The sequence below is a fragment of the Cygnus atratus genome, chromosome 5 (assembly GCF_013377495.2).
Source record: "Cygnus atratus isolate AKBS03 ecotype Queensland, Australia chromosome 5, CAtr_DNAZoo_HiC_assembly, whole genome shotgun sequence".
Classification (NCBI taxonomy): Eukaryota; Metazoa; Chordata; class Aves; order Anseriformes; family Anatidae; genus Cygnus; species Cygnus atratus.
The window spans coordinates 56,504,797-56,575,173 of record NC_066366.1 but is presented as its reverse complement, the minus strand read 5'-3'; the positions used below and the strand labels follow the sequence as shown (position 1 = coordinate 56,575,173).

At 44.1% G+C, this 70,377-nt stretch overlaps 2 protein-coding genes across 18 annotated transcripts; both read right to left on the bottom strand.

Moving 5' to 3' along the window:
- Window positions 1–2,163: 2,163 nt before the first annotated feature.
- LOC118250263 (inverted formin-2-like) lies at window positions 2,164–18,591 on the bottom strand. Of its 3 annotated transcripts, none has more exons than XM_035551227.2 (14): window positions 18,450–18,591; window positions 17,648–18,155; window positions 15,931–16,070; window positions 15,370–15,431; window positions 14,026–14,128; window positions 13,788–13,873; window positions 12,622–12,722; window positions 11,332–11,402; window positions 11,137–11,244; window positions 10,467–10,537; window positions 8,794–8,914; window positions 7,920–8,084; window positions 7,723–7,806; window positions 2,164–3,400 (listed from the first exon to the last, which is right to left on the bottom strand). In XM_035551227.2, the coding sequence occupies exons 1-14, from the start codon at window positions 18,480–18,482 to the stop codon at window positions 3,278–3,280; spliced, it is 1,776 nt and encodes a 591-aa protein (XP_035407120.1). In that variant the 5' UTR covers window positions 18,483–18,591; the 3' UTR covers window positions 2,164–3,277. The 3 variants fall into 3 exon arrangements, with proteins under 3 accessions (XP_035407120.1, XP_035407122.1, XP_035407121.1); XM_035551229.2 differs by having other exon boundaries at window positions 8,785–8,914; window positions 17,924–18,155; XM_035551228.2 differs by lacking the exon at window positions 15,931–16,070 and having other exon boundaries at window positions 8,785–8,914; window positions 17,655–18,155.
- Window positions 18,592–22,792: 4,201 nt separating this feature from the next.
- On the bottom strand, window positions 22,793–64,524 carry LOC118250265 (inverted formin-2-like). 15 transcript variants are annotated; one of them, XM_050710989.1, is made up of 25 exons: window positions 64,448–64,523; window positions 61,786–62,011; window positions 61,339–61,515; window positions 53,704–53,875; window positions 46,976–47,384; window positions 45,488–45,603; window positions 44,796–44,955; window positions 44,168–44,201; window positions 43,004–43,145; window positions 42,747–42,888; window positions 41,248–42,246; window positions 40,219–40,364; window positions 40,073–40,134; window positions 39,324–39,426; window positions 39,153–39,238; window positions 38,474–38,574; window positions 37,344–37,414; window positions 37,116–37,223; window positions 36,040–36,110; window positions 35,294–35,414; window positions 34,570–34,734; window positions 33,896–33,998; window positions 32,759–32,917; window positions 31,335–32,069; window positions 24,175–26,849 (listed from the first exon to the last, which is right to left on the bottom strand). In XM_050710989.1, exons 5-25 carry the CDS (start codon window positions 47,370–47,372, stop codon window positions 26,824–26,826), a joined length of 4,047 nt encoding a protein of 1,348 aa, XP_050566946.1. In that variant the 5' UTR covers window positions 47,373–47,384; window positions 53,704–53,875; window positions 61,339–61,515; window positions 61,786–62,011; window positions 64,448–64,523; the 3' UTR covers window positions 24,175–26,823. The 15 variants fall into 15 exon arrangements, with proteins under 15 accessions (XP_050566942.1, XP_050566946.1, XP_050566940.1 ...); XM_050710983.1 differs by lacking the exon at window positions 53,704–53,875 and adding an exon at window positions 30,052–30,111; XM_050710979.1 differs by lacking the exon at window positions 53,704–53,875 and adding an exon at window positions 30,052–30,111 and having other exon boundaries at window positions 61,339–62,011.
- Window positions 64,525–70,377: the final 5,853 nt, after the last annotated feature.

Sequence of the window (70,377 nt, the reverse complement as noted above, 5' to 3'; positions counted from 1 at the left end):
TGTGGGGTCAAGCATTTTGGTTTTAATCTTTGCAGTTTTGTAGAATTCAATTTGAATTCATGTGGAATATTGTCAGATGCAATTGAGAAACTTTTACTTATTTATTCACCTACAGAATCTGTACAGAAGATATGTAGGAGATTAAGAGCCAGATAGTCTGTCCTTGCAGCTGTACCTGAAAATAAATCTCCTTAAAAATAAAAACAGAAAAACAACACATAAACGTATTCAGAATTGACACAGGAGAAGCAGTTACTCAGGATCTTATTTGCCAGTATGTGATTTAAAAACACAACTAATAAGCCTCAAAAATTCAGGCACATTTGTTTATCTCTGTTTTACCCAAATGAACATATCCACAAATGAAATTCATACTGAAGTGCAACTACATACCAGAGTACAATGCATTTCTGAGTAAATTCTGCGCTGAAAGTGGTACTTGTCCTTAAAACACAATTTTGAAGCCATTAAGGCATGCTTTAAAACAGCAAATCCAAGCAATACAACAGGAACCTTTCAGCAACAGAACATTTTTCTTATTTCCCCCGTTCTTAAAGACTTACTGCTTTACTGCTTAAAGACTTACTGCTTTTATTATTGCAAGACCAATTAATGCTGATGATATTTGATTATATATCAGTTTGTTACTTACAGACAAATGATTAAGTCCCGCATACGTACAGACAATAAGAGGTTTTCCAGAGTATGGCTCTTGTATTAGACCCTGAATATATCAACTTAAGAAATTGGGAAGGGGGCCTGCTTTTGCAGTTGATTTCTATGTGTAAAGATGATGGTTATGCTGTAAAACTCCAGTATTGTTCATCAAAATTTACTTGTTCTTCATCTTTTAATAGCACTTCCCTTTCTGCTGCAGTGACAGTATTACAGCTATGTACAGAAATTCTCACCAGATATTTAGCACAGCTTTCTCTGCATGGTTTTACATTTTGCTCCTAGGGAAGTTTGTTGTGGTCATTAACTGCATCCCCAACTTTGCATTAGAAGCAGCTCATTTTTTCCCTTTTGTTAATAAAAACCCCAAATAATTTATGATCTGTTGAAATAATATAAAGTATTGGTCTTTGCATGTAACAAATACAGTTCTCCTGAAGAATGGAAATGCCCAGTGACAGAGGCTGCTACAACAGAACCTGAAGAAAGTAAAGCAGTAGAGTAGCTTAATCCAGTATGGGGGAAAAAAAAAATCTATGGAAAAAAAATTCAGCGTAAATACCTATGTAAACACATTCAGAGGACTTCAAAAACGCTGAGATGTCCAAATCCCTAGAATCAGCAGGATTGCGTCAACAATTTTATTATTTTTTGAAATGCTACCTTAAATTTCATTTACAGGAAAGCTGTTTTTAATACATGCAATCACGTAGTTCTGAGATCTGTTCTCTCAATTGTGAATTTTGGTAACAATTTCTGACTCAGATTGGTTTGTGGCAGTTTTCAGCAGCTGCAAACCTTTGCTTGTAATCTATTAATAATACATCAGCGATGTGTGCTTCTGCTTTCACATCTTCTATTTGGACTGGGGGGAGTGAGATTAATGCCTGTGCTGAGACCTTGCTGCTGTGTGCTGTCTGGGGCAGGGCTGTCAACTGCAGAGAAATGATCCTCAGACAACTGGATAAACCAGATACTGACACTAACAGAGTGTGTGACTGGCATTAAGGTCAGAGATTTGGAGACTGTAGGATTGAGACCTTAAAGGTTTATGCACAGGATTGCCCCTCTTTGCTGTATATCACTGACTTCCAGGGAGATACCTGTGAAGTGAAAGGTGTACGTGATTCTTTGTGGACCCAGGCCTTTTGTTCCACCAAATTTACTGTCTCTTCATTCCCTCTTTCAGAAAGTGGTTACTTCATGTGCTAAGTATATGATCAAAAATGAATAAATAAATAAAATCAAACTTTATATATAGGATGAAGAATCTGAAAATGAGCTCCAAACCCCTGCCATGTTATACCCTATCCTCTATGGTTTGTGTCACCATATTGAGAGGGAAATAAAACCAGCTTATAAAAGTGTCTGATTTGCAGTGTCACCGGTACTAGGCACAGCTTTCTAAAATAAATACTAAAAAATAAATCAGAGTCTAACATCTTTTTTTCATGTTTAAGTTTATATCCCAAGAAATAAATCTACCATCCTCACAAGAGACCCAAAATTACATCAGTTTCATCTAGACTGTGTGGCAAAAGTATGTATTCTGGTCTGATGCTCTTGCTCTTTGTAGGGCTGAAGCACGCCTTTAATCCTTACAGCTGCTGAATGTTGCTTTATAATTCTATTTTACCATATACTAAATTACTTTTCTGTATTTACAACAAAAAGGTTTATTGTTTGAATTTGCAGCTTTACATCAAGTATGCAAAGTAGGTAAAACATATTTGCAGTACAGCTTGTCAAGACAATATGGAAAATATTGCTTTGGTGAGTTTTCAATATATTTATATGTATTTTAAAATACATTTCTAAAGATGAGTAATTTTGAAAAAAGGAGCTAAAAGAAGGCCATTTATTTAGACAAGAGATACAATGAAAAACAGAGTTTTCCAAGGGGTGAGCATCCAAGGTAATATTTACATGATCCCAACTCAGATTTACTAATGCCATTTTTGCAGTAGTACTCCGAAGAATCAAGAATCACAACCAAATGTTATCTGCAGAGATCTTCAAGAAAACTGAATATCAGGTATTTGCCAAAATATAGTTTTAAAATATACATACGCTAATATTAATATCAGAAATGCTTCACACCCAGCTCAGCTCTGCACAGCAAATATTTTTCTGCAGTTAAGTCAATCTGCTATTTTTCAGCAATTCATAGACACTCATTAAAGAGCACATGTAACCATTTTAAGGAATCAGAACTCTAATCAGAAAAATGCAGAGGCCGTGGTAACAATAATATCTGACAGAGCTTGCCTACCACAGTGACACTGTACAGCTTGAAGTTCAAGAATGTGCAACCTCTCTATATTCCATAAAAGCCTTCAAACAAATCTTCAGAGCAATACCTGGCTATTACTCACCTCTAAGTAAAATGGTAGTAACTTCCTCATTGGGAGTGATAATTTTTCTGACATCCCTATTGTGATTTTTTCTGACCATTCACATGTACTTGAAAATTGATGTTTTACTATACTATCTGCTTGACAAGGACACCAACCGTGGCTAAACCCCACTTATTCTATTAGATCATCCGTAGCTAAACAGATCATTTGCTTCTAGTTAACTTGAGTGGCTGATAAAACCAGAACTATTTTTTGTTAAATATACTGCTCTTTCCATCCTCTCTTTTTAGCCTCTTCACGTCTTCTCCTTTAAGATGTTTCTTTCTTTTCTCAGACTTTGCAGCTTGCTCCTTCCTTTGTTGATTTTCCTGTATTCAAACAAAATGACAAACAGAAAATTAAATAAGAAGACTTACTAGAGGAAAACAAACAAACAAACTTAATATAACAGTTAATATACTCTGTTTGCAATGAAAAGCAATGCTAAATATGCCCTATAAACACTTAAAATGACATTGCTCAGCTGCTGGGGTTTGAGAGTAAATAGCACAAAGCTGCCTGGTCAATCCCTTCCCTATCTGATGATGTTACCAGCAAATGAGTTCATTGCTTTAACTGATTTTTTCATTGATTCAACTGTGGACTGAAATGGGGTTCTTAATGAATCCCTTTGTCCACAAAACACAACATTTGTGTAACTTAATTAGCATTCTAGGTATTTATCCTGTAGCAACCTTGATTTTATATTGTTGCATTCAGGGATTTCTACCAGAAATTTCAGGAACCTTTCAACTCTGTTAAACAATAATTCACAGTTTCTCTTCAGGCTCCCATTAAATTTGCCAGATGTATTTCTACACTAGTGTTCAGCAGCAGACACGTCCAGGCTGCATAAATCCCAGTCCTGTTAGGATTTATGCAGACAGATAGGACTCTGGTTTCCTTATAGGTTTTGGTACAGGGATGATAGGGTTTGTGGAGGAAAAGAAAGAATCTGAATGATTACTTCTAGTACAGGAAGACCTTTACTCAGTGGAGGAGTGTTTCTGGGTTTTGGTAGGAAACACAGTCGTAGGAGAGAGTAGCTCTGAACTGCTATGCTAACCGCAGCAAGACATCAAGATGACAAAAAGCCATTTTCTTAAAAGCTTATGGAGTCCTTGTTCCAGAGCTGCAGTCATCATCAGAACATTGCCATCACCACCTGGAAGATCGCCTGCTTTTGATTGCAACCAGTCCACAGCTAATCTATGTGTTGTAGGTAGATCAGTGGTTGTTGGGCTTGCTGTCGTAGGGATCTGTGATGCTAAGAGGAGTGTGCTGCTGTGTCATATTACAAAATTTAATAATGTCCAGGAAGATGTTGATGACTAGTGCAGATAGGGTTCCTGTTGAGACGTCCGGTCTCCTTTGCAGGGAGTTTGGCAGCACAAAATAGTACTGATGGTACTAAGTCTCATAGTACTGATAGATGTGGTTGATTGCTATGGATCACCTGCCGCTATTTCCATGAGAAGTCCCAAGAAACACGCACAAGTTTCTTAAATCTTTTATAGAAGATAAAAGCCTAGGATCCTTTGTTCCACAAAAACTTCCAAACAAATGAAACAAACTTGTGAAGATCAATAGAGTTAGTCTCTCAGAAATACAGGAGCATTGTAGGCTCAAGGTTATGGGGACCTTCCCTGGATGCCTAGAAAACAAGAATTAAAATGGTGCATTCTTGACAAAGAAAGAAAAAGATACATTTTCCCTAAATGGAGAGTGCTTCTGAAAAAAAAGAGGTACAGTTGGTGAAGTTTTATGGGGAGGCTAAAAGCCTTTCATCATTGTATGCCTCCCACATGCTTGCCTGATAAATTCCTGCTGAGTTTTAGCATAATGTCTTGGAGATATTATGGCTGCTGAGAGGCTTGCAGATCTGCGAGCCCTGGGAGAATGTTTCTATATAACATGCCACAAGAAATTAAAGAGGTGAATTCAGGGATATGTTGTCCTGCTACCTAAGCAGCATGTACCGTACTGAAAGCAAACCAAAACACGTTAGGAAAAAAATGTATGGGTTGAGCCAGCCTAAACTGAATTGGTCAGAGAAATTAAAAAAAAGGAAAGAAAAAAAAAGGGCAATTTGACACCAACATGCTGTTAACAGAATTTCTTCAATGCAAGAAAATCCACCAAGGCAGAGGAATGAATGTTCACAATACTTTCTCCATCTCCTGGAGTACTGAAGGCAGCTGTATGGATGAGATTAAATAAAAGGGGTGTCATTTTGGATTTACACTTTGTGGGATGTTAGATACTTACTTGATCTTTGAATTAGAAGACGCTCCATGACAACTGTTATCCCCACACTATCTAAAGCACATCCTGTTCCAGCACCATATGCACCCTACTGAGGAGCAGCTGCTCCAGCTCGCTTATCCTAGGGGAGCACTCAGGGAATCTATCCCTGCACAGCGCTGTCTGTATAACCTCTATGATCATCTGAGTGCTTCCTAGAGCAGATTTTGTTTAACATTTTTTCTCCTTTTCCTGAAATTAGACAGCCTCTTTGTGGGGAGCTCCCCTCTTTGAACAGCTGCAAGTGCTAAGGGAAATAAAATGTTTCTCCCAATCCTCGATAATCACAGTGTTTCTTTTTTTCCCCCGCAATTTTACAACTCCGTTCTCAGTGTATCTGCAATTCTGGTTTTTATCTTGAGCTGGGAAGCTATTTTCTCTCCATCTCCTTCCTCCTGCCATCTGGTCCCTTGACTTTTTGAGAAGTCGGGGAATGTTCAGCCCTGGGTGAAAACCAGCTCCTTTCTGTGTCAGGGGTGGTGTCTGAAAAATTTTTTTCCTCTTTAAGTAGATGGAGGGGAAGAAAGCGGATTCATATTATCAAATTTCATTTGTGTGGATATGTTTTTGTTACTTGAGGGATAAGAAACCAGAACAAGCCCTCAGGAATGGAGAAGAACTTTGTTAAAAAAAAAAAAGTAACAAAACCAAATTGTCCCTGTGAAAGCTCACTATTTATCAGAATGATTTCTTATTTGATGTGAACATTGAAAGAAAACATTAACTATTTTTGTAGTGCTAAGAGACCTGCTTAAACAGAACATTCACATCAAAATATAAGTGACAATTTATCCTTAAAGACTCCTAAGTCAAATGGCAATAAAAAGAAATGCTGCATTTGGCTGATTCCAGTGTAAAAATCAATATCACAGAACAATAAAATGCTTTAAAAGTGAAAACCTTAAACTTTTCAGGATGTTGCAATTTCAAGCACAGTGTCTTTACTACAATGACAGGCAGAAAGCAAGGCAAGAAGGCAGAGAAGATTACATTACAGCTGTGTAACGGTGGTAACGTGCATAAATTGTGGCTAACAGTCGTGGTACCTCTGAGGTGAGGAGCTGCTGAGAAATGGAACAAAAAGTAGGGTGAAAGGGAGTTTGCATGGCGTGCAGATAAAAGGAAGCATACTGTGAAGTTAGTCTAACCTGACTGAAAAAGCAGCACCCAAAGATGTAGTTTCAATCTTCTGCAGCCGTACTAGGTCACTACGTAACTCTTATTTGGGACTGCTTCTGAAAAGCCCTGCACTTTCTGGAGTTACCCTTCCTGGCAGCTTTCCAGTGTAGCTCTCCACGGATCCTGAGCAATGATGTTCTTGACTCTTAATTCTTTACTTCCTGCCTAGATATTTTAAGAACTTGAAGGGCTAAGTATATTGCTGAAGGATGTGTGGTCTGTAGGATTTTTTTTTTCCAGACTCTGTGGCACTATCACATTGCTTCTGAGCCTGGGTAGTGGTATGGCTTGCAAAATTGAAGCCTGGTGTCTCACAGGAGGAGAAGGTAGTAGGAACATAGTGAATACCTTTTTCATCCTTTGTCTTCAGACACTTGCTCAGAAGCTCCTTTGTATTTATCTGAAACTATGATCTCCCCTAAAGCACCCCTCACTCTCTCTTGCCCTGACATTGCTCAGCACAGATGTCTCTATTCTGGCAATAATTGTAAACGTCAAATCCACACTTGGGCTCTATTGGAGTCAGTAATATGTATATACAGATACTGGAAGCCACTATCACTTGGCTTGAAGAAAACCCTAGGGAATCACAGAATCGTTCAGGCTGGAAAAGACCTCTAAGACTATCTAGTTCAACCTTTAACCTAGAACTAAAGTCCACCACTCAACCAAGTTCTAAATCTACACATTTCTTGAAGACCTCCAGTAAAGGTCTTAAGTACATTATTTCGGGCATGATGTATGCAGTAGGGAATGTGAACTGGAAGTTTACTAATTGGATAATGGTCTGCACAACTTTTATGCTGAAGTTGCCGTTTTCTTACTCCTTATTGCAAGGACTAAGGTCTTGTGAAAAAAAAAAAATCAGTTGCCAATAAGGAGATTTGCACTTTTGTAGTGGGCACAAAACATGCAGTTTTGAACTAATGCAGAAAAATACCTACATGTAGAAGTATTTTCCAATTAGAGTTTGCATATTAGAAAATTTACCTTTTGTCTACTGGCAAAGGCTGTAAAACATATCAGAGGTTGTTCATTCTTTCACATGCCACTAAGCTCCTATTACACTGAGGCCCAATTAATAATTTTACAATGGGACTAACATCTTTGAGAAGTCTTAGTTCTCTGTAACAAAAGAATAGAAATAAAAAAATAAAGTTGTATTTACCCGCATGATCATTTCTTGCTGTAGACTGCGAGCAGATAAGCAGTTACTTTCATTTACTCCTGAGCCAGGGTTTTGGTAGCCCAGCTTGGAGTAGAAAAAACAATAATTCTTGTCATTAAAAAAAAAATAAAGAAAGAAGAGGAAGAAGAAGAAGAAAGTTCTCAATCTATTTCTAAAGAGTCACAAATGAAAACCACCTGTAAAGCCTTGAGGAAGAGCTCCCTGAAGGTTTTCATTGTGTTAAATACATCTTCCAAGGACAACTTTTTTCGGTCTTCACAAAGGTAATCAGCAAGTTCTTCCTTCTTCTTTTCAATGCTGGCAAACTCCTCCTGCAGGTCTTTTGAAGCACTGATGCTGCTCTGAGACACAGTTTGCAACACAGTTTATGCATGTTAAGAAATAACTCCCAAGACCCAACACCCAAGCCAGTTAACACTGAGCAATTGGGTTTTGAAAAGCTGACCATTAAGATTGGGTCACACTGTGCAATATTGTCTTAACTGAATGTCTGCATCACCTTCAGTTTCATTTGGACCAAGGCAATGCACTGTATGCTTCCACTTTCATCATACAACCAGGTGGGTATTTGGCACAACCTGGGATGACCAATCTTGGTGATACACAGCACCAACACTTGTTCCTTCTAGCTTTAGTTACGTAGCCCGTTCTGAGAATATTTAAAGCTAGGTTGTTTGGAAATATGTGCAGAAAAAGCATTCTGTAAATCTGTTCATTTCTTTTTTTCCCCCCCCAAAGAACAGTGAGACAAAACATGTTACTGTCCTATACGTATTTATAGTTGTATCCTACATTTCATTTTTAGCATCTTCCTTTCTTTTGCCCACATGCAGAGCTGCCTGGTCCTCAGCTGTTTCCTTATCACAATATCACATTGCAGAATTGGAGAAGAAAATGTGCCCCTCTTCTACCACAGCACTCATCGTTAGGACCCCCTTCCCACAGACCTCTGCACCAATTTGCCACCCAAATTTTGGTGTTTTCTCTTGAGAAGAGATTGAAAGTGTTTGGAAAGAAGGATGGGAAAAGCATCATACCCACTTTACATACTTGAACAGATTTTGCGTGCTGTATTTTTAAATCCTCCGTCGACAGAAATAAACGCTTCTCTATTTCCAACAGTTTCTTCAAATTGGCACTTGCCTCAGCCCGCATAGCATCGAAGTGAAACCTGAAAGGCCCACAAAAGGAATAGTAATTAAAGGGGTGAATCTTTTGCTTTCAGTAAGTTAAAAGGTTATTGTAAACACATCTCTCCAAATGAATATAGGATTAATTGCCCAGTTCAGACCTTGCTTTTGTAGGTAATTCTCCTCCATATAAACCCTTTTCTCTCAGCATTTTCTGAGTGTTTTCTCAACCCCCCATCTGAGAAAGTAGCCATGCTCCTGCCTGTGCTACCTACCGAGAAAGCCTGAGGAAGAATCTCACTGTTCTAGCGTCCAAAAACCTGCACAGTTTCCAGCCAATTCTTATTCATAGACAACACACTCATCTCTTGTGCCAATACCGTCATTACTTAAGTGGTTCTTTTCCCTCTTTGCTGTTTTTCTCCCTCGTCTATTTGTAATCCAAAATTATGCCTCTCCTCAGTTAGTTTAACTCACGTGGAGGACCAAACATTATGCTGCAGAGCCAACAAATATTTTATGCTTCAAACAGACACTTTTGCCAGAAAAAAATAACTGAATAGGCAAAACCTGATGTTGTGTTACAAGGTGCATCCAGATGTGAACAGCGTTAGAAGAATGCCTTGCAGGATTTACACTATAAACAGCTGTGTGTTAATTAGCAGATCAATTTTATGTTTGAGGGTTTGACTAGACTCGAGAGCAATTATTTTTATTTCGTCAGCAGGATTTAGTTTCAGATAAGAAAAGTATCTCTATTATTACCAAAACCAAAAAGAAATTGATGCTTCACAACAACATCCAACTTCAATTCTGCACAGATAATGAGCAAAAACCTTAACACAAAAAGCCCTAATCCTATATTAATGCTTTCTGCGTTACTGAATCAAAATACCTTTTAATTATTTAGGAGCTACTTAATGTCAATCCACCTCCGGATTTACAGGTTACCTCTGCTTCGAGTTGCAAGGGGAATTAAAACACTGCAAGGTTCCCATGAATTTATAACAGGAGTAAAAATGTTAATCCTGGTGCAATAAATCTGGATTTTGAATTTGGCATATCCCCCACATGGTTCTTTTGAGCTAAACAGAATGAGCTGGTGTGAGACTCACCAAAACCAGACTTTTTTTCCCCCTCTACCCACATGTATTGGAAACTTTTGCTGATATATAACTCAGGGACTCCTGAGGTTCTTGATTGCTAGTAAATTGCCCTAGCCATTCCTGCCTTGACCCATGTAGCTTCTGATGGCCTTGCACATGAATATGACTGAAAATTTTCAGGAAATATATACATTTTTTCCATACTTCTTAATATGATCCTCAAAAATGAAGTTCACTATTTACTCAGTTTTACCTCTAAGGTAGTACTGGAACATCCAAAAGAAAAATCACACTGAGCACCACAGCAAAAGTTGTAAGCAGATTGATTTACAAATCTCAAAACTGTTTGGAGTCAGAAGGGAAACTCTCGCTCACACAGCAGAGAAGTCCTGTGACCTTATTACACCACCATAAATGACTCAGATCCTTGTTGGCTATAAAGAGGCTGGCAATCCGTACATGACAAAAACAAACAATAATGTCCTACCCTGCTGCCTTGGAAACAAAGTCAAGATCTCTGGGAAGCTGCAGCAGGTCTGCATGGTTTTTTTCAACCTCCTAAAATTGAAGTGAAAGATGGTTACCTTCCACCGTTAGTCAAAGAGTAGGAAAGTCTTTCAAGCTGAACAATATCTGGATTGAAAAGTTAACACTTCAATTTTCCTCCTTATAAGTCCTGGGGTAAGTTTAGCCTCGCTTTTTCTTTTCTGTAATAGTTGGCACCCGTGGGAAGGAAAGAAGAAATAAAAAAGAGGCTCTTAACTGCTCAGGCTTACATCCCATGTGCTGCTACAGTGCACAAGCTGATCTGAGATTTTTTTTCTTCGTATCACTAAAATTAACCTCATCTGACAGATGCATTTGGAAGGCATGTCACCACGAGAGAGCAGTGGCAGAAGAGAGAGAAAACAGCCAGCAGACATGCTAAGCAAACCTGAGGAAGAAAACCTAATGTTAGCTCCCTAAACATCGCTGCAAATAGGTTTTATCCTTCTTTCCCAGAGAGTAGTGGCAAAGTTTTCATCATATTTCAGGCACAGAGGCTCACCCTCCAGATGTCTACAGTGGGGTGCTACCAAAATTAAAGCCCCTTAGCTTTTGAGGAATTAATATTTGAGAATAACACACACAGGAATAATTTGACAGTTCCCTTGTACCTCCAAAATATGGTGAAGCAGAGTAACGTGGCTTTTGTTTGCTTTTGTTTCTGTTAGTCTGAGCAAGGCACTGATTTTAAAGCCTCCAGCATCTCCAGTGTGATGCCCCTGGAAGATAGTGAAAAAAGTTCCTTGCTTCATTTGTATTTTATGCTGTTTTTAGAAATATAGCAAATAAAATACCATCTTACTTACATAGTTCAGAAAGTTTCCGACTTTAAGAATCAATTGACAGAAAACTGGCAGTTGCTGACTAGTAAGAAGTGCTAAGAATAAAAAGAGACATTTTCAATAAATTAATTGAAGTTATCTGAAGTAAGTTTTTCCCTAGGTTTAACAGTGGGGTAACAAAATTCTCATCCAAGGTTATATAAAGCCACTGTTATGGATTAAGAAATCAGCCAGTACAGAAATAATTCAACTGAATGGAAGTGGAATGAGTAAGTTTCTATTGTGGTCTCTTCTCTACAAGTATATGGAAAACTATTTTTCCCCATCAAGCTTGGAGTATGGATGTGTCATCACTGCACATGACGAAGAACTGCATATGGAAAAAGTATTTGAGTTTTTGAAAGTCAGTGGCCCCCATTTTCGGTACATTTATTCTAGGTTAAGAAAAGCAAAGAGCTTTTTTGCCTCATTATCATCATTGGTGAGCATGATAACCAGAAGTTGTGCACTCAGGCATCAGAAACTGGGGGTAAGAATCAATTTTTTGGCAAAACTAGCAAGAAATGCTGACCCCACCCAACACAATGGGGCAGAGTGAGACTGCAGGGAGCTGTTGATAGTAAAAGTAAAGAGTACCTATAGCACTGACATCAAACAGCCGGGCACAGCCAAGTTTTCTATACAAACATAAACAAAAATTTTACTGTTTAACTGTTCAACAAAAGGTCAGTGTCTTTAAAACTACTGCAGTGAAGCTTGAATCCATGGGTTACTCAGAAAGAACCGAGTTAAAACTAAAACCAAGGATAATTCTGTGTGGAGGGTGCTTCTGAAACATCGTCACGGACATCTGTTTTGGAAGCCAGAACAGATCATGGTATGTCACTGTGGCCTACTCCATGCAACCTGCATGGGCTGGAGGGAAAATTGGAACAGACTTGTTGTTGTGGACAAAAGTCACTGCTACACACAAAAATTCAGCTTATATTCAAACAAAATCTGGCATTGACATATAGGAAATTTCCTCCTTCTCTACAGGGGCCACTGATGAAGGAGAGGCAACGTGTTTGTTTTATTTGTGTCAGCAGAAGCTCCACATCAAGGCAGAACAGCACAAACTACAGTTCTGCAGAGTGAACTCCAGAAGCAGGAATCCACAGAACCTTTTTGATATTCACTACACATTCAGCAATTAAAAGGTTAATTTTGATTAGATTATAGCATATGCTATTAGAAATAGCATCAGTAGTAGGAATAGAAGAGGAGCTTCCTGTGACTGGGCACTGGGCATAGACACATCACCGATGCACTTACTTTCACAGGCTGTCCTGATGACTTTTGCTTTTGGCCACAGACACTCCAGCAGAAATTTTGTTTCCTCACAAATCAGCATACATTCAATCCGCAACTGGTAGCTACAAGAGATTGAGGGGGTGGGAGGTGGCAAAAAACATGGGCCTAATTAATTTATATTCAGCAGGAGAATCGCCCATTTTAGGCAAAGTGCAGTACCATCATTGTTATGTTCACTTCAATGGTCTGACACAAGATCATTCTCACTGAACTGCATTATAAATACATCAAACACTTAGACATATCCAAAGATATCCCAAAGATATCCTAGAAACAATTATCATCTCCTCTTTCAGAAAGCAATGTTGCTCTGAAATCTGGCAGTGATTTCCTTGCATAATGAGACAATAATTTTTGATGGTTCCTGGGCAGCACTAACTAGGATTTTTGTTTTTCCTTTTAACTTCCAAAATAGAAATTCTGACTATTTTGCCGTGATGCCCTTTAACGGTATTTATGCCTAACCATGGATTATTTTTGTGCAAGAGTCATAAATACATTTTCTAAAGTAAATTTAAAGCTAGCTATACATTTGAGAAAAATAAAAGCCACATTTTCACCACTACAGTTTCAAAAAAGCATCTCAGGCTCTGGGAGAGGCAACTGTTCAGATTTATGCAGGCTATTCCTATGATTTATATTGCTGTATTTTCAAGAGGAGCACAAAGATTTGTTTGTATGTATATCATCTGACTTGGTAAAACGCAGGAAAATCTGGGAGGTGGTCAAAGCACAGGCACTGCTGTGATTCACCCCTGGGTTTGTGGCCTCCTTTTTGTGTAATGGAGTCTCTCAAACACAGATGGAGTGAGTCAGCAGCCTGGTGGCCGGATTCAGTCTGTACCTTTATGCCATACAGTAACTGCAACAGTCAGAATTTTTCTCACAGCCTTATTAATACCAAGGTTAATTTAATATTAGTTTGCCAAAGGTATCTGCTTGGCCTATGGGAAGGAAAGGTTTCTCCAGCCAGCCATTCAGCTAGAAGTCAGATGGTTTATCCTGAACACTGAGCGTTAGAAATATCCCTGTTAGAAATATCTCCTGTACTAGAGTACAGGAGACAGAGTCCTTGATTCTAGCAAGGGTCACACTCACGGACTGAAAACAAAGAAAGTTTTGCTCACCTAGGAACTTCCAAGAGATGGAGGTAAAACTGGTCTGCATTTGCTAGTTCTGATCTTTCTTCTTTGCAAGACTTCAGGCTGCTTATCTGTCAGGGAATAGAACAGTAAAATATCCACATAGATACTTCTGGTGCCCAACGCGGGATCTGCTCACAGCTTCCTGCTCTACCAGTGGAAGTGTTTCAAGCTGGGTGCCAAGCACACCCAGCAGCATCGGGATAGCATGCTCACTACATACCTCATGGCCTTCAGGCAGCAGTTTAAGTAGCTGTTTCAGTATCTCAGCATCAAACTGGGATCTATCCCCTTTATGAATCATGTCAGCAATCTCTTCATTGGAGCTGTAGGAAACAGAGAGATGCCACGTGTGAAAGAGTTTTTGAAGCCTAAAGGAATTTTCCTAACAGATTAGATGTGCTTTCTGAACTTTGTTCATCCTCACACAGCAAACCCAGAGGGCTCTCCTTTAACTGTGGGTGTCCAGCATCACTGAGAAGAGATCTACTCTTGAATTTCTTTCACTGCTTTCTGCAAAGCCAAGGCTAAACTTGACATCTCTCCTCCCACTGAGAGGTATTTATGACTATCTCAGAGTCTTACCCCAAATCCTTGCCTGTAACTTTGGCAGACAACATGTCTTTGAAATGAATCCAGTCTGCTCTGCTTTGGGCTCTGGAGAGCTCAGCTCTGGGCAGCCACCAGTGCTGACAGAGGCAGCACCCAGCTGCAGAGCAGCCCCATCCATCACCTCACTGATCCCACAGCCACTAAACTGCTCTCAGGAGAGCTTAGCCACTGCCCAGGGAATCAGAGAAAAGAGAGATCAGCTGGATTAGGCTATTCACAGCTCTTCTCCACTGGAAAGCAGAGTTTGCAATGGAAAAAGTTTTAAAAATCCCTCAGACTGATTATGATTTATTCTTAACATAAAGGAACTTCTAGGCTCAGTTTCTTTTCGAAGCCCTTGTAACATGGGCAATTGCACAAAAGGGGAAGGACAGAGTAGAAAATCCATCTTCATCCTACAGTAGTTTCATGGAATCTGAAAGTAAAGATATTTTGCTAAAAACTAATACAGATTCTTTTCTTCTGCTTGATTTCATTCCTCTGTGAGGACTGTGACTTGGCAGATTCCCATTTGCTTAATTACAGAAACCATTTCTTATTTATAGAAAAAATGAATAAAAACTATGTATGATTTTGGACCATTTTGGACCTGAACTCTTCAAGATATCTCTCAAAAATTAAGTAATTTGGAACATCCAATCAGGAATCTTCACTAAGAGTTCCTGCCAGGAATTGATATTTATGTCAATAACACCATATAGAGATGTTTCCTTGTAATTTTGTTGATATTTGTGGATATTGTCTCTTTAGGAATTAGCAATGTTCTGTTTTAGGTTCAATAACAGTTTGAGACATGGTACTAATTGTCTCAAAAGAGACTACCACACCTCTCTCTTTTTTTCTTTTTAATGTTGACTCCTTGCTAAAGAAAAAGAGGTTATACAATATTCCTGTTAAATTTATATAATATCTGAAAAACGCGCATCAAATAAATACACTGATCTCCAAATCTTACCACTTAAATTGCTTCAGAAATATACTCAGAAGGAGACTTTTCTTTGGACCTATGAATGTGATCTGTCAAAAGATAAAAAGAAAAATGCAGTCACCTGCTTTAATTTTAACCAAAATTTTAGAGCTTTTGTTTGTTTGTTGGGCCATATTTATTCTTCTTTAGTAATAACATTATCAACACTCTTAACTGATCAAACTCAGAGCAATTTACAAAAGTATATGTAATAAGATCTATTTGAGAGATCTGATCTATTTGAGAAATGTTTAAGATTTGCAAAGACATACAGAATGGAAATGATTTGTTTAGAATATTCCAATTTTTAAGAATTAGCACTGTAATTCCCAAGTCCTCCCCTTCTAAGCAGTGTCCTCAGCAGAGATGCTTCACCTCGTTTAATTCTAAACCTCTCCTGTATCATTTTAAGGCAGTTTTAGTCAAAGGGTACCAGAATATCCCAGACTTTATATCTTAGTATAAAAGACTGCCAACAATAAAGAGTGAACAAGCTTTTCACTTCCAAGAATTTTGTCAGGATCTACAAAAAGTGAGCAGCCCAAGTACCTCTTTTGAATTCTTTTTTGGCCTTGTTTTCTCCTTTGGTGGCGTTGGTGGGACACAGAAAAGCATCTCCAAGCTTGCGTAGTCAGGCTCTATGAGCTCCTTGCTGCCACGTGGTACCATGGCCCACATGGAATGGCTTTCTAGAAGAGAACCACTCTTCAAGATGGACTACAGAGAAAGGAGCACTTTCAAGGCAGCGTGATTTGTGGAAAGAAAACACTTCAGAAGGTGAATGAAATATGACCCTGAAGGTATTTAAGAGACATGTGGAATGTGGCGCTAAGGGATATACTTCAGTGATGAGACTTGGTAGGTCATGTTGATGGTTGGACTCGATGATCTTGAAGATTTTATCCAACCTAGATGATTCTATGATGCTCATTAGTTCTGGACTAATGTTAATTATTGAAGAGTGGCAGATCCCAGAGACAGCCTTCCTGAGTTTTGAAGGCTAATTAAATCTGGAAAATTACCTCCACATGTGAATCTCTGAACTGGAGGTAGCAGATGAAGCCAAGGGGCTGCTCTAAATTCTTGTTACTATTGCTGATTGGCTACACAATGCAGAATTATGGTATCCACACAGGGGATGTAGTGCCCAATTAGGTAAACGTTCCTCCTTGCAGGAAAAAGGACTCCCAATCCTTGCATTATTGCCAGAATCATCAGGAGCTGTCTGAATAACACACAGTACTTCAAACTACAAACAAGTCTACAACACTAGAATCTTTAACAAAGGATCTCACCTCCTTTTCTTCAGGGGAGATTGTGACAGTGTCACTGAAGTCATTGGGGTTGAGTCTGGGTTTGCAGCACTGCCCAAGAAAGCAAACTATGGCCCAAACAGTTTTTAGCACATGTATTTATGTATTTTATCATAGCAGCAAATTCTTACCTCCCTGATGTCCCCAGTTCTTTGTGACAAGAACAATGGAGCACTTTTATAAGATGTCTTGTGTGATATGAGCTTTAAACCTGCAGTGTAAACGGGAACTGAGTTCACATTCTCCTTGCTGAAGGCTGAACAGGCCATACAAACCCCTTTGGCAGACCATGTTAACCACAGATCTTAGCGTTACTTTTTGTGGAAAAAAATAAAATAGAAATCACGTGGCCATGGTCAGTACAAAATGAAGATGGAGGCTACATCCTGCCCTGAGCATACGTGTTCCCCAGCCCTATTGACAATGGTTTTCAACCTTAGATCTTGGCTGATACATATTCTGGCTGTGCAAGAGGGGAAAAAAAAAGTGCTTCAGCTGAGAAGACACTCCAGGATGGTGTGCCAGGACTTCATTAGAAAAAACCACAAGGCATTGCTTTTCCACACATCTTTCCACCCAATGTGCATCAGAGTGTTTTGTAAAACATTAAATGATGTTGTACACCTTAATTAGTTTAACATTTACAACATCACTTAGGGATGACTAAAAGGCTGAGAAATTAAAAAAAAAAAGTTCACTTTTAGTGGCCACAGAGCCACAGTTCAGTGCTTTTCTCAAGTTATTATTTCCTCCATTTATTAGCAAATGTTCTGGCTTTCCATATTTGTTAGTGATTACTGATTTTTATTTTTTTAAAGGAGTGAGGGTAAGAAATGGGGCCTCCTGTGTGACCTGAATTACTGAGCCAAGGCCTAGCTCCCAGCACTAGCATTTTTGTTTAGACATGGGGGAAATGGACCGATCAGCCTGGTTCTTTACAAACAGGCACGTACGTCTCACCACATCAGAGGGGAGCTTCTGCCAGTGAAGCACCTTCATCCTCAATGTTGGTGTCTTCTTGGGATGGGGCTGCCCTCCATATCCACAGGTGAGATGGCTGCACACAGGATTACCACACGGTGGAGGCGGTGGGAGCGATGGGGCATACATGCCAGGCACAGGAAGGGGTGGGAGAGGCACCTTATGCTCAGGAGGAAGGTATGGAGGGGGTGGCAGCAATGGTAGCAGAGCTGGCATGGCAGGCTGTCCTTGGGAGGATGAGGAAATACCTTGCTGGGATGGTGATGGGTTCCCTAGACATTGCTGAGGCTTCTTAGAAAGGCAGGTTGTTGGAGAAAGTCTTAAATTTGCACTGGGGTTCTCCTCTTCTAAGTCCAGGTCAACCTGAATACATTTGTTTGCCTTCTGGACAGATCTTCTGGACAGTGATTTGCGATGATTCAGGCACTGCTTGTTTGGTAGCAGGTTCTCTGTGGTTTCCCCTGGTCCCATACTGCTGCTCTACAAGACAGGGAGAAGGTGCATGAGTTAGCAAGGTTCCCCATAGCTGCTGACTACTGTTAGCTCCCACAAAAAAATACAGAAGTAACAGCCACTTTCCCATCTAGATTAATAGCAGAAACATTTCTATCTGCTTCACAAATGACATTTCCCAGTGGTTTCAACTGCGTGAGTAAAGGAGCAAGGCACTACTATCGACCATAAGACTTATGCAAATCTCTTGATCCTTCTACCTCCTTGTTGTAGCATATAAAGGAAGGAAGGGCAAATACTATCAGCATTATAAATCTCTACCTGGTTGCTTTTTTGTCCCTGTTGCTCAGCCATCCAGTGGGATTTCTCTTTTGAAGAGGTAGATGAATTCTTCCTATGGCAGTAGCTACAGATACTGTATGCAGGGGACTTCTCAAGCAGCAGGGACACAGTCACTCATTCCTGAGAAACCACATCTTATATCAACTGCAGAAGGGTGGGGATTTTAAGAGAAACTCCAGCCTAATAAATTAAACAAGCTGCAGCTGAGGATGACTTGAGCTGAACTGCTTAGGGACTTGTGACCACCCAGGGAAATGACTGATAAACAAAAGTATGAGTAAGATGGTCTTGCTTTGCCCTTTCACCAAATTTTAATCTAGAACGAATCTTTATTTTTGCCTTGAGGCTGTAGAATTTCTCTCAAACTTTCTTGCAAAACGGCATGCAGATGTCCCCATTTGGATTTATGCTCAATTTTAAACATGGAACTGGACCTACCAAAGTCAACAGAGATAGTCAGCCCTGGCTGGCTCAGGACTTGGTTTTATTTGCTTGACTGAATGAAGCTTTCTTTTGTAAACAGTTAAATTTTTTATGGATGAACTGTGTCCTGGGACACTGAGACTCGGTAGCTCTAGTTAGCTTGTGACTCTTAACTTGCTTTAAGACACCACATGTTGAACAGGGAATGAGGAGTGAACTATCAATGTTCCAGAAGCAGCACTGTCAGGGATTGCATCTAGACAGAAACCAAGGCTCCCATCATCCCAGCCCTTGCACGAATCTTTAATAAAACATATATCAGTAGCACATGTAGTTCTCATGGAGTTAACTGGATGAATACTTTCATTTTTGTGTTTAGCACAGGATCAGAGACTTGTTGTATATATACCATGTTTATGTTCCCAAAGGACCAGATTAATATTTACGAATGACCATTTCCCTTGTGGCACAGCAATTTTAAGTAATGACTTACACAAAAAAAAGCTCTTTAAGGGAACTGTGTTAAAACCTACAACTGATGCATCATTATTCCATAGTGCTCCTCTACAGCACCTTCTAATCTGAAATAGTTTGTCTTTAAAACCTTACTGTTTGTACTGATGACAGTGTCCAGATCTAATGACAGCCTCAGTAAAATTGTGAGCCAGGGGATCCAATACAAATGAAAGACATAAATGTTTTGATTTATGTTTTAATCATAATTTAGTAAGAAATTACTTACATTAAAAGGCACTAAAGCTTAAATCAAAACTTTAGTTACATATAAAATGGAAGCAGTTAAAATAGCTAAGATGAAGACATATAATAGAAAATGAATATTAAATATATATGCTATTTACTTGAATTAATTTTTAGTTGCCTTTCATAAATATTTTTTTTTTGCACAGATAAGAACTAACACATTCCCAAAGGCAAAGTAGACTTACTTTAATTTATGTAAATGACTTAATGTATCCCCTTTAGGACCTCCCAGTCTTTGTGATGAACTTGTACAGATGCTTGTAATTACCTTAGCGGGACAAGAAAGGGATTTGGCACTGTGAAAGAACCTAATGAGGAATAATCTACTTTCTGCTAGAAATATTAGGAATAAAATGAGCTGATAAAAAGTCTTATTAGAAATAAGTTAAAATTCTGATGTTTATTTATGTTAATTAAGCTACTGAGAGTCAGTAAAATACTATTAATTAGGAAGCTCCTTTTTTCTTTCTTCTTTTTCCCCTGGCTAATCAGATAGCTCTTCTAAATTGCTACAGGACTTGTGTACAGGAAAGTTTTGTTTTCTTAAAACCTAATAAAATAGGAATATTACACAAGAAACAGCTAATATACTTTGAAAGATAAATAGGTTTATAATAATATACATCCAAAGCTTATACTTTTGAGACTGTGTAGAGAGCTCCATGCTGTTAGGAAGATAAGAGCTTTGGTATAACTTCAAGATAGCTGTAACTTACATCACTGATACTGCTCAAATGAGCTTGTGGGTATAACTAAGAAAAATCTCTGTATGAAATTTTTTCTGGAAAAATACAAAAATCCACCTCTAGTAAATATATGCATGTATCTCAGTGCAACCAAGCAAGGACTGGCTTGCTCATGAAAGCAAGCTAATTGGCTGGCACCATTTAGGCAAGGCAGGGAATGGAGATTGATTTAATGCACCAGCTCAACTCTGATGATCCAGTTGAAATCAATTAATTTGCAATTAACTTTGAAGTTGTTTTTACTACTTTGCTACTCTACTTTTTGGTTTACTGGAAAAGCTACTGATGTTTGAGGCCTGTCACAGTGCAGGCTTTTGTTTCCATCTGTGTGATGATGCACAGAAAGTAAGTATGCTTCTCGTTAGACTGGAAGATGAGTTGTATTTTGATGGCATAGAATATAGATTTAAAGTTAGATCCCCAAGACAACTTATTTTTATGTCTTGGGCTATGTAAGTATTCTCTCTCTCTCTCTGTCTCTCTCTCTCTCTCTCTCTCTCTCTCTCCCTTTTTTTTTTTTTTTTCCCCACTTCTAGTGTTGCTGTTGGGCTGATACAGGGCTATCTTATCAAGTAAGACTCAATTCCCTTTGTAGGTAGAAAGTCATTTAATAGTCATTATTATATTGATGGCAGGGATTCTACTGAATGCTTCAGAAAACCTGGTATTTCCCCTTTTGTGTTATATTCTCAAATGTTTAAACATTTTTTTCAAGTTGTTTAAAAACAGTATCCTTACAAATATTCAAGGTAACCACCAAGAGTGATGGTGCAGGAGTCAATTTCTGTAGTGCGAAATATTTTAGAGGGCAAGAAGACGTGCTTCTTGCTAAATAGAACTGAACCACAGGTTGTATAACCCAGATAGGGATAGTGCTAATTGCTCAGTCATGCAGTTAAAGTCCTTACAGAGTTATTGTTCGCTGTCTCCCAATGGGATACACTTGCTGTGGTTTGGATTCAGGGTCCTGCTTGCATTAAGAGGTTTGTTGTGTGGAACTCTTCACTGTTGACTTTTCAACAGATGTAAATTATCCTTGGTATTTACAATTCTTGCAAGAATAAAAATAAGAAGTTGAAGAAATCAGAGATCTAAATCCTTTCTTGAACAAGCAATGTTTATTTCATTTCTTGTTGTCATAATGTTTATCCTCTTCCTTTCACCTGTATTCCTAGGGTTTCAAAGGTTTTCTGCAGTCTGGATTCAGAGAGGTCTTAGGGGAACAGCAGCACTGTGAAAATTACACTCTTCCTTTTGTTTTGACTCTATTATAATAATATCATGTGTTTTGATGTTACTGATATTATTTGCTTATTATTAAAATTATTTCTCTTGTTGTGTTTTTCATCAACTATTTTCAAAGTGTTTCAGGGGATGCTATTGCAACTGTTTTACAGGAGAGGAAATTCAGGCCCTGAGTAATGACATGGCCATGGCTGCCAAGTCTACGTGCTCGATGCTTGTAGGCTTGATCCTATTGATGGAGTTAACAAAAAAGTTCTTTAAGGGAACTGGCTGCACTTTTTGGCAGCTGGCAGGAAGGCAGGAGCCTTGGGGTCTGCTGCAGGTGGAGCCTGGGCCAGCAGTGGCTGTAGATGGCTAAAGCTGAGTGAGACTGTTACTAAAGCCCTGAGCTGCTCCTTGTGTTCTGTGACAGAGCAGTGACAGGGCACTTCAACCAAGGAACCACGTGGTGGTGTATGTGGATGGTGGGGATGGGGTGGGAAAGGTGTGAGAAGGTGTATTGTATGATTAACAGGACTTGGTGGAGAATAGGCATGAACTTTTCAAAATGAAAAGGAATTTCAGCAGTTGCTTTAATCAAGGCTTAAACATCAGAAGGTATTATTCACAGGGTATAATAAATTTAATCTTTAGAGGTTTGCTAGGTTTGGGACAGGTCATGGTTTGGAAGAGATTACCATGTTAGCTGTCATTTGATCTAGATGCTGTTGTATTGTGGCCTGCACCCAGACCTTTGCAGGTATGCGTCACAGAACCTGGCTTGTGGAGGTCAGGCTTTCTCCTCTATCCTCTAAACATCTGCAAGCAAAGTAGAGCCAATGACAGTAACTGGGTGGAGAAAAACCCTTCTGTTCTCTTGTTCTCTCTGGACTCTCTCCAATTACACTGATATTCTAGAGAAACAAATGGTTGATACCATACCATCTGAGATTCAGTGTGGGTTGTGAACTGCTGATACAGTGAACATAGTGATATTTTGGGGGCATATCCTTCCAAGCATTATCACACAGTTTCACCAAGGAGGATTAAAGTATAGACCACCTGAAAGGGTTTCTAGACTCCTCCTCTTCCTCCTCTCTTTTTCTGAACTACTGTGTTTCTCATATCTACTTCCTGCTAAACCAAGGATCTTATAAATGTTTTTTTGGGGGAGGTACACTGAACATCATTTGTCAGTGCTCTCATTCAAAGGACTATCACTACCACCACTATAGATCAGATCAGCTCTGGTTTTGTCTACTTGAGCAATGAAAACCTTGAAGAGGTTATAAAATGTGGAAAAGTGTATAGGAAAGGTCTCTTGGCCTCAAAGAATAGCTCTTAGAAATTGTGTGCTATAACAGATTTCATTTGGATTACAAAATAGACTTGTGGGTTCCAAAGGATCACAGCAGTAGATGTTGTAGGTCTGGTACCCTTTTCGCTTTTGCAGCTTCTCCTTTGGGCAAAATCTGTCTGTCTATTCTCCATCTATTCTGACTGCTGGATTTGGTAATTACTTGTCGCCAACTCATGACTAAACTCATTGCAGATTATCTAGTGTGAAGCTGCTTAAGTACTGAACAAACACATCAGGTTCTGCATGCCGAGAGCTAGGCAAACCAACTCTAACAGTGATGTGGGTGTCATCGGCAGACTGTTGATGCTAGAAAAGAACCTGCTTTGACAGGCTGGGAGTCTATCTAAACTGACTTGATAAGAGCTGACTGTCACAGACTGATTCTTCATGACTTTGAGTAATGTATGCAGAGTCTGCTTAAGGTCTCTATTAGAGAAGAGCAGAGGTCTTGCTAATTCCTCCTGACATCTGGCTCTGTGTGAGTTGTCACAATGAATTCTTGCAGAAGTTGTTCATGCCACAGCAAAGCTAGCGTTAGAGAGTCCTTAATGTGAATTAAGTGCTGGTTCAGCATGGATGAGAGTGAGTTGTACTTACAGTGCTGAATGTGTTGATTAACTTGCAGTGATCAAATTCTCCACAGGCATTTAAAGTCTGGTACCTGCTCTACATCAAATAGTTGGAAACCATTTTCTTTGCACTCACATTATCGTTTGCAGGATTTGCAATGACATAGATATTCTGCAAGATTGTCACTACATTGTAATTACAAATAATCACTAATAAGAAGGGACCTAGAGTTGACCCATCACTATCACTGCCCAGTTTTTAACCCTCTGTAGTCAAGTTTCTAAACATTGCAAAGCTCTTTTTCATATCCTGCCCATGCCTTACTTGAGTGAACAAAATATAGGGTGAGTAAACAAAACATGGTTCATGATGGAGTTGATTCACGATTGTATTCATTTTTGGATGCGTTAGGTGAACATAACCCCATGATTAACATGTTCACTCACATGTCATGGTTGTTACTGCTACCACATATATAGATAGGGTGAGCTAGGAATGCTACAGTGCTGGCTTTCTTTATCAGAAAGCTTGTACATTGAACTTTATAGGTTGGACAAATTCTGGTGAATGACAGGCTCCTCCCACCCCCACAAAAGAAAAGAGACTTGTCAAGTACTTTGACTTCTTTTATTCTAAATTTTGAAATATTTGCAGTATTGAAATTAAAAAACAAACAAACCCTGAAGTTCCATCCCCTTCAACATATCCAAATTCTGATGTGAAGTACTTGGAAAAAACTTCTGCTGATTTCTTCCATAGCTTCATTTTCATCATGTAGCCAATGCCTATTTCAGGAATCTGCAGTTATTTGACAGCTAGAAACTTGTGGTTTCTAGAATGGTAAAACATTCACAGACTCTGGGCAGTTGCTGCAATATACCATAAGAATTATTTTTTTGAGATCCAAACTTACTGTTGGCTTAAATGAGCACAGACCTGTTGAAATGGCTGAAAAAGTAATTGCTTTTATCAGCATTTAATTTGGCCTTGCAAACACTGAGAAAATCTTCAGGATCGTGAACTGTATTTAAAAGTCACAACTGGAGCAAAACTGCATGTGCCAGTTGAACATCTTTCTTTGACCTGTTCTGACTCCATCCCCCTGTTCTTGTTAAATAATCACTGTAATGGTAGCAGAGCTGCTCTGCAGTAATACATTATAAATGCTGCACTTTGACCTGTTTTTAGTTGGGATCTGATTGTGTAGATAATTTAATATAATTTTCACAGATGACTACAGAACAAAGAACAAGCAGTGGCTCAAAGTAACCAATTTCTCTGTAAAATCTTGGGGAGAGTGGAAAGGTAATGTCAAATGCCCTCTCTTTGAAGGTCCTCTTTTGAATGCTCTCTCTTTCTATTCAGAGCAATAAAAACTGTGTGATAAGTTTTTCTCTCTGGGTGGAAATGGGGGTAGCTGAAAGACCCAGATGGACGAATACTGCAGCATCTGAAGAAATAAGCCTGCCAGGGGTATCAGCAGGTAATGTTCCCTAAGTAACACCAAGAAAGCTTGTTTGCTCCCAAATCCTGAATATCAAAGTGATTTTTTTTTTTTTCCTATTGATAAAACAACAAGGTGGGGGCTGGAGGAGGCTGGCTGCTCACTGCCAACCTGGGCTGCAGGCTCCTGCTGTGAACTTGAAGGTTGCAAAGGTGCTGAGAAAATCTTTGATACTCAGATTTTTTGTAGGCTGGGGTCTAATCTGAGAGCAGATAAATTGGATTAATTAGAGCAAGAAAGATTGATACATGGGTGACATGCTCTGAGACTGGAAGGGGGAGGAAGGAAAGAGAAAACTGTAAATGTGACAGTCACACAAGTTAAACCTGGGGCGGGTTATCCAGTTTTGCAGGAAAGGGTGGAGCTCAGCCTGCTTCTGCCAGCTACGAACCAGATTTGAGCTGCAACAGGGCTGTGCTGCTCTGTGGGGCTTCCTGACCTGAGTCTGCCCATGCGTCTACTTTAAATTCATCTTTGCTTTTGTTAACTGATTTTCAGTAACAATGCTTAGATTAAAAGAAACCCAGTGATTTAATTCTTGGTGTAACTTCTAAATTAGTCCAGCAAAGTGTTCAGTATTACAAGGACGTTACAAGTCCTATTCAGCAAAGCAAAATAAGCTTTAGCCTGAACATTAGTCTAAACACAGTGGTTACCATACAAAGGCAGAGTTCTTAAATGTAGCAATCTCTTCCACTTGATTCATGTTTCAGCACACTATCACATCATAAATTCAATAAACATCGATAATTTTAAATCGACAGCTATGTACAAAACTATGATACAATGTTATTACAAAACTTAAGAAATAAAGCTCTGAGTCTTTAAAACACAATACTGCACATTCCCAGTTTCAAAGCAAAAGTAACATGAACGTACACGTTCTGCAGCTCGAATGCAAAGGCTTCTGAGTGCAAGCAGCTGACAATGGTATTAAAACCTGGAGATTTACTAAATAAGCTTAAAATACATCTAACCAAGCACCCTGAAAAAACTCTTTCTGTTGCTTTAATAACAGGAGCTTGGGCCCTGATTCTCCGAAAATTTACGCACGTACCTGTCTGTGTGAGAAGACTACTGCAAGGCTACAGATGTGCTTCAACTTAATTGCACATAAGCACTATCTGGGAGCCAGACACTGTTTATATGGACATTTACAAAAATGCATTTTTTGTTTTGTTCCTATAACTGATTTTCCTTGCTTTAAATGATTGAGAGTGCAAATACATATGTCTGATCTGGGTTTTGGATCTAGTCGAATATAAATTGACAGTAGGCAATGGGAAGGGGGAGTAACACGCTTCTCCCTGTGAGGGTACAGCCACTGCTGAATTTATACTCTTCATTTAGTCGAGGCACTGCTATTTTTAAAATTCCTCCGAGGGCTGAACACTGCAGTCCTTTCTTGGGCCACACTCAGCTGGCACATCAAGAGGAGTTTGGCCTAAGAGCCAGCAGAGGAATTTGGCTTTGGGGACGGAAGCCGAGAGACCCATGCCTTCCCCGCCACTGCGCATCGACCAGGCCCATGTCCCCATGGGTGCCAGGGCGCAGCGCAGGTCGCGTAAGGCACGGGCTGAGGGTGCTGATGTCTCCGGGGCAGCTCATCGGGCCTTTGGGCAAGGGGTGGAAGGCTGCTTGAGGGGGAGCATGGCGTCTGGTCAGGGCAGAGGTGGCTGCGGGAGGTGTTTCAGCGACGCAGAGCCTGGCTTCCGAGCAGCTGGCAGTGCTCTGGGGACGAGTTAGCGCGTGTCCAGGCCTCCGTTATTTCTTCTGCCTTGCTGTGACGCCTGCAGGAGGAGGGGAAGATAAAAACTGTTTGCAACTCGAAAATGAGAGTGGTCTAGGGGAACTGGTTTCATGTCCCTCAGATAACTTAAACTGGTAGTGCTAAAACTTTATGTATGTGATAAAAACATCTGCTATATTTCCAGAACTGGCACTGATGTTCAAGGGTCTGGGCAACTCTGCTTTTAAGCTAGGTACTGGTTTGGTCCAACAACGTGAGTTTTGTGTTTTCCAAGCAGAATAATGGGATATACTTCTAGGCATTATATTGTTGAACTAATAAATCTGGAGACTCACCTTGTTTTGTCCAAAGGACATTTCGTCCAGTACTTTAGTCCTGGGCCCCACTGTCAAACTGTTGTGAAACGAAGTCTGTGTGTGGCATTTCATGCAGATGAAGGATCTCCCACCTTGTGTGAGGGGCGCTAATGGGGAGCAGAGCTGGGTCCTGGCCATGAGGAGGGGGACTCAGAGGGCACGAACATAATTTTTGTCAGAGTATGATGCAGCAACGTGTGTATCCTGTGCCTTTGCTCCCTGACCTGTGGGCAGGCTCCCATCTGATCAGAGGTGTTTCTTGAGGGAGTCTGGACTGTCAGAAGGACAGAGCTGTGTACTGTCATTTTTAAGCACTTGTCCCACTCAAGGACTGAAGAATTTCTAATGAGAAACATGAAGGCAAATGTCGTACAGGAAAACAACCATTAGCTTAATTACGCTATTTTGGTTCCATACAAGGAAACTGAAACAGCTCCGAGTCCAGGCCTTTGTACAGTGTCCCCTGACTATCAGCTTTTGTAAAATGTTCTTTCTTCAAATTCTTTTTCAAATGTGGTTGGAAATGAGTTTAGGATGTTACCAGGACACACACACACACAGGGTGACCACCAGTACCTTGATTCCATGGGAAATGGGCTAAACCATTTCTTTCAGGAATACGGAGATAACATGAGACACCACTCTTTGGGTATGAAAGCTGACATTTAAAGAATAACGATGGTAATACAGAAACTGCTGTATAACAACTTATAGTTGAAAAGGAAGAGCTGAATAGCTGCTTACAGCCATCCTTTTACAGCTCTGAAGTATTACTTCATAGAGCCACAGGCTGTTCCTGGTAGGCCCTTACTCCGATGTTACAGAAGCTGTGAAGATTTAGGGAAAAAGGAGACTAAGTCTTGATCACAACTGGATCTGCACATGAAGGAAGATTCCTGCAGCTTCACTTCAGCCCAGCAAATTCGAGCTCCAGCAAATCAGGCAGAGAAATATCCTGTACCAAGAGAACTGGTGCTGTGACCTGAACAGACTGTGTATTTGGGCCAAGAGATCAAAGGTGATCTGAACAAAGATAGGCAGGGTTATAAATCAGGTGGATCACCCGAGGAAAAAATATTTAATTTCTTTTCCTGGGTTTCCCCATCATTTGATGGGGAGCACTTCAGGTTTGCTGAGGCTGTCATATCAAGAGGCACAGACTTGAGTTGCATTTGGGTGAGGACACACTGCAGCTGGAGACTAAGAGAAGCAAATGGATTTTGTTTCTGATAACCTTTCCAAATGACGTAACAATGGGAGGAGGGGAAAAGGGAAATTACAGGTTTTAAGGTGCTGCTCGCTACTGCCTTTGCAGCAGCAAACACTTGCGGGAGCTGCTGGCCTTTTGAGGAAGTACTTGAACAGTTGCCTGACTCAGTCACTTCCTAAAAGTTCTGGTTTTCCATGCCCTCCTCTATCTTGCTTTCCTACGTCTTCAAAGGAGACTACAAAGCTGTCTGCATATCCTTTTTTTTTTCAAATATTATTTTTTTAAAGCCTGTGTGCTGGAATCCCTGTGTTTAAAACATACATAATCTGAGTTACATGGCTCCTGGTTTCAGCTGCCCTCCCGGTGCAGCAAAACCAGTGGTCCTCCTCTGTTTCTTACCCAAGCCTCACTGCTACTATTTCTTCCTCTTGCTGGAAATCTTCATTAGGACTTTTAAACTGACAGTGCTACTTCCCTTTTACCCGTGATATAATCCAGTGGTGCAGTACAGAAGGGGCCAAGAGGAGTGGGCAGGAATAGTCAGGAGTGTAACTACCCCAATATATGTCTCATTTTCTCTTGCTTGCAGTGATGCTTCAGGTGCAGAAACAAAAGTAACCATATGTGGAAATCCTGCAGAGCTTCCTCTGTTCCATGCCCCTGGGGCCTTGGGCTGGGCAGGAGCAGGGCTCCCAGCCCCCCAGGCACAGGGATGCTGAAGAATAAACACATTCCTTTCAGGAAATGAGAGAGTGAGATTTGGCATCATTGATTCAGTTCATAAGAGACACTCAATCATCATGGAAAGGACAATGAGTAACTATGCAATTTCAGTACAGGGCATGTTTTGATTGCTTCTTTTTCCGGCATTTCTTTCCACTTGCTATAAAAACAGGCAAACTTTCATAAATGAAGTCTCAGTCTGAAGTTTTCTTATGATGGGCAACTATGCTGACATTATCAGTGAAGAATGCAGGGAACTTGGTATGCACTTTTGTTAGAAATAGGGTTTACCTGTGTTACTTTTTTTTAGTGACAAAAGCCAAATTACCTCCTCCCAGAAAGATGCATGAATGCACACGAGAAGTATGCACAGTCTGTTTGCTCCAATGCACTACTTCATGTGCAGTATCATGAGGAATTGAACTTGGCTTTGAGTTGGAGCTGCTATCTTGTTCCAATGAGTATTTTTCCCTGGGTTCAGTGTTTTATTCTCTTCCAGAGGTCTGTATGTACACAGTGCTGTATAAAGTGGCTATCCACAAGCAAACCAAATGTTGTTCTTTGCAGAAGGTAGGTACTGAAATTGCATTTTTACTATTTTTGAGAAAATTATGGGATAAAAGCAAGGACTGTTTATCACATGAAGCTGGATTCATTTGGTTAGAATACTGACTTTTAATTATCTGCAGGGAAAGGTGGATTGGCTGCTGTTGACACAGAGGACAGACATGTGGGATGTGACCCTGTGTTGTGGGGAGATCAGCACTGACTCCACTCAACACAAGATCAACACCCTGAAGAGTAAAAATCAGAGTAGCAAATTTATTTTAAATGTATTTGTGATTAGACACAAAGACAAAAAAGCTTAGCTGATATGCTGAATACTGATTAGGTCTGTAAAGTCCCAATGCTAGGGTTAGTTCACAGAAAAATGCCTTTGCGAGTTTACATACCTCATTGTACCACACAACCTAGTTTTGTTTTATTATCTCCAGTATCAGTCTCAACCTCTGCTTTTAAACAAAAGAGACACACTAAATATATCTGATCATAGCAAGGCAAATGAAAACATTGTCTAGTAGCAGAGAGGTTCCTAGGATGCCATCTCTAGATGCCTATGGCTTTTGTGGGGGATCAATATCTTAAGTTAGAAATATTCATTACAGACACTACGAAAGCATGGTGATGACTGGGAGCTCCCTTTGCTGCAGTTCCTCCTGCTGCCTCCTGGGAGGCAAGTTCGGAAACCACTGTGCTGGGAAAACACTTCTGTTTCATGCCTTATTTTTAGCTAGGGGAAAGTGGCATGTTAGAAACATAAACAATTAAAGCCCCAGGGCATGCTGGCACTAAAAGGGTAAGTTCCTCTGCAGTAGATGGTCAGCCCTCCCTGCCTTTCTCAGCAGTGGGTATTCAAACTCTCCTTTTCTTTTGCCTCCACTTTCCTTGAAAGCAAAAACATTCAACACTGATAAAGAGAAGCTTCGACCACTGTCCTGCCTATCTGCTTGACCCCGAGATCTAGCAGAAAACAGGCTTTGGACGACATATTGCATCTTTCTGAAGGCTGACAGACCCGAGTGTCTTCCCTATGAGGCACCTCTAATTTGGGATTCAAGTATTCACCCAAAGGTGGCTCCAGCTCTGTAGGTCTGAGGGACTTGGATCCATGGAGCCACCTGAAGTACACCTGGGGCAGGTTTTCACATTACTGCAGGCAAAGTGCTCTTGTGAGGAGGCTTAGGAGAGAAGAAAGCCACCACAGCAGTGCTGTTGTTGTTGGCTTTATGCATTTGTAAGTAGCTGAGAGGGAGTGATCACTGATTAAGTACCCAGTATTAACTGCTCTTAATCACAGCTCTGGAGTCTAATGGAGCTCTTGTTTGCACATAACCGTGCCTTGTAGCTGTCTTTAGCACACTTGACAGATGTGCTTATTGCCATCTTTACTGCATATGTGTAATGGGCTTTTTAATTATTGATTCATCATTACCCCTTTATAAAGTGCTTATAAATGTCAAGAGAATGAACAATGCTCATGTTTTTCTTTTTAAATCTTTTTTCAGGTTAATAAAAATAACATCTCTGTTAAAAATAGGGACAAGGGACCTCCTGTGGACAGCATCAGACCTTGGACTGGGGAGGAGCAGATCCATACAAATATACTAGTAAGCACCCTCCTCCCCCCCCCCCCCCCCCCCAATTTAACTTAATCCCTAAGTGCCATGTAGGCTACCTGAGTAGCTTTTGCTGTGTCTCTTCTTCCTACGTTTTCCAGACGTCCTCTGTTTTTCTCTGTCTGTATGACTTTGCCCTGGGGGCAGTGTTGCTGAACAAGAGGAGTCGGTGGCTGGCTCCTCCGAGAAGGACTTCTCTTGAGAGGTGTCCAACAGTGAGTCTGTACCAGGTTCTTCGTTCTCCTTTGCCATCTCTTTTGACCCTGCCTGGTGAGCCTTGTCACAGGGAGCAGATGGAGCACTGCCAGGCTCGACCCCGTCCTGGCTCAGCCGGGTGTCCTGCTCCTGCGCCAGCCTGCAGCTCTCCAAGCCATTCCCTGGGTGTTCGTTGTCCTGCTCCTCTGAGATAGACCCATTGAGCTGCTCTCTCAGAGCAGCGCCTGAACTGCTGCTCGCAAACTTTATCCCAGCACCTATGTTAGTGGGAGACAAGGCAATGGAGCTGCTCTTTGTGCTTGGCTGGAGGTTTGCCATCCCAGCACCTTGCTCAGGCTGACTGGTTCCATCAGCTTCCACCAGGTGGCCTTCTGTCCGGGACCCGGGTGGCAAATTTCCTCCAGTGTTGTTTTCAGGTAATGCCTGGTTTGGAGCTGAGGCATCTGTAACATCTTTACCCATCTCTGGGATAGTTGTGGTCGAGGTGGTGGTGCTTTCTGAGGGATGACCATCACTGTTTTGCTTGGCCTTATCATCGATCTGCATTCCTCCTGCTTGTGGATCCTTAATGCTCTTCCCTTTAAACAAAAAGCATGAGATCAGCCACACATGCAGAACTGTAGCTGAGATCAGCCAAGGTGTTTCTGGCACTGGGGGAGGCTACAAGCTCACAGCTGCCTGCAGAGGGTGCACTGCCCCTAAAGTAGCCATACATAATCAGCACCAGTTCGTCCTACAGCCAAGGAGAAGGATAAGCTGCTTCCTTAGTACCTCCCTTCCATAAACCCATGGACTGACTCCTAAAAAAACACCCCAAAGACTTGGGTTCTTCTGCAGATAGGTCTTTCTAGTCCTATTTTAAGGGCTGCTTTAGACTCCCAAATGTCGGCTGAGACGGGGTTCACCAGTCTCTAAGGCAGTGACAAGTTGTGCTAGTGAGTCTTGGTGGCACAGGGGGGAATCGTGTGGAAGTGACACCAATGCCCCACCAGCATGGCACTGTGGCTGAGCCATGGGCTGTGACTCTCAGAGGGTTTATCAGTGCAGGCACAAGGCCACGCTGTCCCGAATCGCTGCTGATTCAGGGACAGACCTGGCTGGCAACAGCTCTGGGCCATCTCCTCTTCCCCACAGCACTGGTTGTAGAGCCTCCTTAGATAAGATGCCCCAAATGCTGGAAAGCTTCTCGCTTGTGTGCTTGGCTCACGCTCAGAGGCAGATGGAAACAGCTGCAGGTACTGTGAGACTGTCAGGTCTGTGTCCTTACCAGCCTGGTTCTCCTCTGGGCTCTCCACAGGCAAGGTTTTAGGAAGTGCATCCGACTCGTGTCTGTTCTTTGTCTTTCTCAGTGTGAACCCTTTCCTTATGTCGGCCAGCAACGCATCAATGACGCACACCTCCTCCTGCTTCACCACCCCCTTCTTAACTGGGATAGAGAGAGACAGGTGTTAAATCTGCCACGAGAGGGTGCAGAAGGATGCACACAGGCAAGCACAGTGATGTTGTCGTTTGGGGCTGGAACCTAGTGAAAACCACAACCAGGCAAAAGCAAGGTACTGATGCCAGGCGTGGGAGCAGCCTGTGCTCTGCACCCTTCTCTGACCCCAACTCTCCACTCCTGGGATGGGGCCGTGGGTCCTGCAGGAAGAACCAAGACCAACCTTCAGGGCTCAGAAGACCCAGGGGACTCTTGGGCTCTGTCCCTTACCTAAGCTCGGGGCACGGCACAGCACCGGCTGCAGCTTGGTGAAGTCAAAGGGTCTACCCCAAAGACTGCATGCTACAGGCTCTGTGCCTGGTGATGGCTGTTAAGACCTTGAAACACCTCCTGTTTGCTACCCCTGTTAGTAGGGGCTTTTCGTTTTTTGAATGGACAGAAAATGATCTTGATTTTTTCTTTCCTCTTAGGCTTCAGTCCAATTGTACTTTTCAGTTATGCCTTTTATTTTCATCCACAAAAAGGCAGGTTTTCATTACCTGCAAAACTTTTGGGATGTCTGCAGTCTGTGCTAAACTGGGGTGAGACTATTCAAGTGTATGGGAGGATTTTGGGTGGGGGAGGTCAAATAGCTGTTGTTAGATTTAGGATTCAAAAATTTTGTTTAGAAACTAAAAAAAATGAAATAACTGAAATGTTTCAATTTGATTTTTCTTTCCTCTGCTGTTCAGTCATCAAACCTAAAATTAACTTCTCTGCCCAGCTGCAACTGTGAAAAGTCAATTTTTAGCTATGGCTAATAAGACACCTAAAAGCCTTTAGTCAGCCAGCACTTGGAAACCCACAAAATAAATTACCACCATTGGTCATTAAAGCTGGACCAGCAAAGAGCTCTTATCACCTCTCCTTTGTCAATTTGGGAGTGCAAGCCCATCTCTGTTTTACGAAACCCCTTCAGATACTCACTGACTTTTCCATTTTCTCCCTTCTGTCTCTTCCCCTCTTCTTCTTCCAGCTGTTTCTTCCTCTTCTCTGCTTTTGCAGCTTGCTCCTTTCTGTCCTTGTTTTCCTGCAGTTAGGTAACAGGGGCATGAGAAGGTTGGCTAAATATCTGCTAGGAAAGCCAATGAAGAGAAAGATGATCTGCAGATGGTCGCAAAGGAGGAAGAGAAATCCTCTGCAATAAATAAAATGGGTATGGGGATTAAGGACTGCCTTGCCAAGAGAGTGAAAGGGAGATTGCTGGTTTGTGCAGGACTTCACCCAGTCCCCACAGAAGTGGCATCAGTGATTTGCCTAACACAGCTACCAGCATGAGAAGGTTACGTTTCATAAGCCCATTCTTCTAAAATTTATGCATTTGACTCCAAAATATCTTTGTGCATCTGCAGCTAAAGTTGCACCAAAATCCCACGTCACCAAGGTCTGGGTCAGGCCAGGAAAACCAGCACTACATGAGGACAAAACGGAGCAGGGATCAGGCACGCATTCACCAGGTGACCTCATGGCAAGTGCTAAAAGAAGGGGTCCATAACCAGCACTGTCCCTCCTGGACATTGTGCCTGTCCCTCCCCTCTCTGTTGGAGCAGAGGCATGCACCACTACGAGGGCTGCTCAGCATCGTGAGCACAGTCACTGACCTTCAGGGCTCGAATGAAGAGATCTCTGAAGGTCTTCATGGTGCTAAATATGTCCTCTAAGGACAACTTGCTTGGGTCTTCACAGAGATAATTTGCAAGCTCTTCTCTTTTCCTGTCGATGGTTTCAAATTCTTCTTCCAGCTTTCTGGCGGCATCAATGCTATCCTGAAATGTATTTAATGTTCACAGAAAAACACCATAACAAGTGAAGTGCACTTAAAGCAAAAGGATGTCAACATAAGAACTGTACCAGAGCTTTGGGGCCTTAGTGTTTAACTGTAGCAGAGCTTTTGGAGTGGGAACACACAGGGAATTATATGTGGTCTTTGCTGCTGTTGACTGTGTTGTGCCAGCTTATGGGGATAGCTTTAGCAAGACATCGAAAGCTCAATGCAAAGTCTAATCCCAAGAGAAGGGGATTACTCTGGTGATCCACCCAGAGAAGGAACATGGCTCAGACACAGTAAGGTGTCGCAGGGCAGAGAGAGAACCACCAGGGCAGGGGCTTTAAGAATCCTCACCAAAAGGTATCCAGGTTTGGGGTGGAAGTGGCAAACAAACAGCAGTGGGTTGTGTGGCATCACAGCCTATTTCCAAATCTGAGAGCATGTTTTGTGGCAATATTTTTCACCGTCTTGTGAGCCTCCTCAGGGAGCCTCCAGTGCAGCACACTGGCTTTGTGTGTGGAAAAAGGTGGAAAATATAAGGGAACCCCATTACCAACCTGGATAGGCTTCTCATACTGTTGTTTCACATCGTCATTTGATGATGAGACCTTTCGTTGAAGCTCCAGCAATTTCTTTAGATTGGTACTGGACTCAGAGCGTATAATATCAAGATTAATTCTGAAATCACATAGATGCCCCATGTTAATTCACGCTATGGTATCCTGTGCTGACCAAAGAGAGGGCAAGTTTGAGCTGGTGGGTTGGTTGTCCTTCTGTTTCCCACTTTGCTGAACTGAAACCTGAGCCCTGAACTCTGTACGGTCTGAGCTCACGAAAAACATCCTTCCTCCACAGCACTTATGTAAAGATGTCCAGGTCTACATACAACTTTATGTACTGAGTAGATAAATGCCCCCAAAATCCACCCATTCAAAGGACTATTTCCACCCCTCAGTGCTCAGCATTAGCTCACTTTCCCTGGTTAAAAGCATTTCAGAAATGCTTCTGGGTAGCTGGCCTTCAGAAGCTCGTGTTACTGCAAATGCAGTGCAGATTTTGGGTGAGGCAGTATTAATTCAATGCACTGCAAATGGCAGCCCTAAGTGGTGCCAGCTGTAGTAGAACTATCATACATTAAAGGGGTTTCAGCATTTATCAACCAAATCTTTTGGTTAAAACTAAGTAAGATGCCATCTTGTTAATATGCTCCACCAGCTGTGTGTGTCCTAATTTCTGGTACATTGTTGATGTGCATGGGATTTATTTTTGTTTTTAATTTGAAGGAAGTGACATGCAATTTTACCCTGCTGCTTTTGAAACGTATTCAAGATCTTCTGGCAGTTCCAGTAGGTCCGTGTGGCTGTTTTCTACTTCCTGAAGCAGAAAAGAGAAATAAGTGTTATTTACTGTGAGGCACAAGCTGGGAGAGGAAGCTGGAAGGAAAGAGAAATGGGCAGAACTGCTCAAGAAGGATGACTGCGCTAGGTCCTGCTGCTGACCCCTTTTCTGCAGTTTGCTTTGCCTTGCAGAACTAGAGGATTCAAAAAATGACTGCATGTTCAGAGAGCAAAGCGATTGCTCCAAGGCCATACAAGCATAGAGAGCTGAATGTTTAGAAGTACTTATGGTTCAAAGCAAAGCTGACCTGCTGCTGAGCCTTATCTTACAGGGAATTTCTTTTACCCTCTTCTGAGACGCTTACAATTGGCCGTGGGAGGAGGAAGGACTGTGGTTTGATGCAGTCTGATACTTCAAACAGTCCCAGGAGGGCATTAAAAGGGCTTGAATCTTATTTGCCTAATTTCTTTCATGGCTGTGCTTGCTGAAGCTACTGTGAACTAAAGAGGGGCTTAACTATATATAACTGGAAGTGAGAGACTTTGAGGTCTGCCTCATGGCAGAGCAAAGCATAGAGAAAAAAGAAAAAAAAACACAAAAAAAAAACAGAAATACAAGAAATAAGAAAGCCATGGGGACTTGGGAGTATGAAAAGCTCAAGCATAGCCTGGTGGAGAAAGGAGAGGCCATGAAAAGGCAGAAAGGATAGGATGAATGGATACAAGACCAGCAGTTTGCAGTTGATGATGTATGGAGATTGCACAAATATGAAAAAACGGAAGTTCCAGCAATTGTGGGGAAACATGCTGGAGGAAAGCAGGACAACAGTTCTCAAAAGGAGTTCCCTGAGAGCCAAGCAGTGCCCGCAAGCAGCCTCCACCAGCCTAAGTGAACCAATGCTTTTAACTTGCAACACTGCGGCTAGCTGAGGAGGATATGAGTAAGAACGTGTTACGTTAACTCAAATTAGAGTAGGAGAGATGGTTCACCCATAATAAAAGCCTCCCCCCTTCCCTATTGCCCAGGACTTGGCAGTGGTACCTCCAGAATATGGTGGAGCAGCGTAATGCGTGTTTGGTTGGCTTTGGTTTCTGTTAGTTTGAGTAAAGTGCTGATTTTAAACCCATCAGCGTCCCCCGTGTGGCTTCCCTACAAGACAAAAAGAAGGCAGATGTAACTCTTGTGTCCATCCAAATTACAGCCCTAAATATGAAGATCATCCATATATTCTAACACCTGGGTGGAGGACAAGCCAAACCGAGTCCTTACATAGTTCAGAAAGTTTCCAACTTTGAGAATCAGTTGACAGAAGAGCGGCAGGCGATGACTGTTCAGAAGATCTGAAAAACATAAAGGGCTTTTAAGCAAAAACCTCTATTAAACCAGAATGTTTTCTGAATTGGATAACCACTGGGATCCTAAATTCCACCAAACCAAATCTGATTTTTCAGGTTTGCAGCCCAATGGCCCATCCCACAGAGAAGCTGATTCTAAATAGAACCCATCACACTAGTTGGGCTCAATAAAAGTTTTTGCTTATTTATGTTTCTTTCTTTCTTTATATCTGGTCTCTTATTCCTAATGGAAAATAATGTGGAGCTGGACTCTTCTCACTCACTGTCGTGGAAGTACCCAGATTTAACCTGGTGTGGGCAAGGGTAAGTGGGCTGTAATTTTAATCTTACAGACTCCATTCAGTGTGCAGTGAAGCCAGTTCTGACAGGGCTGCAACTATCTGCCAGCTGCAAAAACCAGACACACTCCCCCTGTTCTTGGTCTTGCATGGTGAAGGTGATTATCGGGGCATGAAGGGTACAGTCCCTGTCCTTGCCCTCGTGACAGGGTGCTGCAGTGGTGTGCTTTCTGAAGCACTCAGTGCTGAGCCAGGAACAGCTTTAAAAGGACAAGTGGGCTGCAGGGAAGAAACTTTTTAGGGGGAACTTCAGTTTATCACAGCAGGCAGCTGTAATTCCAGCTGGAGAAACCCCCGGCAGGAACTGGCTCTTCAGGACAGGAGGCACTTGACAGCACTGAGAAGTGCTTTCCCCAGAGAGGGACCTGAGGTTTCTCCCACAGGAAGCAGAGACCTACTGCATAATTCCTCCACGTATTCACAAAATTAGGCATCAGCAATTAAGACCACAAAATAAACTTTCTCTTCTGGTTATGTTTTGTAGGCAGGGGAAAAAATAAAGAAGCGGTGCTTTCTGGGGGAAGTTTGGGTAAGCTTTTCTGGAAGCAGAGAAAACTGCTGTGTGGAGATCTTAATGTGGCAAATAATGCTGATGAATTAGCTGGAATTCCACTGTTTAAATTCAGTGCCTTTGGAAGGTCTGACAAGCTTCACTTTACAGCTTACCATCTTAAATAAGAGCCAGAATTGAGACCAGGTCATTTACCTTCGCAGGCTCTCCGGATGGCTCCAGCTTTTGGCTGAATCATGTCCAGCACAACGGTGGTCTCCTCACAGATCAGCATACATTCAATCCGCAGCTGGTAACTAGGGATGGAGATTGATTAGAAGCTTAAAGGCACCACAGTCTTGGCCCATGCAGCAGCCCTCTTCCCACATCACCACTAAGTCTGGCGACCCCACAGCACTGCTGTCAACCACATCCACACCAAACCAGTGCCTGCAGAAGGTGGTGGAGGGCTGCCATTCTCCACTGGGGACCTGTCCTTGACCACATGGGGATGTAGTTTCTGCTGACACACTGAGATAGCAATGATCTCAGAGTGACCAGAGTGACCATGATCAAGACTGACCATGGTGTGAGATCTGGGTTGTCCCTTCTTGGCACTGTATTGGGCTTCCCAAATGCCTTTCAGTAAGCTACATGGCCTCCTTGGGCAGCTCTGACCCTGGGTCTGGTCCAAATTCTGCTGCTTCAGAGGGAGAAGAGGTGCTGATGCAGTGACAACCTTTCATCCAAGGTAAGGGGGAAGGGATGGCTAAGGTAGAAAGGGGGATCCATCAGCTATATTCACTAATATCTGTCTGTGAGACTCCTATACAGAAACTTCCCATAGATAAACCCAGAAAAATATTGGGCTGAAGTTCATGACGACCATCCTTACCTGGGAATCTGGAGGAGGAGAAGATAAAACTGATCTGCGTTTGCTAGCTTTGATTTCTCTTCTTTGAAGGCCTTCAGGTTTTCTATCTAATGAGAAATAAAGAATCAAAACTGTAGGACTCCACTGCACACTCAGCTCTGTGAATTATGAGTATCGCTTTTCCCTTCTGACCTCATGCTTTTCAGGCAGCAGCTTCAGCAACTGCTTCAGGACCTCAACATCAAACTTTGTCCGGTCCCCGTTCTGGACCATGGCAGCCACCTCTCCGTTGGAGCTGCAGGGAGGAGAAGCAGAGTCAGCAGTCACCCAAAGGTCCTTCTTCCACAATCACGCGCTACCGAGGCATGTACCTGTACAAGCAGTCTGTGCTTTCCCTAGTGAGGGCCACAGTAATCCAAAAAGAAAGGTACTTCCCAGTGATTTACTCAGAATTGGGACCTGGAAGATCCAGGTTCAAATCCTCACTATGCCCAAAATTTTGTTTCTGGCCCTAGTCAAATGACTCAAGACCAGAGGTCAATCCTGCAACTCAGACATTGGTTTCTGGGTATGTGACTACCTTAAAAAATTAATTTGTAATTTCTCTTAATTTTCTCTTCCTGCTTTGAGGAAGAGTTTGACCTCCAGAGGTGTCCCAAGGCCTATGTCACCATAAGAGTCTGTACCATAACTTTATCTGTAACAAGGAGACACAAATGTTGTTTCCAACTTACAGGAATGCTGTATGTAAAAACTCAACTAAACTCCCAAACCCAGTACTTTAAAGAGAGTATATGGCAAAGTGGGAAATGTTCAGATATTTTGGTAACATGGGCCACAAAAACACATTTGCTAAAATAGATTTCTTGAGGACCTTACAAATACTACACAAAACCTGCTCAAAGTTTTGTCAACTGTCATGAAAATTGGCCATATCTTACCATTTAAATTGCTTCAAAAATATGTTCAAATTGAGACTTTTCTTGGAGTCCAAAAATGTGATCTTCATTAAAGAAAAAGAAGATATCTCGTATTAGGTGAGCTGTCTGCAGTGATCTTTACTCGAAAGAATGAGTGACCCCCTCACCTCCTTCGGTTCTGCCTTCACCGGTGCGGCCGTTTTCTCCTTGGGGGTTGGCTGCGGAAAGCAAAACAGCTGCTCTATGCTTGTATAATTGGGCTCTATAGTTTCCTCGCTGCTGCTGCTGACTGAAGCCCACATTGAGTGACTTTCTGTAAAAAAAAAACAACACAAGGTATTCAGACTGGCTACAGAGACAGCTGAGAGCTTCGGGCTTTTGGGGCAATCCAAGTTGCTAGATGGGAAACTCCTCAGAAGGTGAATGAAACAAGAGAGACATATTTTTGGTTCTCTAATCATCTCCTTGCATTAATGCTGGCTATAGGCCTACTTGAATTAACCCCCACTGCACTTTCTTAAACGTCTTTTATTTTTTCCAAAAAATATCACCTGAACTTGGCCGTAGAAATCGTTACTGAAATAATCTCAACAATTAAATGCCCTTGTGATCAAAACCGTGCCTTATTTAGACTTCACCTATGCCAACTTCCATGCAGCAGATGGCTTGCTTGTCTAGGCCAAAACTGACCTCACCTGTCCTTGCTGCTTCTCACATTTCATGCTCCATTTTGGATCCACTAGGAGAGGGAAATGTGACCCAAAAATCAAGAAAGAAGTCAATATTTCTCATGTCTCTCCAACTGTTTCAATGTCCTTCTTGAACTGTGAACTGATCTTGACCTGCACTCTTACTTATGACTTTTATATACTCAGATCAGGGCCTGTTGAGAATTCAAGCCTAAGGCATGCCAAGGTGTATTAGAGGAATCTTCTCATCCTCCCCCCTTCTTTTAATTTCAAATGATTTTATTTATAAACAAGCTATTCAAAACTACTGATTTAGTTGGAATGGTTTTTATATATTAGTGGCTTCATCCTGATTTTATTTATTTAAGCTCTGAAGGTCAGATGCAATGGAAATCAGGAAAGTTCTGTATCTAAATAGAGTCAACCAGATCTGACAACCTCAGAAATAGTGGGTTTTCCCCTGGGTCACCCATAAAGCAGCAGCGACTCTATGCCAGAAGCACCCACCTCTCACCACGTTGGAGGGCAGCTTCTGCCAGTTCAGCTTCTTCATCCTCAACGTTGGCGTCTTCACCGTCTTGCGGGGAGGCCTGGCTGAGCCGAGAGGGCAGCCGAATTGGGAGGCCACGACAGCTTCTATGTGATCTCCTGCCATGCTGGGCAGGAGGGGTGGTGGCGGAGGGATGCCCCCCATGCTGGGCAGTGGTGGTGGAGGAGGAGGGATGCCCCCCATGCCGGGCAATGGGGGTGGAGGAGGGATGCCCCCCATGCCAGGCAATGGGGGCGGAGGAGGGATGCCCCCCATGCTGGGCAATGGGGGCGGAGGAGGGATGCCCCCCATACCAGGCAATGGTGGAGGAGGAGGTATGCCCCCCATGCCGGGCAGGGGTGGTGGAGGAGGAGGGATGCCCCCCATAGCAGGCAATGGGGGTGGTGGAGGGATGCCCTCCATGCCGGGCAATGGTGGTGGTGGTGGTGGTGGAGGGATACCCCCACAAACAGGCAATGGGGGTGGAGCGGGAGGGATGCCCCCTATGACAGGCAATGGAGGTGGAGGAGGAGGGATGCCCCCCATGCTGGACATTGGAGGAGGAGGGATGCCAGGGAGTGGAGGGGCTGGAGGCGTATTCATCATGGGGAATGTGGGGGGCACAGCTGCCATGCCAGAGGGCAGGGGTGGAGGTGGTGGGGGTGGAGGTGGAGGGGCAGGAGCAACGTTGGGTGGTAGGTTAGATGTCTGTGGTAAAGCGGAGCAAGCTGAGAGCTGGCAGGACGAGATCTTTTCTTCATTGGCAGGTGGTCCTGAGGGAGGTGCTGGTGCCTTGGAGGGGTTTGCTGATCCCACCAGGCTCTGAACTGCACTTGCACATGGTTCTAGTTCTACTTCGGTACGGATGCCTCTGTTCGCATTCCCAGAAAGACGGTTTTCAGCTCTCTTTTGCTTGTTTGGATGTTTCTTGATAGATAACAACCTCTCAATGACTTCTTCCACTGTGTTTCCTTGGACTAGAGAAATGGGTCAGGGTCAGAGAAGGGGATGGGGCCCAATGGGTTATTCATGATATTCAGCTCTCACAGTTAACAGACCTGGAGCTACAAAGCCCACTCCCTTGAGTCACATTACCCAATTGCACTTTTAACTTCCAGGCAATTTCCTTCCCATGGTTCTGGCCCATACACACCGCTTTGAACATGCCTGCCAGCAAGACTTGCCAGCATCAGTGTCAGGATGACAACAAAAACAGATTCCCACTGACTCCCACGACCCAAAACTTAATGCAACACCAGGACTTAACCATCAGCAAGATGATGGCTCCCAAGCCCACTGCTAAACATGGCCAGCTCTCGCTGGCATCTGCGTGGCTGGGGCTTCACATTATGACTTGACCCTATGCAGCAGGTGTAGTTTTGTCCCTGCTTCCTTTGCAGGGAAGGACTTTTGTGGGCACTGGGTGGGATGAGGGAAAAAAAGACTGACTACGAGGCTGTATGTACGTCTTTCTTACTGTCATTTGCAAGCAAAAGTGCTCTGTTCACTACTGCATCCAAGGACTCCCACAGCAGGAGGCTGGAGTGATGAGACGGCTCCAAGTGGAGCAAGCTCTGGAGAATGGACAGCAGCTGGATGGAGACTGGAGAGCGGCTCACCTGGAAGACAGGGCAGCTTTCCATCACAGCAAGGCTATGAACCAGGCTGGTTCCAAGCAAAGTCTGTTAACGCTGCCATTGCATGGCTGTGCAACCCACATGAGAGCCTACTTACTTTATTGAAGAGAGATGAAAAGACCTCATGGTGATCGTTCATGTTTATCCCATCACATATCTTTAATAATTCCTCATCATCTTCTATCTTGAACTCCTCAAATGTATCACACTGGATAAGCAGATCCTCCTCCTCTATGTCTCTGCAATATTACAGCATTCATTTTCACTGGAGAGCTCCTCACTGATTTTCAAATAATTATCTTTGCTTAAATGGCTTTTATCTCTTTGGCTCTCTCGCTCAGCCAGTTCACGCTGAAAAGTACCCAACTCTACCTTATTGATAAAGGATCAAATGCCACCAGTGTATCCTCTCTTGAACTGGATGTATCTCTTTCTCCAGACAACATGTGGAAATGAATAAGACTTTTCATGGCATAATCTGGCCCAGTGCATGGTTTGTATGGACTTCTCCTTGGAGCTTTAACAACAGTGTGGCATTTCCACCTTTTTGAAAGTGGGCTGCCACCTTCTTTATTTTTTAAAGTCAAGACAAACTGAAAATATTCCAGTGACACTTCTGTTGGAAAAACTTCCTTCTATGCTGCTCAAAACTTGATTTAAAAAAAAAACACAAAACACCCTAAATACAAGTTTTTCAGCACTCTTCAGAGACTCAGTGCAGGAGCTCTACTCTTGCTAGTTGGCAGTATCGACAGGTCTTCTCTTCCCTCACTTTTAAGGATTTGGATGGAGCAATTCCAGTTACACGGATAACTGCAACTCATAGAAGCATTCTAGGATTTATCCTGGGTGCTTCTGACAGAACATCATTTTAAAACTAAGAAACTGTGAAGACAGGTATTTCCAAATATACATTAGAAAAGTGTTTTAGCTGGATGCTCTGCGACAAACACCATCAGTGAGAGGGGTTTGAATATAGCAACTGCTCAGTGAGCCCACAGCATCACTTCAGGTTCAGTGTGAAACGCAGCCCTGAGCTGTGCTCCATCTGTACCCAGAGCCTCTGTCAATGCCACCTGGAACAGCAGTCCCCACAACACTGTGGTTGATGAAAGAGCTTTAATATTGGCCTAATGTCTCTGTTCCCATGTAATGGGTGCACACCAGTGTGGTCCACTCCACCCGGGTACGCTTCACAGTTAACATAGCTATGTTACTGTAAAGCTCATTTGTAAAAGAAAATTTAAGCAGTGATCCTTACCTTAGCTTGTCTAAAATATCCAACAGCTGAAGCCCTGGGAGAACAAAAAATACATATATATTAGCATTATGACCTACTTGGCACCGATCTATTATGAACTTTATATAACTTTATTCTCATAAGCACTTTCTGCAGTGATAAAAAGTGAAAATATCTTCAGATGGATCTGTCAAAGCAGGTAGGTTCATTTGACAAATGAAGAGGTCTGCAGCACACACGTCTGCAGCTGAGCGAGCCAGAGTTACAGAGGGACACAGGTACTTCTGGGACACAGTTCATCTCACTCTAAATCAAATGTCTAAAATAAGTCAGATGAACTGTGTGGTCCAATGTCCCTTTCTCTCCACATAGGGACATGGAGCTTAGGCTCACCAGCTCAGATGTGCACACTTTATGAGCTATGGGAAAACAGGAAAGTTAAATAAATCTGACTAAAGAAAGGTTGCTGAAGGGAAGAGAGAACAGACAGGCAAAAAAAAAAAAGTCTGGCTTTATTATTTGCAGTTTTCCTTCCCAGCCCTCTTTTATCACCTTATGGATCACCTGAAAATAAAGCCATAAAACTACCCTGTGCTTAGCAACTGATTTTTTTTTTTCTGGAAAAACTTGGTGCAACAAATATCCTTACCTATGAACTCATTTCGTATTTGTGTTCTTGTTCTTAGGTCTTCTTTCCCCAGTATGATGGCATTGATAGCACTGAGCAGTGTCACCATGTACGGCACATTATCCGTGTTGGAGAGCTCATTCATTATGACACTGAATCGATACTGCTGGTTCTTCACACTCTGTTAATAACACAAGCAACATTTCTGCTCAGACAGTTCAGAAATGTCTGTCTCTTTAATGTAGGCTCTCAAATAGAACTAGCATCTTAAAACCTCTCTCAACTTACACTGCTGAGTACAAGACAGGAAGATATAGGTAAAAGCAGCACTCCCATCACTGAGCAGGGTAAGGTCAGAGAAGGAAGTCTGTGAAACTCCTCCTGCATCCTATTATGCTTTTTGCTCACTGGACTTCTGGCCAGTGAAACTGATGGATGTGGCACTATCTAATTGCTAATCTGGTAGTGCTTTTTTCATGCTGAAAAAGAACTTTGTGTTGGAAGTCATCTGCCCAGAGAGAAGTCACAGAGAAGCCCTGTGGTCTTCTGGGGATCAGGCCAAAATTCCTCCAGATTTCACCTTATGAATCCCTGCCTCTCTTACCAAAATGATGCAAAATGACGTTCATTCCCAGCCCTTTTCTGCGGTACATGGATCTGCCTGCATGGGTCAGAGCAGAGCAGAGTACCTCCTGCTGCAGCTCAAGACTTGCCTTGTAATGGTCCAGGGCATCCAAAGCCAAAGTGTGGCCATCTGATGAGTAAATGCACAGTGCAGCCAGGAGCTCAAATACTTGCTTTTTCACCATGACATTAGTTGTGTCAAGTGCTGGAGGAAAAAAAAAAACACAAAACAAAAAAGGCTTTATAATAGCACACTAGTATTCTGAATCTCACTGTCTTCTGCTATGTGGCTTGTGGCCAGTGGTAGAAAAAAGACTGAAGGAACACAGCCAATAGATGGAAGATGGGAAGAAAAATATCCCAATTTACAGATGTCTGATCTCAATAGCAGTATGTAGTAGTAACCTCTAGCTGGAACAGTAAATGCTAGTTCAAGTACCCTATTGTCATTTCGGTGTTCCTTGTAGCTGTTCACTTCCTCCAAGTGCCAGTGGAAGTGCTAAAACAGCAGCCAAAATCTCAGCACTTGCAGTCACACATTTTATTTCCAATTTTCAGTTATGGGTGTTTTCTAGAACAGCAGATGAACCATTTTCCCCAATTAATGAGTCTTATCTTTAGTGCAGAAGCACTCAATCTGTATATCAAATAAACTAATTGTTCTCACTAGTCCTCTTATATTCCCCTTTCTTCCTTTACTCTCCCTCTGTGAGTCCTGGGAGCTGGGAGGGAGTGGATTGGATTATTTTATTTTCCTTTGTAGTGCACAAAGATGCTAGACTGCTGAAAAGCCCAGGGTGTCCCCCTGCCTTGCACAGTACAAAAATGCCAGTTCTGTATTTCACGTTGGTTAAGAAAATACAGGGCTGAGGGAAAGAAAGAGGACTTTAAAACTGTAGAGGGGAGCAAGCCAGCTTTCAGATTAAATGCATTTGGAAGAGCTATTAATAAAGGTTTCCAGACGCAGCTGTGATCTCAGCTCCGCGGAGCAGCACAGAAGTTATCTTCCCAGCCCCACCGTCATTAACTGCTCTACAAGCAAGTCCTAGGAGATGCCCCGATGATTTTCTGACCTAACGACGAGCCAAGTGAATGGCAGGAGAAAGCAAGTGGTGTTATCTGACACTTCCTAGAAGGAAAAGACTAAGCAGCACGGAGAATGGGCTCTCTGAGTCTAAACCATTCCACCCTCCCTCCTCTCTACAAGCTACAAGTCTCCAAGCCATTTTTATGTCTCTCCTATTCTTGGGCTTCACAAAGACTAAAATAGCAAATGTCTGCTGAGAAGCTGGGTTGCGGACTTCTCATGCCCATGTACAGCTAAGGCAGAGTTTATCCCCACCTTTTAATGCAGTATGAGGACATTGGTGTGGAAACGAGCCCAGCCAAATGACATTGATTGGCAATGGTAATGTCACTTCAGAGCAGTCTTATTTTAAAGAGGAAAATGATCTCTTTCACTCATCAGATGCAATCAACAACTGCCAAGAAGCCTGACGCAGGACAGGAGGACAAGCACCAGCAAAGCCCCCCTCCACACTGCGTGTGATGGGTGAAGCAGGAAGACATTTCCTCACCTTGGAAGAGTTTTCTGACATAGCCCTCATTGCTCACGATGTACTCAATGCCTTTGTGGGAGTTCATGACCGCTCGCACACAGTTAATGCAGGTGAGCTGAAGCAAGGCGTCGGAAATCCTGGCCACCCCTCTCCCAGACAGCCTGTCCAGGGCCTCCAGGAGGAGGTCCAGCCCACACAGCTCAAGGAACTGGACCATCCAAGCGTCGTCGCTGTTCTCCAGCCGCTTCTTCAGCCCAGAGTAGTTCACCACTGACGGCATTTGCAGGAGACGGATGCACAGCTCCGGCTCTGCATTTTCCAGGTTGGCCTCCGACTGGTCGGTCTCCTGGGGCCCGAGTTTCTCCTTCAGGGCAGCCCATTTCTTGTGGGCACCTTCCTTTTTGATTGACATCATGAACAGTTTGTCCTGAAAGGCAAAGAAAAGACAAAGTGAGAGGTTTATTTAGACTGCCCACCACTGTCTGGCAGCCCTGTTTTTTCTCCTTGGGCTCCGGACATTAAGCATAGCCACAGAAGGTCCCTGCTCCTTGACCAGCTCTCCAGCATGCCAGGCACACACTGGAACCAGTCCTCTGTTGAAGAAACTAAATATATCCCCTCAAAAACACACATTACATTCAGGCCCTGAAAACTCTGTAAAGAGACTCAGCACATCTAAGCCAGCAAATACAGCTTTAAAAGTAGCCAATTTACACCAGTCAATAGCTACTACCTATTTTCATGCAGTGAAAGGATAAGGTTGGAAGTGGCATTATCAGCTCTGAACTCCTTATGTCCATTAAACCACTTAAAAATCTCACTGCAGTGGAAAGACTGCAGTTTCTAAGTATTTGTAATGGGATGTAGAAGCCATTTTGAGCATATCCTGCTCATAACAGCATCCAATTACCTGTTATTTTTTGCTTTTGTTTCTTTTGAATGATGCAGAGGTTAATTTTATAGCACTCACTTAATCTCTTCCTGTCTGCTGTAATAGCACATATGTTTGCAAAATGTGGTGCTTGTGTGTGATAATGTGCGAGCCCAACAGGTTGCACACAGAGGGACTGCAGCAGGAGGCTATTAAAACAGCAGTGTATCTTTTAGGAGATATGGCACAGCTTTTCAAGGTCCATCTCCTGCGGTCTGTCTCAGCCACGCCGTTAGCAGCAAGGAGGGTGAGGAGCTGATTCAGCACAGAGAACTACCAAAGCCAAGCCAAATGAACCCTTGATGCCCAACTTTATGTTTGAGGCAGGATCTTCATTTTTCAGATATGCAGTGATTTTAGTTAGTTATACAATGAGTGCAATCGTTTTAAGGATCAATTGCTCCCAGAGAGGACCCACAGAGAGAGGACAAACCTGGGGCTAGCCTCTGTGTCCTGAAGCCAGCCATCTACACTACCTCCTCCCTTTGCCATGTCATCAGCATCTCTGCTGATGGGCTGCTGAGCCTGCACGGAGATCAAAATAACCTGGTGGCTGTTTGGCCCCTCAAACCCAGCACCTGGTGGATTGAAAGGATGATAGGAAAATCTTGCCTTCCATCACCAACTCCAGCACAAGGGTTTCTAGCCCTCCTGCCAAACAGTTTGCTTACTAATTTGCCGTAGGCATTGAGGGCATGATATTAAGGGCCTAAACCTGCCTTTGGGATGGATACCAAGCGTGGTGGGATGGGATATTCAAGGTATCTCAAACAGTTCCCCCAGGGCAAGGTGATGGGTGGGACTTTTTGGCAGGGGCACTCAAATCACAGCATTAAAAGCTGTGTTGAGTAAGGGTCAGAGGGGTGATAGTTAGCTGTGTATGGTCACAGAAAATCCTAACAAACTTCTAGAGAGCTCTGGAGAAACCCTTTTGCAGAGGGGAAAGAAGTCCTTGGCCAAGTGCCCAGCTGGTGATGGTCATGATCGAAAAACGTGAAGTTGCAAATATACCCTCTGAGAACACACTGTACAGCTAAGAAGTAATAAAAAGGGCCATAAAACAAAAATAAACAAACAAAAACCTTCCTGACGAAGTATAGGCTAGAGTTTCTAAGATTTGTCATCAGTGCCTGCAACTCAGAACCTACTCTTGGCAAAAGTCTCACTGGAGCTAGTCACCCCCAGCTGCTCCTCTGTACCCGAGCTCAGGAATTTGGGCTGGGCACAATGCACAGACCAGAAATCCTCCCTGCCCAGAGGGAGGGAAGCAAAAGTGTCCAGCCCCATGGTCACAGACCGGGCTTTGCGGCAGCATCCCACACCCCTGGCCACAGCAGAGTTATGGTCCCATGCTGCAGAGGTGCTCCTAAGGAGCTGTGGTCAAACCCTGCCCTGTGTTTTGCATTGAGCCCAGGGGTCTTCTACCAGTGTCTGCTGGCCAAGGCTGGACCTGAGGAGCATCCGCACGGGGTGCAGCACAGCTCATCCTGGCCACAACCCTCCTTCAGAGGGTTCCCCCAAATCCCAGATCCCTTGGCCTCCTGCTGACACAGGTAACTGGAAGTCCTGGAGGTTTTTATTCCTGTGCAGGGAATTAGCACAAAACCAAACTCTGACACCAGCCCACGCTCTTGGCACCATCACCGCCCTGATGCACTGGCTGGGACCTGTCCCTCCTCCTGGCTCTCCTGGAGCCCAGGCCCTTTGCTCTCCCTGAAGTGGAAGTGAGCACCAAGCACAGAAGCCGGTTTCACAGCTGCCCTAAACCCCATGGGGGCACAGAAGAGCCCCCTGAAGCCCCCCGTGGGGGCACAGAGGAGCCCCATGCTCCTGCCTGGTGCTGCTGAACCAAGGGGCTGAAGGAGTGGCTGCTGACTGCAAGCTCCCTCTCTCTTTTGGTCACTTCTTGTTACACTCAGTAAATCACCTTTTTATTTGCATATGACTAAACCTTTCTTATCAAACCAGATAACGTAGCGGGCTGGCTTTTTTCTTCTGGTTGGACAAATACATCTTTATGTATAGTATCAGTTAAAGGAAGTCAGAGAGATTATAATAGGATTATTGACCTTAAGCTTAGCTGATTTTTTAAAATTAATCTAAACCACTGCAATAGGAGACAGGAAATACCGACAGAGCATCCTGTTTACCAGTGGATTTGTTCTCAATTATCCTTTCCTCCCCACCTACTCCATACAGATGTGAAAAGATGAGAAACAAACCCAGGCAGGTAAATGTCGAAACAGTAATGGCTTGTGTTGGTATGCACTAAGCTGAACAAATTTGGTTGATTAAATATGCTCTCCCACAGAGAGTGCACTCTTTTTTGTGGGGAAGAAAAAAAGAAAAGACTGCTCACGTATGTAACCACAAAAAGTGAATAAAATAAATAGGAGCTGTACTATATAAATGGAAAGGAAATAAATATGGAGACCGCAGCACAACTCTGCAGATGGTGTGATAAATCTGTTTACAAACAGAGATATGAGTGATATATTATGAATGCAGCATCTTTCCTTGTTTTCCACGAAGCACAGTGTTGTGACGCCGCTCAGCTACATCCTTAAAGGGCTGCTGGTTTCACCTTTTATCTCTGACCACAGGAGCTTATTAGCAGGTAGGTGATCACAGCAGAGTGAGCCAGATAAGAGATTAAAATGGAGAGCATCTATTTGGCTGTGTCAGGGAGGCAATTTAGATTGTGCTGGCTGAGGAAAGGAAAGCCCCCTAACAAAAGAGACAAGGGCTAGACCTGAATACAATGAATACACCTTGCCTCCTGCCTATAGAAGGGCACGAGGAACTTTTTGTTCTCCTGCCGAGGCTGCAGGGGAGGATGCAGTGGTGGAAGCGATGCGCCCAGCCTGCGTCTGACAGTGCTTGCAGCACCCAAGCCCTCCCCAGCTACATCCTGAGCACAGGTGCTGGGTGCTGCTCCCTCGGACACGTCCTGATGCTGAACCTGTGCTTCCTGCAGCGGGGACACCCACTGTTCACAACAGCCACTGGGATACATGCAACACCCTGCTGATCTTGCTCCTCATCCTCCGAGGATGGTTAGGCCTGGTGGGGAATGGCACCTGGAGAAATAGGACTGCAAAAATACTCCCAAGCAGCCAAATTTAAAGAGACTCCTTTGTGAAACATAAGGACATGAGAAACGCTCGTCCTCTTTCACCCGGGCACAGCAGCATTGTGGTTCATGGTGCTGTCTGGATCATTGGGTTTGCAAAGCTGCAATGCTCTCTGCAGCCATCCAACCCAGACTTTTCAACTTTCCTCCTCCTTTCTTTTTTGAATCAGATGCTTCCCTGCAGCATCATGTGCCCCTCTTTCCTCGGAGTAAAAGCAGCTCTTAGGGAGATGACATCTGTAGGGGATAAATCAGGGCACGTCAATACTTTCTCCATCCTTTGAAGTTGCGGAGCACAGAGCTGCACAGCACAGCTTTCTGTCTCAATTATTACATGCCTCCAGGGTGACGTGGATCACAGCAAGGACCTGGGAGACGTGAAAAGGGGAATTTCTTTGGGCAGCTCTGTATAACTGGATGAAAAAGAAAGGGACAAAAATTACGGTCAAAGCCACCGATTTTTTGGCAGCAGATCCAGTGCCCATGCTGCTGGACAGAGGGACACAAGGAGGGTCAGCAGCTGCCTGCTGCTTTTCGAGGAGGGTTGAGCCACCCCGACCCCATGTACTGCTTCGTTGCCTTGCAGCCCTTCACTTCTCTCAATGAGGCTGCTGCTGCAAACCCTCGGCCCCTAAGAAAAGCTCTTTTAGGGCTGCTCAGCCCCTCCCTCCCTTCTGTGCCTGTTTCTGGCACTGGAAAGGCTGATCTGCTTGGCTGCCTGCTAATGATAGGTTTTGCTTCTGGGTACTTCCAGTTTTCACTCTGCTGCTGGGAATGTGCAGAGCCTTTGTATTTTGCAACATGTCAGACTGCTCAGTCACTAAAAAGAAACAACATCCTGGGCTTTGCGCTTTCCAAAAACACTTCAGAAAACCTGAAGGGTTCGTTCCTCCTCTCCTCTTGCTTTCATTTCTACTGTTGTGTTTTCCTGTGCAGTGTCTGAACAGCTCGATACACTCAGACTAATGAGATCACCCTCCCACACACCCAAACTGGGGGACAACTCCATTTTAGACACCAATCTGACCCTTGTGTGAGTCCACTGCTGTCGGTAGGAACCGAGGGAGCTCATGTTAAGCATTCTGGTGGGAAACTGAGACAGAGGCAAGGTTTGCCCAATACAGCACAGCAAAGCTCAGTGAGACCCAGGCTGGACACTCCAACCACCCACTGCTGTTTATGGCAAGAAAAAAACAGAGCAGCCTCAGCTGCCTTCAGATCTATGCATTCTTTATCCACAGCTGTATCAGAGGCAAGAAAGAGTGATTTATGATAAAAATAATGAAAAGGGTTTGGAATAAGTAGCCAGTCCTGCTCTGCCCTACTGAAGAAGTTAACGGGCAGGAGTGGGGCCAGCCACACACCAGCTGGAGGTGGCACCACAATTGCAGTGGCTTTTTCCATCAGCAAACACCCAGAGATGGATTTCAGAGAATAGACAAAAAGGACTGGGTCCATACTGGTATAAGTGTGTATGTTTTATGCCAGCATAGCTTATTCTTGCACACAGAAAGAGCGTGTTGTACTCATTCATTCTCACCCACCAACATTAGGATGCTGTGTGTCAGTGCAGCCTCTCTCTCCTGGGCAAATATAAGGTATGATATCGTGTGATATCTCGTAGAGGTGGTAAACCTGTCCATTCAGAATGTTTTGGCAGTGGTGGGGTTAAACAAGGATTAAGTACACTGGTAAAAATAATCACCTGTGCCTTTTTCCTCCCCAGTAAACAAACAAATAAATAAATCATTAGGCTGCTGCAGGAACCACATACAAATCAAGCTAAAGTGAGATGCTCAAGGATGTTTATATTAGGATCTTCAGTGTGATCTAAAGCCTTATTTATATTTAAAGGTTGTTCTAGCTTAGCTTTAAATGGGTTTAAAAACACTTAGTTACAACAGTAACACTGCGTGAAGACACTTGATAAAGGATTTTCCCTAACCTGTTAATCCAGGTTTAAATGAAATTGGTGCATAAGTCAGACCCTCACATCAGAAATGACCGCTGCCACCGAGGAAACATGGCCAGAAGCAACATGCGAGTCTCCCCTATCAGCCAAACCGATTTAAAAAGATTTCCATGGCAGATGTGAGCCCTGCAGTATCCTCGCATGGTACCACAGGCCCTTGGAGGAGCCGCAGATTTAAGGTCAGAGGGCTGCCACGTGTTAGCCAGCACTCATCCCACACACAGAAGATGTCAGCTCCCACCTGTGCTGGGTAAAAACCACAGCACGGTACCGCCACTAACTAATGGGGCTGCAAATCCTGTATCCTGGTCTTATGGGGCTTCCTCACAGCATCCTGACTGTGGTCCAGGTCCCACAGAAACCCTAACAGGATGTACCGCAGGTCTGCGGCCGCCTGCTCCAGCACACGCACTCTGGCAGGGGCAGCACCTCCACGCACCCCCGCAGCCGCGGTGCCAGCATCGTTTGGCATTTTCGGATGCAATTTATGAGGATGATTTGTGGGGGGTCACGTGAGAAACAGAAACTGTTACCCAGCAACATGGAAAGCGCGGTAGTAACTTTCTAAGATTCTCACAGTTCCCTCGCAGTGGGAAGCTGTCACGCAAACAGATACTACAAGAGCCAAAAAGCTTCTTTTATTGCCTTTTTTTTTTTTTCCTAAACACCTCCACAGGAAGCCAAGAGGACAGAAAAAAATGAATCCCTACCTTGGAGCTGAAGCCAAATTATTCTCCCGTCTCCCTCGCACAGAAGAATCCTCTCCAAATAGCCGTGCGAGCGCTCACTTCCCAATCCAGCTCATTTTCTCCTTCTCTGCCAAGCAGCCCTCAGTCAATAAAGTCCAAATCCCTGAACGAGTCACTGTCTGCAAATCTTATGCTACAAGAAGTTCAACAGGATGTCAGCGTTTAATAATACGCAAACACCAGTCTTCTGAACGGTGCAAGCAAATAATTTTTCTGTAACCACCAGGGAAGGCATTTGCATGTCATTTGTCACCCGCTTCATTCACCCTGTGCTGGCCACTGCTAGGGCAGTACGTATGGGAAGGTGGGAGGCTCATGCATCTATCTGTCAGTGGCCGCAGTCCCCGGGCTCTTAACAAAGCAGCCCTGATGTGGGGTGACTCAGAGCAGGGAAATGATCTGGCGACAAAGGAAACGGAGCAAAAAAAAGGACAAAAAGGGCAAGAAAACTAAAAAAGAGGAAGAAAGTTGGCTAGGGTGGGATGGAGAGTGTGGGGGCGGCACCTTGCCTCAGCCCTACTGGTTTTTTTGGCTTCAAGTTCTTGTAGCACCGGCGCTTTAAACTGCAAGGTTTCTAAGCTGTTTGAAATGCTGGCAGGGCTAGGATTGCTTAAAACAAGGGTGATGTCCCAGACAGGGCTGCACGCTTATATCAGCAGCTCAGAGAGGGGCACCACAGCAAACAAGGGGTCCCCATGGCAGGGGTGTGATTTCGGGAATCCTGTGCACCCCTGGGTCCCCCTGCACCTCATCCCAGCCTGTTTTTTAGGGGCCAAGAAGGCCGTGAGGATTTTAAAAGCTCCTTTTAACAGAAAACATCTTTCTGCTTTTCTGGTTGGGTTTTCACAGGGAGACTAGCTTGTGCACCACGGCTGTGAAATGGCTCCATTCGTCCTCTCGGGAGGTGCTAACTCAAAGTCAGCTATTATCGAATTGTGAATATTTCAACACGGCCCATGTTGGCAGAGGCCTCCTACCTGGCTTGTGACAGCCGTTAGACCTCAAATGCTGTTTTTTCTTGCTCCACAAGGCCTCCAACCTGAATAAATCACAAGCTGGAGCCTGCAGTAAGAAGTTTGCTGCCTTAATGGGGAAACTCAACACTTGAGTACAGCAGCACTGTTCCACCAGTTCTGGCTGCACCAGAAATACACTGATCTGCTTGTCCTTTGGCCCAAATTCAGCTAGCTTTTAAGAGAAGGATTTAACCCTGTGCTTTCTAACTAAGGCAGTTCTATAATGATAGAATCATAAAATCATTTAGGTTGCAACAGACCTCTGAGTTCACCTGGTCCAACCGTTAACCTAGCACTGCCAAGCCCACCATCAAACCATGTCACTAAGCACCAATCTACACATTTTCTGAAGACCTACAGGGACGGTGACTCAACCATTTCCCTGGGCAGCTTGTTCCAATACTTCACAACCCTTTCAGTGAAGAAATTTCTACTAATATCCAAACCAAACCTCCCATGGTGCAACTTAAGGCCATTTCCCCTTGTCTTATCACTTGGTGCTTGGGAGAAGAGGCCAACCCCCAGCTCCCCACAGCTTCCTTTCAGGTAGTTGCAGAGAGCAATGAGGTCTCCCCTGAGCCTCCTCTTCTCCAGACTAAACACCCCCAGTTCCCTCAGCTGCTCCTCACAGGACTTGTGGTCCAGGCCCTTCACCAGTTTCGTAGCCCTTCTCTGTGTACGCTCCAGGGCCTCCATGTCCTTGTAGAGAGGGGTATGAGTTTCACCATAACAATTCAGTGCTGAGGGAAATGACCACACAGTTCTCCATCCTGCTGTAGAAAGCACTACGATCTGAGGTAAACTTTCATTTATGGTGGATTTTACATCAGCAAACGAATTTCACTTTGCTGTGCACTCCTGAAGTGTAATGCCCAAGGCCTCAGAAGATCAGTTGCTGACCTGGTTCTTGGAGCATGTTTGGGGAGAAATAAGAGAATCAAGAGAAAAAAAATGCTACAAAGAAAGGATTGTTGATGTTGCAAATTCCAGTTCTGGCAACAAGTGGAAGGAATTTAAAGGGCTATCAGCTCTCATCAGGTTTTATCTGAACCCAAGATCTGTGAGATACGCCAGAAATGTTTGTGTTCTTGGAAAGGCTGCATCATCCCACATTTAAAAAAAAAATAAAGAAAGAAAAAAAAAAGAGCAGAAGCAGTGAAATCAGACTAAAAAGCATAAAAACAGCTCCAGGGCTGCAATGTCTCTCTGCAGGCCTCCCAGCACATGAACAGATGAGAAAAATGAGCAGGTTTGGATGGTGGCTTCTGCTTCCAGGTTATGCATCACAAGGAGATGAGGGCATCTTCAAGGGCTCCTCTGCTTGCACAATGGGTCCATGAATCCCAGGAATCCAATTAAATAGAAATTAAAATAACCCATTTGCTCCTTAGAAGTTGATTATTCCTCGTTATAGCAACCGGTGTCTTCTCACTGCTCCATGCTCATGCGACAAACCAGTTCCTGTGCCAGCAGCTTTTCTCAGAAGTTGTTTCAAGGATTTTTGGAAGCTGGATGCACAGCTCATTTCTGGAGGTCTGTTGCGATGGTTCCTTTTAGGTGATCCCGGCTGGAGCTTATAATCCACTAGGAAATCACTAACTGCCCACACAGTCAGCAGTCACGGTGCAATATTCACCTCCACTGCTCGTTGGGTACTGCAGCCCCTGTGGAGCGGGTGAAGGCAGGTGAGTGAGCATGTGATTATGGGGTCTCCAGAGAAAAGCTAGGGTGCCAGGTTAAATTATCCGGACTTCTTCAACAGTCCTTCATTCATCTGAGAACAGAACTGTGGGTTAAGCAACCAGAGCGATTGACGTCAAAGCACTGAAAGTGCATGTAAGGGGGTCTGGCCATGTGAGGACATACAAATTTATGAGGAGAGCCCAATCTTCCCCCTGCCCACAGGGAAAGGAAGTGTCTGTCCTATGCACAATGCCCCTGTGCCATGGGGCAGGCAGGAAGGTCCAGAAGACCTGTGGGGAGCAGATGGGGTGGGAGAGTGATGCTCTTCCCTGGTAAATCCAGTGCTTTTCTCCCTCCTTTGGGAGCAAGGACATCTCGGCACCCCCAGCAAATCATGGGGAGCTGCAAAGCTGACTGCTGGCTCTTCTGCTTGTTTAACTTCTCTCATCAGAGACTGGGAGGAGATTTACCTATAGAAGTTTCTGACACTCCCCAGCCCTCTTGTCACAGACCTCTGACTGCCTTTCTGCTATATATATTCACTGAAGTTGATGCTAGGGGAGAGAAAAAAAAAAGGCCTTTTGAAGTAGTCTCTATCTGATGGATGCTTTGGATAATGAAAATAAAAGACGCTGCTCCTGCCAGCACTTGCATATTTCCTGGAACATTGTATTTAATGGGAGTAGATCTGCTTTAAACATCTAAAGCATTAAACCCACAGCTCTTTTGGTAGGAAGTTTCTATAACAAAAAACATCCTGTTTTGGGGAGGGTGCTTCCAGCTAGGGAAGCACCATGAACAGCTAGGAACTCTCTGCTTTCACTGGACCGGAGATGACAACATTTTCTGGAAAAAAAACCGAAACTTAAAAATCCCCCCCCACCAAAAAGCCCTGCATCAGCAGTTCTGCCCAGAGCAAAGGGTACAACCTCACGCATGGCTCTCTAATGGACGTATGTGCTCTCACTGGCTCTCTATTCAGTTTATTTATCTTGCATACCTGCATTACACAGTGCCAGGAGGTGTACTCGCATGAGGAAGAAGGTCTTCAGGCAGGGAATAGCTCTTCCATAAGAGCTGGTATAAAGCAAGAAGCTCACAGAGGAAAGGGTTAGATGCAGAAGGCTGCACGTACTGCTAAGCCAAAAAGCCACGGCAAGGTTTGAGGACAGCCCTGACAAAGAAAGCTACAGGGACAGCAGAAGGGTTCTTAAGGAGGCAGCATTTTTCCATCTGCTCCCCAAACAGGCTGCAAACCCAACTCCCTCCTATCAAGATTAGCTTTTCCATTGCAACTGCTGATGAACCATTACCGAGCAAAGAGCCTGAGAGCAAACATCCTGAACGCTGTTGTTCAGATAAGGCTGGTGGTAGCCAGGATTCCTGATGGCACAGGCAAAGCGCTTATCGCACACATTAGGAAGATCGGACCCAGATACTTGGCTGGGAGCTGGTATGACTCTGAATGTTACTAAGAGCAACCAGAGAACAGGCTTGATTGTTAATTCAAAAAGTTAAGCGTCTGAGGCATTTAAAATAAATTCTTGCAGAGAACAGAGGACTGGCTTAGCAGTATTTCAAAACTAATCCACTCCAAAGATGCCTTCAGACTATTTTCTTCACTGCTTGGTGAAAAAGTTCGATGTCCTTCTTTTATAATGCAGTAATCCCAGCACACTGAGTGGCTTAACCCTTTGCTTTGCTACAGCATTGGCTGAGGAACTAATGCTGTCACTCCTAAAAACTCTTAGTCTAATTCTAACCCACAGTCTTATAATTAACGTGAAGGGATTTTAATATGCTCCAACCACCTGGAGGTTTACAATGAGATATCCTCATGCTGGGGACAAAATGGCCCCACCATGTATTTTAACATAATAACATAACCAGTCTTAACATAAATGCAGGATATCTTGTGTTAACATTTTCATATCTTTCAGTTTTTCTCATGCAATAACTTGAAACACTTCAGAAACAAGTGTTGATATTTTTTTTCTTTGCAAAGAAATCAGTGGTTCAGTCACACCCTTGAGTTTGCATAGTCCAAGGAGCTGCACTGCTTCACATCAGCTGAGAACGGGGCTGTCACTGACTTTCAAGAGAAAAATCACTGTATTTATCTTGTAACTAAATATAAAACTAATATTGGGATATCATTTTATATGTGATTCATCTCTACGCATATGGCTCACTCCAGCACTTGCTTACAAGTATTATCAGAACAGGGGTTTGGGAATCATAGGCTTGTAAAACAGTTCAGCTTTGTGATAGTCCTTTCTCCGACCTTTCTCCCAGCTAAACAGAGGCCACATTTAGGGCCTGGTATTGGTTGTTTAGGTTCAGTGCGTTTCCAGTAATGGAAATTATAAAAAAAAAAAAAAAAAAAAAAAAAAAAAAAGAATTTATCCCCAGGCTTCTGAAAGATGCCTCAGGACTGGATAAACACAAAATAACTCACGAATATTGGACAGCTTGTTCTGAAATTTGGAACTACTGTGCATAAACAGCACACAGAGCCAAGCAGGCTGGGAAGCAGCTGGCAGAGGAAGCAGCCCAGCAGCTCAGCCAGGCTTCGGGTGCAGGCTACTCGGGGAGCTGAGTGCCACATCGCCGTGATGTAAAACAGAGGGGAAACAAGTCATTAAAACACAGCAGGGAATAGAAATATTTGCTCCCCAGCTCACCTTCGTGGCAGGTTCAACTTTGCACTGTTTGTCACAAAAGTCAAGAACGAGACATACTCACGAACACTTTATAAGTTGCAGAGCCCGCTTCTGGGTAAATTCTGCAACCCCCATTTGCTTTTCCCATGCAAACTTTTTTGCTCGGGCTAGGCATATGTTTGCTTTTCTGCAACGTGCACGTGGCTGAAAGTTTAAAAGTTAAGCTGACCAACTCTAAAGGATTTCTTTTTTTTTTTAATAGCAGAAGTGATTAATCTCCTTCAGGGAATGAACCAGCCCTTCCTGAACCAGAGGCGCACAAAGGAGATCGCAGCCACCTCCCGGGGCGGGAGGAAGGGTTACACACTCCGGCACTGCAGCGGCGGCAGGACTCACAGCTGTGCTGGGCAAAGGGGGCAAAACCCCAGAGTGACCCCATCCCGTGCATGGCAGCTGCTGCTGCCCCTCATCACGAGCTCTTTCACAGCGAGGACCATCCTTTTACTTGGGTGAAACACTTTGAGCTGGGCCAGGCGGTGGGAAAGCAGCTGATCCACCATGGCTTGGTTTCTGGGAGGGATGCGGGAGGAAAACTGTCATTCCCAAAAAGCAGCGACCTCATGCTGTGGGGACTTCTGTTTCCACCCAGGGCTTCCATCAGAAGATAACGCTAACGCTTCGCTCGCTGCTTGCAGCAAACGCGGCGCGATGACTTAACGGAAAAGCAGGATGATGAGACGCAGACAGTTGCCAGATAGAAGAAACCAGCACAGCAGAAGCAGCACAGAGATAGCTGCCTTATTAAAAATAATGCGATTTAACTGACATTGTGGAGGGTAACAGCTATTCCATAGCTGCGTCACCACAAACAGACCTAGTGACCAAAGCTGAAAGTAAATAGATAAAGAGAAACGATGCCGTCCTCTTCCACCGCCTCGGGCAGGGGAAGTGGGGCTGCTGCAGCATCCCTGCCTGCATCCCTGCTGCCGGCTGGGGATTTGCTTGCTGTGTGCCCTGAAACAGGGCACATCCCTGCCACGGAGCTGGGCAGGGAACAGACCCCACGACCCCCCGAGCCGCCCCAGGGCTGGGAGGACAGGCGCCTCACCCTCTGCTGCATCGGACCCACACACAGTTAAAATCGTAAATGTTTTCCATTTTAAACAAGAACTAAATTTAGAGGTTTTATGGTTTCATGGTGCCTCCTTTCCCACACTTTCCTGGAGCTACCCCAGCGCGCTCCAAATTCCCCTGCTGTCCCTGCTCGTTAAAACGTGACTCAGCTCTCCCAGCTGGAAGCGTGGCGAGCCACGCGGCACCAAGGTGGCCATCAGCAACGTCCTGCTTTGATTTCAGCATTCAGCATCAGTTCAAGACAGCAGAGGCAACAGAAGGGTTTGGATGTGGGGAGAAATCAGTGCCACTGAAGCCGTGGGTGTGCTGCGAGCAGTTATGCAACGTATCGATTGGAGTTTCTCTTGTGCCCCTTTTGGGAAAGTCCTCCTAGCACGAAGGATTGACCAAGGACACCCGCACAACTGGCTCTAATGGAGCAGCACTGCAAAGAGCAAATCCTCCCTCTGTCTTTAAGCATTTCCCCAAATTAGTACCACTTACACCTCAGCCAAGGCAAAATAATGGTCATGGTAAGAAAAAGAAATGGGATGTCAATGCAAAATAGCACCACCTTGTGACACCTACTATAACCATACGAAGTTGAACATTGCACCCTCCCAACAAGATTTGGCAGTTATTCATCTGCCTTTATTTTTTCCATTGGACACAGCACCTGAACGAAGTCCCTTCTGAAGTGAGATGTTACTTTTAGGGTACTTAAAACATTTTGGAATCAGCTGAGTGACCCCAATTCTGGGACTAAAATTCCGTCCACTGAGTCTCAGTCCTCCTGCTGGCTTTGCCAGGTCTCCTTTATCAGCTCAGGAGGTTTTCCAGAGCACCTTGAAAATGCTCAGAGCCTTTTGCAAACATTATCGCTTGCTTAAGATTTTCATTGATCTGTGGCTTCAGTATTTCCAGCACTTTGAAATGTCAGCACAGGTATCAAACTACTAGAAACAGCTGAATCCATGAACCACACTGGCTGGTTACATCAAATAGAAAAAATCATCACGCTGTTTAACAGGGACCCTCTCTCGAAGCTTGCTGCAGATGTGAAAGGTTGTGTTGACAAAACTGCAGCAAACATTCACCTGCCACACTGTACAAACACTTACTTTTAACTGCAGCAACTCCTGCTCATCGCAGGCTATGACTCAGTGGCTCATGAATTCCACACACCCTCTGCCTATTTGTTTCTACATTCAGTTCCACAAAATCAGCTCCTTGTCTGCCACTGACGACATCTGGTAGCAATTATAAGGCTTGTCTGTTGCTCATTGGTGACTTTTTTCCTAGGAAAAGAGAACCAGGTGATATGTGGCCTCGGCTAAGATCCTTACTGAGAAGTGGCACAAACGTAATAACCCCGCACCTAGGATCGCAGCAGCCCTATTTGCAAGACACCGCCCTCTGTTCCTAACAAAACAAAGCCAAAGCTTTGGACAAAGCCAAGGCTCAAAATCTGACCTAATTTTCTTCCTTCTCCCAATTCGGTCTTAGCATCTTGGTTGACAGCCTGGGGCTGAAGAGCTTTCAGTGTAATGAAATAGGGAACTGCTTGCCTGCTCTGTTGCAGTACTTTCTCTGCCACTGCTGCACGTGCAATGCTGAGAAACTGGAACAATCTTGGTAGATAACGCCGAAAGGATTATAACGTATTAGGTCCGAAGCGCCTAGTCACTCTCACACGGACGCGCTGAGCATTACTGGGGAGCCTCCCTCCTGCACGCGGGGCATCGTGGTGCAAGGCTGTACCGAGCTCCTGCTAAATACTTGCCTCATTTTCACCTAGTTAGATAAAAAGCAACACACAATGTTAACACAGGGATATGAACAGGGATAACTCCTTATGGTGAGTTTGTTTGCGTCTACCTGCTACAGCGTTTTGCACTGAGCAGAGCTGGATTTGTTCCGAGCCGCTGCATGATCCTACAAGTTGACTTTGTTGATTCAGTGGGTGCTGCTTTCTCTGAATCATTATTGATAGACATTATTGCAAACACTAAGAGCAAGGATATTCGACTGGGAGTTAAATCTGAGCTCCGATACCAGCCTGGAGTTTGACTGAAGTTCCCCCAGCTGCTTCAGCTCTACAAATACTGTTCACTGCCTTATCACTGCATTGTGTTGCCACCCACTGCCCAGTTACTCCCATCTTCTACTTGTGGCTGGTTACGGTACAATAGTGGGATTAAAAACCCCTCGTCAATGGAATAATCACTGCAGGAAAAAAATAATCGAAGACATAGAAGTAAATGGTGGGGAAAGAGGGACAAAATGCAACTTAGTTTGCTTTGATAAGGACAATTTTCTACTCGGTCCCTTCGAGAAATCTACCAGGCATATCTGGTACACAAAAAGGGGTAGAGTTCAGCTTTCAGCACCTCTGAAGAACATCCGCTTGCTGCACAGCTCGCAGTGAAATGGGAGGCAAGCCACAGAGGATGAAAATTTGTAATAAATAGGGTACAGATCTAAAAGGAGAGGACAACTACTCACATGGATCAAGGGATCAGTCCGAATTTGGTGGGGTCACTACTGGGAGTGAGGGAGACCCCGTCCCACCCCACATCTCCTTTCGTGACACTTCCACAGGATGAAGCAAGCAAGAGAAAGCTGGGAGGAGACTGCGCCTGCACAGAGCATGGGGATGTGCTGTAAAAGTGGGATTAAAGGGAGGGCAGGGTAAAATCAGCTCTGACAGCAGAAAACAGAGGTCGGGTGGGCACCTGGGGATGAAACATCCAGTTTCCCACTCCCATCACAAGACAGTAAAAGCCCGCGGAGGAGTTTTATTGCAATGCCTACCAAGTGAGGGATCTATTTCTCGGTGAGGAGTCGAAGCAGGAGAGGCACCCGACAGACCCCACAGCTCTGCTCAACCATGGGGCGGCCGGCGAGCAGACGCGTGGCACAGGACTGCTGGGGATCAGCAGGAGCTGGAGCCTGCTTTACGAAAGCAGACGGCAAGTTCTGGCCTGTTTGGCATTGCGCAGCAGAGAGAAAAGCAAGCAACTACTGTTTCTACATGGGCTTAAAAAAAATGAGGACAAGAGAGAAAGAAGTGAACAACCAGAGCGCAAATATGAAGTTAGAGAAGGATGGATATTGGAAGAAGTTGTATAATATATGTTTGTCAAGTTCTGAAACTTCCCCTTCTCGGGAGACGGGGGACAAATGAATTACGGCAGCGTGCAATAAGGCGTAATATCGTTCAGCGTGCAGATTTGCTGACCTGCCAGGTCCCTTCCTGTCCCACATTCAGATGATCTTTTTACACAATGGGTCTTGTACGTTGCTTTCATTTTTGAAGCAAAAATTCTTGGCTAGCAGCCTAGAGCGGGATTATTAACTTATAACAGCACACACAAAAAAAATTACAAGGGCTCATAGCTGCCGGCAACTCCCCTCCGCCACCTCAACTTTGGCAGCCGCCGAGTGGAAAAACCAAGCTGAAGTGGCTGGGGGAGAAATGGGATTTCTGGCCAGCCGCCCTAAATCCCGAGCAAGTTCAGTAGGACAAGAGCAACCTTCCTGCAGCTCTGCTGACTCCAACTTTTATTTTTCACTGACTTAGGCCAGAAGTTTCCTTGCAGGCTGCCTGGGTGCGTTTCGCAGCCTGCAGGGTGTTTACTCGGAGAAATTCTCCAGCCTGAGGAATCTGAGGAAGGCGATGCCTGGTGCGGGGAGGGGACGACCACCAGTTTTGGGGCACTTGGGCAGAATCGGTGCATCCGAGCCCTCCTCCCCCGGCCCCAAGCCCTGGAATTCAGCCCCCGGCACTGATGTCGTCAGAAGCCCCTCCATCACCGCAGAGCCACCGAGCAAAAAAAAGGGGGGGGATGAGGGACGGGAGGAGCACGCAAGAAAACCGGGAAGGACTCGGGACAGCTCATCCGAAACCGGGAGACGGCTGCAAAAATAAAAACCCTGCACGCTCGGCCGGCAGCTCCCAGCACGGCGAACCCGCAGCCCCCCACCCCTCCACCAGCCGGACCCTCCCCCCATCCCTCTTTCCACCCCCCCACCCCGTCCCACGGTGTCCCGCAGCCCTCATCCCGCAGCCCTCATCCCGCATCCCATACCCCGCATCCCGCATCCCACCTGCCCGCCGCCCTGTCGCACCCGCAGCCCGCAGCGGCGCCCACGCGTGTCCCCCCCCCCACCTCCGCCGCCTCCCCCGGCAGCCTCCGCAGCCTCCCCCCCGCCTTCCCCCGGCCTCACCGCGGCCGCGGAGCCTCCGGCGGAGCCCGCAGCCTCCGGGCTCTGCCCGCCCGAGGCTGCCGCGCCCCGTTCCGGGGCGGGGCGGGGGCGGTGGGGAAGGGAAGGGAAAAGGAAGGTCAGGCCCCGGTGGGGAAGTTTTTGAGCTCTGAGCATCCTCCCCCCGAGCCCAGCCCAGCCTCAGGAGGGGCTGGGGTTTTTGGGGGAGAGGGGTCCCCTCGGGCAGGGGGTGTGCGTCCCCGGTCCGTGCCGCTGAAGGGCTCTGCTTGGGTTGGGTGGAAAGAGGGGATGGGGGGGGGTTACTTGTTACAGAGGGGTTCGGCTCTAGGGGTAAAGGGGCGAAACGGTGGGGAGAGTTTGGTGGAAAAGTTTGTTTGCCATTGCGGGTCGGGGTGCTGTCCCCTCCCGTGACTCCCATCCGTGGTCTACACTCAGACAACATGAGCCCAGCCTCTGCGCTGGGCTTGGCTGTCTGGAGAGAAAAACCAGCAGGAAAAGTCAGGGGAGGGGTAGAGCTAACGTGGAAATCCTGCTAAAGTGTTTTTGCAAGGGCTGCTGCGAGCTGAGAGCCGAGCCTCACACCGCTGAGTGCAATTACGGGAGACTGGAGGGTAGTTACAGGGTAGGAACACAGCGATGAGCATCTCGGAGGCTTCAAATTGGAAAATGAGACCTGAGATTTTACCGGTTGCTCGTAAAACACTGCTTTGTTTCTAGCGAGAGAGGAGAGAAATGGGAGAAGACGGCGTCTGTCAGGGATGGCAGCTAACTGGCACGGCTCCTCAGTTATTTTTTACTCAAAAGAAATGTTTCTAACCGGTGTCTTATGCAATACCCAGATGGGTAAATAATTTGTTGTACAAATCTATGTGGCAAGAAAAATGGATGCGTCCCCTGCAATCTCTCTCTGAGGATATAAACCTGATTTTGAAAGATCTATTTGTTGTTTAGGAAATACTCAGCGTCTTTTACTGCTGTTGTTGGTTTTGCTTCAGCTGATTTCCCTTCTCTGCATGTTTTTGTTACTCCGGTGCGTGAACAGGCACAGGGAAGCCAAATCTTTCATGCTCAAGCCCACTTTTCTTTTCCTTTGCCTCTGTTCCCTGTTCCACCCGGGGCTGCCCTGGCACATGAGCGGGGTTGGCCGCATGGGAGGCAGCGGGGAAGCCTCTGTGCTGTATGCAGGAGACGTGCTGCTCACCATGGCCTTGTACCCAGGGTGGATAAAAGACAGCAAGGGAGATTGTTCTCCTTCCTCCATGCGTCACCGCTTTACTCATCCTCGCTCTCATGCTTGACACTTGACAGTCATGCTTCCTTGTCTGAGCACGGGGGGACAATGTTCACGGCACTAAAAATTGATTATGGATGATAAATTATAACCACTGGGCTGTGGAGCCTCTCACCGTCACATAGAAGTGAAGAGCAAAGACGAGAAGGAGAGAAAATGAAATTCTGTGGCAATGCCCCTTGTTTCCACCACAATCCCGTTTGACCGAAGCAGATATGAGCGCGGGGGCGAGCAGCAGGCACACAAATGTTCCTTTGTTGGGATAAAGCCACGCTGTGCATGTGTGTCTGGGGGTGCAGATGTGGTGTGGCTGCGGGGATGCGGGACCTTTGCCTGCAGTGTGCTTTGCTCCTTGAAACCTCGAAAAGCAAGCTGAGCTTTCCCTGGGCTCCTCATCACCTGCTTGGAGAAGGTGTGAGCAGCAAAGGTGCTGTTGTATATCTATTTGTATTGCTGCTTCCATTTGGTCCTATTGCTGCCAACTATAACCCAAACATGCAAAGTCCACCACATGGACCAAGTTCCCCTTTGGTTATGCCAAAGCTGCTCCATGACCACAAGCCACTTGTTCCCTTCTAATCCCCAGCTGGCTGTTTTTTTTTTTCCTTTGGTTTGGGTGAAAGAGCTGATGGCACGCACCTGGTCCTGGCAGGGAGGGCAGCCCTGGCTTGCTGCCCCCGCAGTGGGGCTCCCCTCGTTTCTCCATCCCACAGCAAAAAGGATTGAAAGGATCAAGGGAAAAGCCGCTGCGGCTGGAAGGCTCAGGGGGATTGTTGCCCTCGATGGACTGAGCTCTTAAAAATTAGTTTCTTCAGTGGAACAAAGTACTGCCCAATAGCTCTTAGCCTTTACTGCTCTGTGTTTGCATTATCTTCATTAACATTTGGATGATTTGTTAAAATTTATTTTTTATTTTTTTATCTTTCTCTTGATCTGTTTCTTCTTACTGTTCTGGGATCCACATCATCTTCCTGGTATTTTACTTAGTGCCCTGCCCCTCAGAAGTGCTGAAACATTTGGGGCTTCTGATATGAAAGCAGGATTGCAGAAGAGCTCAGGAATGCATGTGAGACATGAATGTTTGTGCAGGCATTCCTCCTCCTAACAATTAGCTGGGGTTTAGATAGAGATCTGCCATGCCGAGAATGTCATTACTGCACAGCTGCAGGAATTGTCGTCCCAAGGTCTCATGACAAGAGCTGTTTTTGTGTTTGTCCCTGCTTGGATGAAAGCAGAACTCATTTCCAGCAGCAGTCGAGGTTAAGAGCATGTGCGGCACAGAAGGGTTTTTGGATCTTTTTGTTCCTTCACTCCAGCCCTTTGCAATGCTTACAATGAAGGTCACAACGCAGAAGTAAAGTGCTTTCTGGTTTTGAGTTGCAAAGCGGTAGCAGTGGTTGAATTTTCCTGAGGGAGGGGCCCCAGGAGAGTTTCGAGCCTCAAAGATGATGATATTATCTGCAATATCAAGCACACAATAATCTTTGTGTTTTAGTGTTCCCGGAGCCACAGGAGATTAAGTAAGGAGACTGGGGAGCAATCTAGCGTTGGTAAGTCAATAACGGTGCATACATACACGAGGATTTAGGCACACATTTTCAGAGGTTGTAATGGGAGGAAGATTAAAAAAAGAACATTTAGGAAGCCTAGAAACACAGAATGGGTGAAATGCCTCAGATTGTGTAATTTAGATAACGATCTGATGATGTCCCATTATACAACGCAGCTAAGCACAGTCAATTTTTCTAAGGTGTTTTCAGTCACTCTGCCTGATATTTTGTTTTGTTAGACGTGGTGCTTGGAGAATGAGAGAGCCCTTTGTTTCGTAAGGGCTCATCTGCTCCCATTGCCTCGTCCCCACTTGATAGCATTTTTTTTTTCTTTGTGTGCCATCATGTTTATTTCCACAGCAACAGTGATTGCATCTCAAACGTGATATCAAAGAGGCTAAAAGCTTCCAGAACAGAGGTGAACTGCAGTTAAAGAGGAGGCTAAAACTTCCTTCTCCTCACCACTCAACTTCCACATAACACACGTGATCTCAGCTTAGTGCATTATATGGGATTAATGAATGTGTTTTCTGATTAATGGGATTTTTAAGGCACAGTAGTCCTGTTGCTGATGTATTCAGGCACACTGATCTCCTCAAAGCATGGACTAGCAGGTCACCATTTTGTACTGATTCAGTGCTCTGACTGCCCTATAAATCCGCCTTACTCAGGGTGCCTGATGCTCCTTTAGGTACAGCAAAGCCACTTTTTGTCACTTGCCTTGGACAAGGGACTGGTTACAGACTCAGGAGAGAACATTCACAGACAGCTTACCCACATATCTTGTTTGCTGAGGGGATGCCCATTTGTCAGCCAAACTGTGGGTACAGGTGATGTGTCCCTGCCCCTACCTCATAGCCAGGCTGCGTGAAGATTTATCAGCCTGCCAGAGCTTGGAAATGTTTCCTGCTCTGGTAGGAAAGCCTTCTGCTTTTATGTCTGGCTGGCTGGAGTGCAGGTTCTCGCTGCTAATAACTCAGCTAGGAGCGTCCTTTGAAATGCTGTGGGTAATTCTCGATAAGTCCCAGAATGGGGAATTTAAAGTGGAACAAATGCTGAGAAGGGGAATGACGGTGGTGTTTTACAGCATGAGATTAAAAGACCTTGGCTGATAGAGTGTAACAAAATGAGGGCTGAGAGGGGATGTGATCATCTCAAAGCGTTTCAGGAGAGGTGTCAGTGCCATGCAGGAACAAAATCCCCCCAGCTGTTCAAGCTTGTGAACTGCACTGGCACGAGAACAAATGGGTGTTAATGAGAAACGAACACATTTACACTGGAGATGGGACGAGGTTCTTTAATGGTCAGAAAAGTGATATTTCTGTCAGGAGATGAAAGGCCAAAAATCCTAGGCTGAGTTAAAAGGGGGTTTCATTGCTGTATGAAAAGCAGTTGATGAGGGGGTTGCCTGAAGTAGCAGAAGCCAGTTTCAGCGACCACTGAGGGTTTTGGTCCTAAATTCTCCTTTCCTTTTACTTACAAATCTTTCTGTAACCTGAAGGAATGAAGAAAGGCCGTGATGCACATTTTTTGCCCTTTCATTTTGGGTGGTGACCAAGGAGAGCTGCTCTTACCACATGGGGTGGGGTGCTTTTCCATAGGTCTCCTGTCCTATGGTTCCCTCCTTGTTCCTCAGTAATCACATATCGGGATCAGCCTACATCTCATGTCTTTGTTGTGGTTCACCGGTGGCTCCCTTTCTCCCTTTGCATACTGTATTCATCGTGTACTTCATACATGTTGAGACAGAAGGTGGTTGGTCCTTCAGTGGAACAATCTGCAGCCATAGGGAGAAAGAACATCTACCTTTAAATGTGTGTTACAGCAGCCAATTATAGCCAAGTTACCACATTAATGACACAGCTCTGGTCTCTTTGCATTGCACTCCCCAGAATACTGGAGCTGCAGATTTGGCAAAAATAATTTTATGTTTCTGGGAAAAGATTTTTGCAAAGGGTTGGGCTCAACACATAGTTGGGCTGGATCCAGCACAGCACAATACAGTTATTTAGTGTCTTCTCAAGCAAAAGAGTTCAGAATCTCAGAGAAAACTAGCAGAAGAGATGTTCAAGACAGGTGATAACTGGAGGTGATTCTTCACATAACATAACATTAAGCAGTGAAACGCCTTGCTGCAGGATGTTGCAGATGTCAAAACTCATTGAAGACCAATTCACAGAAGAAAAACAGACTGAGGACTATTAAGATACAACCTTTGGTTCTGGAAGTCCCTAAGCTGCAAAATGCTGGAGGCTGGAGAGGTATTTTGGGTGGGTATCATTATATGCTGTACTTAGACAGGACTAGCAAGTGTGAGGCATCTGGTTTGGCTACTTGCAGAGGCTAAACTCAGGGCTAGTTGGATGGAAAGTTTGGTGTGGCACAGTACAACTCCTCTTATTTCTCTGAGCTTTCTTCCAGCCTGCTCAGCATAGGTGGAAGTAGCCCTCCACCATCTGCAGGGCCTGTCTCACTATCCATTCTTCAATATAATGTCTGCAAAAGGCTGTTTTACTGCTTCCCTCAAAGGTCTTTGTTCTGGTTTTGAGCAAGGCATGGGATTTTTTTTGTTGTTGTTGTGAGGGACAGTTCGGTGCTAGCAGTGACTTAGCTGGGTTGCCTGAGCTAGTGGAAGGCTGGAAGTGCCATGGCAGGGGAAGGTATGGCAATTCCTAAAGGAGAAGGAACCCTGGCCTCAATATTCCCACTATCCTAGCTTTCTGAGAAGCAGCATGTTCTGTATGTTAAGTATCAACATGGTACTGAATTTCATGCTCAGTTTTGATAAATAAAATCTGTGTTCTAAGCAAAGGCACATAGACAGAGCCCCTTTGTGAGAAGGAGACTTAGGCCTAGTGTGTGTTTTTGGGAGAAATGCAGAATTCATTTTGGGGAGGGAAACTGATACAAACAGCAGGCCATTTTCCTTTACAAAGGCTCTCTTTCAAAGCTTGTGCACACAGCAGAACAAAGGCTGACTCCATAATCTGTACGCAACAATAGCTTGGAATATTTGTTAATTTGGCTATTGTACATGCATACATCATGCCTGGGTGTAAATAAAAGGGGCTATGGTTGGATCCAGTGTGCAG

Excerpts from the sequence above, each read along its gene's own strand:
- LOC118250263 (XM_035551227.2), bottom strand. The coding sequence starts at position 18,482 with ATGGCTGAGCAACAGGGACAAAAAAGCAACCAG. Across the intron at positions 16,071-17,647 it reads CCCCTCTGATGTGGTGAGAC|AAAGCCATTCCATGTGGGCC; the intron begins GTACGTGCCTGT and ends GTTCTCTTCTAG. Across the intron at positions 3,401-7,722 it reads AGCAAGAAATGATCATGCGG|GAAAATCAACAAAGGAAGGA; the intron begins GTAAATACAACT and ends GTTTGAATACAG.
- LOC118250265 (XM_050710978.1), bottom strand. The coding sequence starts at position 47,372 with ATGATGTCAATCAAAAAGGAAGGTGCCCACAAGAAATGGGCTGCCCTG. Across the intron at positions 37,224-37,343 it reads TTGGAAACTTTCTGAACTAT|GGAAGCCACACGGGGGACGC; the intron begins GTAAGGACTCGG and ends TTTGTCTTGTAG. Across the intron at positions 33,999-34,569 it reads TCTTCATTCGAGCCCTGAAG|GAAAACAAGGACAGAAAGGA; the intron begins GTCAGTGACTGT and ends ACCTAACTGCAG.